Genomic DNA, 72,089 nt, shown 5'->3' with positions numbered 1-72,089 from the left:
GTTTGTAATTTGGAAAAAAAGCTTAACTCCGTTAAGTTTTTTTAACGGACAACCATTGTAGGAAAAATAGGTGAAAGGTGGGACTGGTGGGGGGAATATTCTGAGGTGGGATATTAATGGCCAATAAGATCTAGGTGGGATTATTATAGGTCAATTTTCCTAGTATTAAATATGAGAGAAGTACATTTAAAACAAAATGGATTACTACATTGATTAAAAATGTAACGTATCACATACTTCAAAGTTCAAACAACCATTGAAATTACCTAAGACGAACTTGTTCTTCAAAGGCTTTAGCATTTCCTTTGGGGTTATCTTCAAACCTTCTAAGCTTAAAATGCTTGATTTCTTCTTCTTGGGCCGCAGCCGCTTTTCCGCCTAACGCTAAATCCACCAATATCCGCCCAACCACCGGAGCCATCTTGAACCCATGACCCGAGAACCCACCGGCAACAACCACATATTCGTTGAACTCACCACCCAAGAAATCAATCACGAAATCTCCATCTGGTGTTAATGAATACATGCAAGATTGGCGCATCACCGGCCCATCTTCCCAATTGACTCGATCACCAAACGTTGATTTGATCCATTCTTTTAGATATCCAATCACCATTGTTGTACCTTCAGTACCTATAGTGGTGGAACCAGAACTTTTTAGTGAGGGTTATGGTTATGTTCTTTTTATCATATTTAATTTTTTAAATATAAAAATTCAACAACTTTCATTGATCAGGGTAGCTGATACTCTTGACCCCCCTTAGTTCCGTCCCTGATTAGGGTAGTAAATGAGCCATGCTGCTTTTGAGCTACTCGAGATCGGCTAGCTAAAAGCTCGAATTAAGCCGGGTTTAAACGAGCTCGAGTCTAAAAATAAGCTTGTTTAGTAAAAGAGTCCGAGTTTAAGCTTCAATTATCAAACTTAAGCTGGCTTGCAAGTTGGGCTTGAGCCTGAAATTAAGTTTGCTTAATAAACAAGCCCAAACTTATAAAGTTTGAGTTGGCTTGCAAGTAGGGCTGTAAACGAACCAAACGAACACGAACAAGGCCTTGTTCGTGTTCGTTCGTTAAGAATATTATGTGTTCATAAACGGTTCATGAACACTTACCGAACGAGATTTTTTGTTCGTGTTCGTTTGTTAAGGAAATGAACGTGTTCATAAACGGTTCACGAACACAAACGAACATAGATAAAATCGATGAAGCTTAATTGTATTTTTCGATGTGAATAATAAGAAAGAAAGGTGGAGGTAGGGTTTCCTATTTTATTTGTTTGGGTAATGAGATAAATAAGAATTAAGAAATATATAAGGTTTAGATAAAATAAATAAATGCTAAAAAAATACTTAATGATCAACATAAACAAACGAACATGAACGGATGTTCACGAACACGTTACCGAACGTTCATGAACGCAATTGAACGAACGTGACAGTTTTTCGTGTTCGTTCATTTAACTAATCGAACGGAATTTCTTGTTCATGTTCGTTCATTAACTAAACAAACGAACGTAAACGAACTTCCCGCCGCACGGTTCACGAGCGGTTCGCTGAACATTTGGTTCGTTTACAGCCTACTTGCAAGCCTATACGTGCTTATTGTTTACATAATTATTATTTAATATATTAAATATAGATTTATATATAATATATATTATGTTATATATATAAATTTAATAATAAATAATAAACAACTAAAGCCTGAGTGAGCTTGAGTTTGAAAAAAACGAATAACGAGCTGAGCTTGAGTTTGAAATGAACTAAGAATGAGTTCGAGTTCAAACTCTTTTAAGTCAAACGAGCTGAGCTCAAGTCTAGTCGAGCTCAGGCTCGGCTCATCTTGTTTACACTCATGCACCTTATTACCAGTGGCGGACCCAGGATTTTATTTCAATGGGGTCCATTTTCGGGTCGGTCCTCGTTCAGGTCGAGTTAAAGTGAGGTTTGAACTAGATTTTTTAAAAAAATAAGAAAAATGGGCTTATCAAGGATTGAACCCATGACCTCTTGGTAGAAAAGAGGAAGATTTACCACTACACCAGCTTTCTTTTTATTTCTATGATGTCCACCTAATTGTATTTATGGGGTCCATATACAAATTAATATACCGAATCTACTATTTTTTTTAAAAAGATTGGGGTCCGGGGACCCCGGTGGCACCAATGTGGGTCCGCCCCTGCTTATTACCTGCCGCTGCTGCTCCCCATGTCCTCGAATCTGGATCGCATTCCCGACCACCATGAACCGCAACTTTGATCAAACCCGGGAACTCCAAAGCCGGTGTTCCGTAGATATACGGATCACCATAGCTTGCAAACGACGGAAAACCGGCTCCAACGGTGAAATCAACCTCATAACCCTCTTTAATCTTCCAGTAAAACAAACTTGTTTCAACAGGTTGTACAGGCAAATTCACACCACCATTGCAAACATTTTGTACCATTTTACTAATCCAAGCTCCCGCGGTCACCACACATTTCTTCCCCCAAAACTTCTCCCCCGATCCGCTCTTAACCAAAACTCCGCCTCGATGTTTATCAACCGCAACGTCTACAATCTCCCTTTTGTCCTTAAGAATCGCCCCATGTTTGATCGCGAGTGTTTGAAACATCGCGACCGCTTTCGTAGGCTTCAGAACACCACCAAGCTCCGTCGTTACCTGTAACAATATCATCATCATCATACTCAGTAAATCCCACCAATAGCAAAACAAAGGTAGGGTCTGAGGAGGGTAAGATGTAGAATAAATGAATTGCATTCAGAACACCACCAAGTTCCATTCTCAAGAATCTTAAAAATCTGGGGCAGGGGCGAGTAGAATAAATGGGCCCCTAAAAATTATTTTTTTGGGAACATATTTTCGGGCCCTCAGGGAGAGTGGGGCTTGGGTGGGTCGCTCACCCTGCCCCTCCTCCCGAGCCGGCCCTGACACATTACAAAGAAACATAATTAAAGCATGGGCCGTAGGCAGTAGCCACAATTAGGGGTGTAAACGAGTCGGGCCGAGCCCGAGCCCGACTAGGCTCGAGCTCGTCTCGTCATGTTTTAGTGAAGTTCGAACTCAGATTCAGCTCGGTTCGAACCTACTTATATGAGCTCAAGCTCAGCTCGGGAGTGAAGCCCAAAACTCGAGCTATTTTGAGAGCAACCTCAAACGAGCTAAAAGCTCGGCTCGAGCTCACTTCAATACCGCTTAAACAAGCCAAAGCTCGGCTCGAGCTTGGCGCACCTTTGTTTTCATCATTATTACTTTACTATTATATAATATATAAAAAAACTAAAAATTCTTTTGGGCTCGTGCTCGATAACTAAACGAGCTCTATTTCAGGATCAGCTCGTTCGAGCTTTTAACTGAGCCGATCTAATATACATTCAAGTAAAGCTTACCGCGATCCAGTTCTCTGGAATCTCAACCATTCCAGAGAACCGTGTCCTCGCCTCATCACGGTCGAGAATCCGGTGATTAATCGAGTGTGTTCTACAATTGTTGATGATTGAGACCAGAGAGCTATTATCAGCTGGACCCAAATCCAGCTGCCCGGTTTTGTAGTAAACCTTGTACCCGATTTCTGATTCAAATTCTCTCCATTGTTTCTCCGATTCGATCACCATCGGGGTATAGTACTCTTCAGGGTAAGTAGCTCGAATTGTTCGAGATTCTCCATGAGACGATCCAAGGTGGTGCAGGAAGTCGAATTGCTCGAGGAGTAGCGTTTTTTGGCCGCGTTTAGCCGCTTGATACGCGGTTGAGCTTCCCATCACGCCTGCTCCGATCACGATCACATCGAATTGGGTTGAATCCTCCATGGTTTTTTTTTTTACTTGAAGAGTTGAAGATTAAAGTTGCAATTTGAATATTTGTTTCTTTCACAAGTGAAATTGTAATGATTATATTGATGAATTGTATATATATTTGTCATGTTTGAAGATATAGATACAGAGTATAGTGACTGGTGAAGAAGGTGACAAATAAGAGAAAGATGAATTGTTACAGTTGGTGGATAACGGCTAATGTATGTGGCGCGTGTTATTTTGAAGAAAATCACTTAAAATAAATAATTTATATATATATTTTTTTGTTTTTAGAAATTGTATTTATTTTATTAAAATTATTAATTTACTATTCATACGTTTTTTTTTTAAAAGTCACTTAGTGTGATATATTTGGCCGTTCAAAAAAAAAAAAAAAAGTGTGATATTTTGCATCTACTATAGGGGTTAGGATCAAATACAAAGGATAAAATAAATAAGAAGGGTAAGAAGGATTCTAGTCCATTGATCTTAGATTTGGATGACTGAGATTAGTTGTAGGGAAAGAAGATAATAGAAGGGCATAAAGGGAATCCTATATTTATGGATTTTCTCTCTCCACATGCAAGGCACATGCCAATTCCCCCATCGATTTAAAACGTCCATAACTTTTTCATACGACATTTTAAAAAAAAAAAAATTTTTACCATAATAACGAGCGTTTTTTTATCTTTAATATGAGTACCATATTATCATATAAAAATAAAATAAAAAATTTCATTTTTACTGGGTTTTTTTTTTGCATTGTGTTAAAGGTTCAGGTCATTGTGTCTTTTAACTGGGTTTTGGTCAGTAGAGTTTCTATACATTGTGTTATTATCAAAACCTATAACACAATGTTTATTTGGGTTCTATCCATTGCCTTTTTATAAGAACCTATAACACAATAAATGACACAATGGAGATGATATTATATCTGGGTTTCTATAAATTGTGTTATTAGTTCAGGTCATTGTGTTTAATATGTTATTCATTGTGTTTTAATATGTTGTCCATTGTGTTTTAATTATTTGTTCAATTTTTTATTATCTTTGTTCATTGTGTTTTAGTTTGTTGTGTATTGTGTTTTTGGTTTGTTTTCCATTGTGTCTTCATCTGCTCTCCATTGTGTCATTTATCTGTTGTCATTAATTGTGTCTTTTATCTGTTGTCATCAATTGTGTTTTTATTTAGTCTGATACTTATTGTGTTATATGTTATCGCCATTGTGTTATGCGTTATGGTCATTGTGTTTTACTATGTTGTCCATCGTGTCTTTATCTAGTTGTCATTGATTGTGTTTTTGATCTACTTTACATTGTGTTTTACATCATGTCCATTGTGTTATTATCAAAACCTATAACACCATGTTAATTTGGGTTTTATCCATTGCGTTTTTATAAGAACCTATAACACAATATACGACACAATGAAGATGGTGTTATATCTGGGTTTTCTATAAATTGTGTTATTAGTTCAGGTCATTGTGTTTAATATTTATTTATTGTGTTTTAATATGTTGTCCATTGTGTTTTAATAATCTGTTCAATTTTTTTATTATCTTTGTTCATTGTGTTTTAGTTTGTTGTGTATTGTGTTTTTAGTTTGTTTTCCATTGTGTCTTCATCTGCTCTTCATTGTGTCTTTTATCTGCTGTCATTAATTGTGTCTTTTATCTGTTGTCATCAATTGTGTTTTTATTTTAGTCTGATACTTATTGTGTTATATGTTATCGCCATTGTGTTATACGTTATGGTCATTGTGTTTTAGTATGTTATTCATTGTGTCTTTATCTGTTGTCATTGATTGTGTTTTACATCATGTCCATTGTGTAATATGCAACTGGGTTTTTGAATTTTTTTTTTTGAAAAATATAACAATATGGTACTCATATTAAAGATAAAAAAACGCTCGATTTTATGGTATAATTTTTTTTAAAAACAAATGATGTATAAAAAAGTTACGGACGTTTAAAAATTGAGGGGGAAATAACATGTGACTTGCATGTGCATATTCTCTTTCCTCTTGTAGACAAAATTACCCTTTTCATTTAATTACTCATAGGACACTTGTCACTCTCTGGTGGCTTCTTACCCTTCTTATTTTTAAACACTTTGTATTATAACTCAACCCCTATTTATAGATACCTCGTAACTTAAAATTTGCTTAGAGAAAGGTTTTACCTCCCCGCACTGTCGTGACTTCGGGCGAGTATTAACGTGCTTCGGCCCTAGGTGAGGGTTTCTCCGGTTAGGGGGTGGGGGTGGTCACTAGTGATAGAATTCTATCACTCACATTATCCAATCAACTCATGCCATGTCATCAACCATTTTTCCATCATTCACAACCTTTTTTTGGTGGCAATGTCATCACTCACCACCACACCCAACAATTTTCCCCCAACCAACAATTACCCTCACAATAAAACCCATCACGCCGTTAAAAAAATAACGAAATCGTGTTTTCATGATTGTATCAAGCGTTAATTTTATGGTGGCGGTGGGAATATGCAAAGTTCAACGCGTTATGGGTGCCATCACGGAAAAACAACGGGATCGCCCCCTGTCCCCTTAGGAGGCGAGTGTATTCCGATGTGGTGAATTTCGCCAGTAGCCCATTTGAAGGATTCGTTGGCCGTTAAAAAAAGGTTGAAAATGCTAGTTTGAATTAGCTCAGTTCTTTAAACGAATAGAGCTCGAGAAACACTTGTTAACAATTTATAGTATTCAATCTTTTAAGCCTCATTTTATATAATGATTCGGCAAATTTACATCAAAACTTATTTCTTTCTTTTAAGTTGTAACAATTTAGCCGAGGTGAGTCAACTACTTTTTAAAACCGAGCGGAGTGAGTTGACTCGGTTAGAAACCGAGCTAAGGCAAGCCCATGCTCACACTTGTTCTTGGCTCGTTAACAACAGTATTTGCATCAATTGGTGCATATCTTTTCTACGTTTTGCTTCTATGGACACACCAATCAGACAAGGCATTATGCTATTTTTACGTCAATGGACGAACATATCTTCAAGTTCTATATCAAGAAATCATATTTCAATCATAATTTCATGTCTTGTTTGTGTCATGTCAAAATTAATAGTTTGACACCCCTATAAGCAAGTTTGGTCAATTGTTTTGTCTCGTAATTTTTCCTTATTTAATTTCGTTGAAATAATTAGAATTATTTATTAATACATTGTGAAGAAACATTTTAAATCTTTCATTATCTTGATGTAAATAATCGTTTTTCTATTTATTTTGGATCTTATCTTCAATCATCATCTATTCTTTTACACTTTGTAAGATATTATTATTAGGTAACAAGTTATCATCAAGAATTTAATCTATTATATTGTATTTTGTTGACTTATATCACCAAACTTTCTAAGTTGTTCATATGGATATGGATATGACACAAAAAAATAACGTATATCACCAAAATAAAGCATATATTATTGGAAAAATTACAAGTTTTGTCCTTTATCTTTATATCACTTTTCAGGCGGTGTCCTTTTTAACGAATGTTGACAGGCGGTGTCCTTTACTAGGTATTTTGTTGCAAGTTTAGTCCTTTACACCCAACCCAGTTAAAAACCCTGTTAATTGTTGGGTGTAAAGGACTAAACTTGCAACAAAATACCTAGGTAAAGGACTAAACTTGCAACAAAATACCTAGTAAAGGACACCGTCTGTCAACAATTAACAGGGTTTTTTAACTGGGTTGAGTGTAAAGTACTAAACTTGCAACAAAATACATAGTAAAGGACACCGTCTGTCAAGATTCGTGAAAAAGGACACTGCCTGAAAAGTAGTATAAAGATAAAGGACAAAACTTCTAATTTTTCCTATATTATTTTGTTACTTTGAAAAACTTTTTGCTTATTTAAAATAATTTAAGAAAGTTTATGATATTAAAATTTGGATTTCTCCCAAAAAAAAATCGATTTATAACCAACTAGGTTAGAACCCCGTGTATTACACGGGTTAAATAAATGTAACTTTATGTACAAAATAATATTAAAATATATATATATATATATATATATCTTTAAAAATCTCGTTTATTACACGGGTTGAAAAAATGTAATTTTATATATCAAATAATAAAACAATATATATTTAAAAATCTCGTGTATTTAAATGGGCTGAATAAATGTAACTTTATATATTAAATAATAACAACAAAGTTGTATATTTAAGAACCCCGTGTATTGTATGAGTTGAGTAAATTTAATTTTATATATTAAATAATGAAAAAGTTACATTTATAAGAACCTCATGTTTTATACGGGTTGATCACATGTAATTTTATATACCAAACAATAAAAAATTATATCTTTATAAACCCTATGTATTATATGGATTGAATAAATTTAATTTTATATACTACATAATAAAATAAAAGTATAGTTCAATAAACATTGATTAATATTTTTATTTACCCCTTATAAACATTGTTAAAATAGGTTCTACCCTTAACTACTATAGTTTAATAAAATAAATAAATCATTTACATTTTATTAATTTATATTTAGCGTACATTGTTGTGTGTGGGGTTTGTTGAGTATTTTATATTGGTGTATTGTGATATTGTGTTAATTAGGAACCATAGACGGTAAGAGTGGCAATTATGTCTTAAGACGGTGTCCACGAAAGAGGGGTGCTAATAAAGAGGACAAAAGAGGGTATAATTTACGTGTGGCTTCTTGGAATGTAGGATCTCTTAGTAGTAAGTTGCTAGAGTTAGTTGATGTGCTTAAAAGGCGTAATGTACAAATAGCATGTCTTCAAGAAACTAGGTGGAAGGGGCATAGAGGGGCATAATGCAATGGATATAAGTTGTGGTATTCAGGGTCGGATGGCGCTAAGAACGGAGTGGGTTTGCTAGTGGCTAGTGAACTGCATAAAAATGTTGTGGAAGTGATAGGTACAATGATAGGATTATGATGTTGAGATTGGTAATAGGTAAGGAGGTAATGGCTGTGATTTGCGCCTATGCGCCTCACGTGGGATTAGGAGATCGGGAGAAAATAGAGTTTTGGGATTGCTTAGATGTTGTACTGAGGGCCATACCTAGGGAGGAGAGAATTTTTATAGGAGGTGACTTTAACGACCATATAGGTAAGGATAGTGATGGTTTTCAGGCGGTACACGGGGGTTTTGGTTTTGGTTTTGGTTTTGGTGATAGGAATGAGCCTGGTAGGGACCTTCTAGAGTTCGCAGTGGCCCACGACCTGGGTATTATGAACTCGTTTTTTAAGAAACGAGTTTCACATTTGATCACTTTTAGTAGCGGGGGCGTAACACACAAATAGACTACCTATTGATGAGGCGAGAAGATCGACGATGGTGGAGGGACTGCAAGGTTATACCAGGGGAGACAACAGTGACTCAACACCATTTGCTAGTAGCGGATTTACGTTTGAGAAGAAAACTGTCAGAAGGGGAGAGGAAAGGTCGACCTAGGATCCGATGGGGAAGCTTGAAGGGATACAACATTACAGTGTTTAGAGACAAGGTCATCCCTATGACAGCCCATTGGGTGGGAAGGGACGCAAACCGAATGTGGGAGGCTATGGCGACCACCATCACCCAGGTGGCAGTGGAGACACTAGGGGTTACAACAGGAATGACTAGCGGACATAAAGACACCTGGTGGTGGAGTGAGGATGTACAAATTAGGATAAGGGATAAACAAGAGAGTTTTAGGGATCTTTTGACGTGCACAGTCGAGGAAGAGCGACTGAGGTTGAAGGAGAGGTATAAAAAGGCCAAAAGAGAGGCAAAGAAGGCAGTGGTAGAGGCAAAGAACACAGCTTACAAGAAGATGTATGACCGCCTGGAGACGAAGGAAGGAGAGCATGCCATGTTCAGGATTGCCAAAGCTAGGGAGCGTAGAAAGCAGGATCTAGGTGTAGTGAAATTTATAAAGGGAGAAGATGGGCATGTCCTAGTAAGAGCACAAGACATTAAGCTGAGATGGCAAACCTACTTTTGTAATCTTTTCAATGGGGGAAAGGAAGCCGAAGAAGAAAGCGACCACAACAGCATTCAAGGACGACAACGGAATAACTGCTATTGTCGGAGTATTACAATGGGAGAAGTAAGGACAGCACTCAAGAAGATGGGAAGGGCTAAGGTTGTTGGTCCTGACAACATACCGATAGAGGTGTGGAAGTGTTTCGGAGAGGATGAGTTCGATGGCTAGCTAGTTTGTTTAATCTTATTTTCAAATTTGGAAAAATCCCGGACCAGTGGAGGAGTAGTGTCGTAGTGCCCTTGTATAAAAACAAAGGAGATGCACAGTGTTGTGGGAACTACAGAGGAATCAAGTTACTAAGCCACACTATGAAACTATGGGAGCGGGTAATTGAGACTAGGATTAGAAAAGAAACTCAGGTTACGGTAAACCAGTTTGGTTTCATGCCAGGGCGCTCAACGACTGAAGCGATCCATATTCTACGGAGACTAATGGAAAAGTACAGGGAGAAGAAGCGAGACCTACATATGGTGTTCATTGACCTTGAAAAGGCATATGATAGTGTGCCACGTAGACTGATTTGGGAAAGCTTGGAGGATAGGGGAGTTCCTGGAAAGTATATAGACTTAATTAGGGATATGTATGATAGGACTGTGACTACAGTCCGTGCGCCTGTAGGATATACAGAGTCTTTCCCCGTGGAAATAGGACTCCACCAAGGGTCCGCGTTGAGTCCATTTCTTTTTGCGGTGGTCTTGGATGAGCTATCCAAGTCGATTCAAGAGACAGTTCCGTGGTGCATGCTTTTTGCCGACGATATAGTGTTGGTTGCTGAAACGAGACAAACCCTAAATGCGAGGCTAGAGGAATGGAGAGCAGTCCTAGAGGGCAATGGTTTAAGGATCAGCCGCTCAAAGACTGAATACCTTTATTGTAATTTCGGTGGTGCAGATGACAACGAGGACCCCCAGCTTACCATTGAGGGTCAAGTGGTCCCACAAACGACTAAGTTCAAGTACTTAGGATCGTTTGTGCAAAGGGATGGGGAGATAGACAGTGACGTATACCACCGCATCCAAGCTGGTTGGTGTAGGTGGAGAGCAGCCACTGGGATTTTGTGTGATAGAAGGTTCCCAACAAAATTAAAGGGAAAATTTTTATAGGGTAGCAGTTAGACCGGCTATGTTATACGGGACAAATTGTTGGGCCATTAAGAAAACACAAGCACGTAAGATGGAGGTAGCGGAGATGAGGATGTTGAGGTGGATGTGTGGCCACACAAGGTTAGACCGAATAAGAAATGAGGTTTTTAGGGAATGGTTAGGAGTGGCTAGTATATCAGACAAATTAAAAGAGGGGAGATTGAGATGGTTTGGGCATGTGAAGAGGAGACAGTTGACAGAACCAGTTAGAGTAGTGGAAACCATGACAGTGGAAGGAAGGAGGAGTAGAGGCAGGCCCAAGTTGACTTGGGATGAACGACTTAGGCAAGATTTGGTAGAGTTGCACCTCTCCGAGGACATGGTTCAGGATAGGAGCTCGTGGAGACGTAGGATTAAGGTTAAGGACTTGTAGGGGAGGGTATAGACGTGCCCTAGCTTTGTCTTGGGGGGGGGGGGTAGATTTCTTTCTCACTTTATGTAGACCTCATGTATGATGACTTTCTTGTACCTATCCCTACATGTTATTTGCTGATGATATATCTGACTGCAGCTTCGCTATATACTTATCTCTCTTTTGTCTATTTAGCTGTTGGTTGTTTTGGAGCCGGGGGTCTCTCAGGAAGCAGCCTCTCTATTCTGAGGATAAAGGCAAGGTTTGCCTACATCCCACCTCCCCCAGACCCTACGAATAGTTCAGCTATTTGTGGGATTTACTGGGTATGGTTGTTGTTGTTGTTGTTTTTGTTAATTTCAGGATAAATAATTTTGAAATCTGATAAATACTTTAAAATATTAGATTATCTCCTATACGAATTCTTTAAATTTATATTAAATTTAATTTTATAATTATCTTTTAATTGATATTAATTATCTATAAAAAATAAATGGCTTCAATGAATGACATGTGGCCTCCCATTGGTTTCTTTTATTATATAGTATAGATTACTATATATTACTATATATTACTATTACTACTGTATATTACTACTGTATATTAATAAAGTAATTGAAATGAATAGTGATTTAAATATTATAATAATATATAGTTTTTTTAATAATTTTATTATTTTAATATTATAATTATAATAATAGTTATTTTCTTTACTTTTTAACTTTAATTCTTTTTTTAATATCAGGGGTTGAGATAAGCTTTGTGTCAACCGATATCGAACCAGTACTGGTATCAAAAAACCGGGACGGTCCTGTTCGGTATCAGTACATGAAGGTAAAACCAGCACTAATACAGAAAAGAGTAAATTGCCATTTTAGTCCATGAGTTTTGTCCAAATTTGCCATTATAGTCCAAATAGTTTTTTTTGCCTCTGGGTCCCTGAATTTTACATTTTGTTGCCATTTTGATCATTTTGTTTAACTCCATCCAAAAATCCAGTTTGTAACAGGGGTATTTTGGGGATTTCCTTAAAAAATGTTTTCAGTTGCCATTTAGATCCAATTCCAAAAAATCAAAAAAAATTCAAAAATCAAAAAAATTTCAAAAAATCAAAAAAATTCAAAAAAAATCAAAAAATTCTAAAAATAAAAAAAATTCTAAAAATTCTAAAAAATCATAAAAATCTAAAAAATCCAAAAATAATTAAATGTTTCGGCACGAACCGTTTCGACCCGCACCGTTTCGAACCCCAACCGTTTCGAGCCGAACCGTTTCGACGCGAACCGTTTCGAACCGAACCGTTTCGATCCGTACCGTATCGAATCGAACCGTTTCGACGCGAACCGTTTCGAGCCCGTACCGTATCGAAACGGTTCGCTTCGAAACGGTTCGGTTCGATACGGTACAGGTCGAAACGGTTCGGTTCGAAACGCTACGGTTCGAAACGCTACGGGTGAAACGGGACGGTTCGAAACGGTACGGGTCGAAACGCTTCGCGTCGAAACGGTTCGGCTCGAAACGGTTCGCCTCGAAACGGTTCGGTTCGATACGGTACGGGTCGAAACGGTACGGTTCGAAACGGTTCGCGTCGAAACGGTTCGGTTCGATACGGTACGGGTCGAAACGGTTCGGTTCGAAACGGTTCGCGTCGAAACGGTACGGTTCGAAACGGTACCGGTCGAAACGCTTCGCGTCGAAACGCTTCGGGTTCGAACGGTACCGGTCGAAACGGTTCGTGTCGAAACAGTCGAGCTCGAAACGGTTCGCGTCGAAACGGTTCGGTTCGATATGGTACGGGTTCGAAACGGTTCGCGTCGAAACGGTTCGGTTCGATACGGTACGGGTCGAAACGGTTCGGTTCGAAATGGTACGGGTTCGAAACGGTTCGCGTCGAAACGGTTCGGTTCGATACGGTACGGGTCGAAACGGTACGGGTCGAAATGGTTCGATTCGATACGGTACGGGTGGAAACGGTTCGGTTCGATACGGTACGGGTCGAAACGGTTCGTGCCGAAACATTTAATGATTTTTGGTTTTTTTAGAATTTTTTTGATTTTTTGGAATTTTTATGATTTTTTAGAATTTTTTTATTTTTTGATTTTTTTGAATTTTTTAGAATTTTTATGATTTTTTAGATTTTTTTATTTTTAGATTTATTTTTATTTTTTTCTCATTTTTTTGATTTTTTGGAATTTTTTTGTTTTTTTTTGGAATTGGATCATAATGGCAACTGAAAACATTTTTTAAGGAAATCCCCAAAATACCCCTGTTACAAACTGGGTTTTTGGATGGAGTTAGAAAAAATGATCAAAATGGCAACAAAATGTAAAAGTCAGGACCTAGAGGCAAAAAAAAACTATTTGGATTAAAATGGCAAATTTGGACAAAACTCAGGGACTAAAATGACAATTTACTCTACAGAAAACGCAAAAGTTGGTGCCGAATTGATATTGGAAATTTTTTGGTTCGGGAAATTCAGTGCTGCTACCCGGTACCATTTACTCATCCCTGATCATGGTTACCGTACGAACAACGGTATTGTACAACTTTTTTTTGTTGATTTTCTTCAACGGTATCTCTGACCACGGGTTTCATACGAACAACATCGTTACCATACAACTTTTTTGGTTGATTTTCTTTCGGTTATCTTTTAGTATTTTTTCCTACATTTTCTTTTTATTTTTGTCAGCAGTTCTATTCGCAACATGCTTGTAGTGATCTCAAAACACATGTAAACACAGACTAAATAACAAAAGAAATTCGCCGCGTTTAAACCTAGTTTTATTAAAGTCAAATGTCTTTTACATAGTTCATAGTTTTTTAGGAACTATACGATAAAATTGAAAACTTTATTCAATATGATTGAATATAATATTGTTATATTTATTAAGAAAAGCTTTGTTTATAAATGGTCCAAAGTGGATAACGATGCATCTAATCCTAATACGTAACAAAATGATCATGTAATCATGTTTGCCTATCAATTTTCATAGAGAGATCCATATAATCTAGACAAAAGACTCACGGGGAACTTGTACTTCAAATTTGAAATGGAACATTTGAAACGACAGTTTTGTCTCGTGCTACAAATTAATATGAAGTCATTAACACCGGCGTGAAGGGGAGGGAGGAAGGTAACGTGGAGGCATGCGATTGGTAGGTGGTGTTTGGGTTTTGTTTTTATTGATGGTTGGATTTTATTTGTTTGTTTTATCTTTTTTTTTTAAACGCCTCCTTTCGAGCCACATCCACCCCGTGGCCGCCCCTTGTTGACGTGGCTGCTACGTGACGCTTCATGCCCCTTGTTCCTACCCCTCCACACCGTGCAGTCTTGTCTATATAAATACATTAATAGTTTGTGTCCGGTCGGAGCTTCTTGGTGAATTGGTGTCGTAGCGACTTGTTGTTTGTTAGTGACCTGTGCGAGCATCGACTAGGCGATCAAGAGGATGATTTGGGGGTCTTCTGAGGGGTGTTTCGGGGATTTCGAGAGTCGAGGACACATGCTTGGTTAATATCAAGACAAGTGGCGTTAGAGGAGAAGGACAAGTGTACGTATTGTTGCTCGCGCGTTTGGAGTATGAGCGCAGCCGGCTTGGTGCCTAGGAACGCGGCTAACCGGCTTGGCTCACACAATAGCGCGCCAAATTATGTAAATTTCGTTACGGTGATGAAAATTTTATTTACACCTTGACATTTTTTGTATTTTTTATTTTTTTTTTTTTTGCTGGAAAAGGGATTTTTTTAAAGATTTTTGAGATTTTTTTTAGAAAAACCTTTTAGAAGACCTACTTCTCACAATTAAAAGTGGCTCTCATTTTACCGTTTCCTATTGAAAACATGTAATCATTAGAGGATAATGTATAGAGTGAATTATTTCAACTTATTTAATGTATGATATATAGTTCTATTATGGTTCAACTTATTTAATGTATGATATATAGTTCTATTATGGTACTAGTTGGGCAAACACCTTATTTAAAAAGAAAATAAAAAATAAAAAAGTTAATCGTTGGGCCAAGAAGGAGTTCACCTTGCCAAGAGAATGGGCTTAGTTGTGTGCTGAAACTTGCGATTAGTCGATCTCAGACCACTAAGATGATGCCGCAACATTGAGCGATTAGTCAGTCATGTGAGACCACTAAGATAATGCCGCAATATTGAGCAATTAGTCGGATCTGAGACCACTAAAATGATGCCAGTGTAGCCCAATAACAGGCGTGTGAAGCTTGGCTATAGTGACCCGTATAGAGTGGGTTGGGCTCAGCTGAGCTCGAGTATGAATGAGGTAAGCAGAGCTAAATCCGCAGACTCCTAGAACCAAAGCGGCTCCTAGCACTTGACCCTTCAAGTAACCTTAATGCCCCCACTTGGGTCACAGGCCCACGTTACTGAGCCCAGCGAGTTTGAGTGTCCAAATGTGTTTTAAAAACATCACTTTTGGTTCTTCGTTTTTCCGATGTGGGAATTTGGTTTTTCGTTTTAAGAGCCAATGGTTTTTAACTAGGAAAACTGTTACATATTTATTTATTGTCAAGCCAAGTGATAATCTAAATGTCTAAATTAAAGGCTCGAACGTGTGTAACTTTTCTTGGTTTGATCTGGTTTAGTCCAGGTCGTTTAGCATCCGGACCTCACCTTAGGACTGGTTGGTCGTCATGTCACTCGTTGCTCTGGTATTATCATGTGGCATCATAAGTTCTTGACTCGGGCATTATGTTACAAGTGTACTCCACCCAATCTTGATTAAGTGGATACAAATACAACCCTTTGTTCGTCGCATGTGTAGAAATCATCGGTTTACAGCCCCCAGTTGGTTTCATTTTAAGATATCGGCTCCATATTGCAACGGCCCATGTCGGACCCCCACGATCAGTTTAATAAGTTGCAGCAAACTCTCATTAGGATTAAAAGCAGTTTATAATGTGGATTTATGAGCCATCTTGGCATGTGATCTCTACAATAGCGAGTCATGTTAGACATGACGTATCATTTGTGTTATTGAAATGAAAATAGACGGATATTAGATTTGTCATTGAGATGACCCTGCAATACGAGAGATGAAAATAACGCAGATAACACGTATTTTTTTTTGTGTTTTATAGGTTGCTAGATCGACACGACATGTTTAGAACACTTTATTAAAAGCATGTGTACTATTATGTTATTTTTGATAATTAAATGTATTATAACTAAATATTGATTGTCATAGAGAGTCTCATCAATCATGCCTTATTCATTCTTTATAGTAGTGAGTTTTGTCAATAGTCATGTTAGGGGGGGGGGGGGGAGGGGGTGAGGCCCTTCCACGCCCACAACACTGTCCCATATGGTGGTGTGGAGGCCACATGGGGCAAGGGGCTTGGAGAATAGGCTGGGTGTGGGGGTGGAGGTGAAGGTGATGTGAATGGTGGTGATTGGTTGCTAGAGAGAGAGAGAGAGAGAGAGAGAGAGAGAGAGAGAGAGAGAGAGAGAGAGAGAGAGAGAGAGAGAGAGAGAGAGAGAGAGAGATACTAGATTTTGTTTGTTTGAATGTGGTGATTGGTTGCTAGAGAGAGAGAGAGCCTCCTTCACCACGTCCTACCACCCCGTGGTTTTTGTGGCTTGGAGGGTAAAGCCCTTCTGCTGGCATGTTAGACACATGGCGTTCTACAGTGGCGAAGCTTCGCCCCCCCCCAATTTTCGAAAACCGGGGGGGTGGAAACGTATATTCCTAAAAAATTTCTATACGAATTACTATTCATAACACTACGCATCGAAAAGTTCGGGGGGTCGGGCGCCCCCTCGGACTTCCACTAAGCTGCGCCCTTGGCGTTCTACGCCCCCTTCCACCACCATTCCACACTGTGTAGTCTTAGTGTGATATTGCTCCCTTTGAGATTAAGGGTTCAAGCTTCACCAAAGACGGATTTGATGAAATATAATCGCTTAAAAAAGTTATAATTTCTAAAATTTGGCAAGATCATTTCCAGTATTCTTATAGAGAAAATACAAAAATATACATTGTTAGCAAGGCCATTCCAATATAGACATCATTTTTCAATCGTTTTCAAAGTAGTCTCCGTTGTCTTGTAAAAAGGCGGGGCCTTACGCATCTCAGCCGCCTAGAAAAAAGTGTAGGCTTGGCCGTTTCAGCTATTCAACCGTCTTAGTTGTTTTACAAAATGTGTAGGCTTAGCGTTCTCAACTATTCAATCCTCTCACAATAAAAGTAAACTAAATGATAAATCCTAATCGTCTCATATGCAAAATAAATTATAGGTTAAATCCTAGCTGTCTTAGCCGACAGAGTCAATATACATATCAACCGTGTCTATTTTGGTAATTTCCCTTCTTATATCAACCCCCACCCCACCCTCCAACATCCATAACGTTTATAAACTCCAACGGTGCGATATTTCCGCGCCTGATGCCTCTTCTGTTGATGCCGCTCTTCCCTCTTTTATCCAGTTTCATCTTCCCCCAAACCCTAACACAAATCCAAACCCTACAATCTCCATGCTTCTCATATCAATCATCACCATGGCAACCTAAATTGTTCATTATTACGCACATCTTCCACTTTGGATCAATCAATTTGCTAACAAAACAACGGTAAATTCTCAACAATTCATCATTCGTTATCATGTTTGTGTAAAATTTGTCTAAATTCCAGCTCGATGAGCCAATTCCATTGCATAGTTATGAGTTTAATGATTTCAGTTTCTGCTTTTTAGGATTGTTATTTGTTTAGTTATTTTTGATAATTTTCTAGCCTTGATTGTGATAATTGTTTCGGAAATTTAGGTTTTACGATACGTGAATTTGATTTCTGATTTTAGTTTGTAATTTTGTTGGATATTTGGAGTTTAGATTGCGGAGATTATGAAATTAAGAATAAACCTTTTGAATTCATGTTTTAGAGGTTGTTAATTGTGTGTTGGATATGATATGAAGCTCATAAAGCCCTAATTTGTTAAGACAAAAGATGATAGAAAGTTAGACCAAAGGGTATGGTGAGGATAGTCCCCAAAGGGACCATCCGCCACGTAGGCACCAACTCAGCGAGGGTGGAGGACCATCTCCTTGGTGACTACCCAAAGGTGTGGAGGGGAAGCAATGACTACCCAAGAGAGTTGTACCTTGTGCTGATTTACTTGTACCCTGCAAGGAGAGAGAGAGAGAGCAAATTTGTGGGGGCCACCAAAATATAAGCAGCCAATCAACAAGCCCCGTCCCCAACGTCTCTTGGCGGACGAAGGCGCCGCGACGGGCCCCTAGGGGGCGGTGTGGGACGGTCCATGACGGGGGACGGCTCGGGGACGAGCCCCATACCCGGTGGTCTTAGAAACCAATGCCGGCTCAACATTTTTAGGGGCCCGAAGCAGACTCTGAAATCGGGCCCCTTTTGTAAATTTTATTATTTTATGTGGGAATATGACGATGACACATATTTTTAGTATACAATTTCTAAAAGGTGCACAACCACACAAGAGTTGGACTCGAATCCTCGATCTCTTGGGAAGAGACACCATTTTACACACCTGTATACCGCTGGGCACCATTTTACACACCTGGATACCGCTGGCCCAAAGACCCTTTGGTAAACCCTTCCGAGCATACGGACTCTTTATTCTCTATGTCAAAACCTGAGAATTAAACGGAGTTAAACCCTAAATCATCAATTCGCATCCAGTTTGTGAAAACGCAAAATAACACGAGCGCGCGCGCGCACACATTAAGACAAATAGCAATTCCAACAGAAAAAATCTAGAGTTGTGATCAGAGAGTATGAATCGAATGTGGTCAAGCTTAAAAAAAATTGGGGCGCCTTAAATACAGGCCCCAAGCTTTTGCTAGTTCTTTTGTACGGTCGAGCTGCAAACTTTTATATTTCATGCTTATTAAATGTGTTTTGACTAAAACTATAGGCGGGGTTTGATTTTCACGAAAGAACATGGCTACTCTTTCGGATATTGCTGTATCCGCTGCTATTAATAGTCTATCTGCAATACTGTTTCTGGTTGCATTCGCTATCTTACGCCTTCAGCCCATCAATGATAGAGTTTACTTCCCAAAATGGTATCTCAAGGGCATAAGAGATAGTCCAACTAGTTCTGGAACTTATGTGAAGAAATTTGTCAATCTAGATGTCAAAATGTACCTAAAGTTCTTGAATTGGATGCCTGCTGCCTTACGAATGCCGGAGCCGGAGCTTATCGAACACGCAGGGCTTGATTCCGCTGTGTACATTCGGATATACCTTCTTGGGTGAGTTCTTTTTGCAGTCAAAGTAGCTTAACTTGAATTCTACTTTAAACCTTTAGGGGTGTTCTAAAAGCTCGCAGCTCATGGTTCGCTCGAAAAAAGCTCGGCTCAATTGTAAACGAGCTGAGCTCGAGCTAGGCCTGGCTCGGCTCGTGAGCTCATGAGCCGGCTTGAATTATTTTATTTTATATTGATTAATCTTATTTTTAAATGTATTAAAATAAAAAACATGCCGGATGGGGTTGAAGTGTTAACATTTTAAGTTTAATTAATCAATAACATATAAAAATTATAGGAAAATAAACAAAAAATATACATATAATACTTTTAATATGCCTTTCAGTCTTTAAAATATTAGAAAAAATAATCCATCTATATACGTGTAATTTTTATTTATTTTTGTTTTCTATGTTATCAACATGTGTAAAAAAAAATAACGAGCCGAGCCCGAGCTCGATTTTTCAGCTCGATAAAATAAATGAGTTGAGCTGAGCTGGCTCGTTTAAGTTTGAGCTCGAGCTCAATCTGGCTCGGCTCGATTACAGCCCTAGTTATATTTAAAGAAGGAATCTCAGTTTAAACTTTATTCACTTTCTATTAATGTGAAATTTTGCATGCAGCTTGAAAATATTTTGCCCCATCGCTCTGCTTTCGTTTGCTGTATTGGTGCCTGTTAATTATACAGGTGAGAATTTTGAGGAGTTGAAAACGAATATGAAAGATCTAACGTACAGTGATATTGACAAGCTCTCAATATCCAATGTCGCCCCGGGATCAAGCAGGTGTTACAATATATTCACTACATATTTTTATCCGTGATTTTAGTAACCACAATCAAGGACTCACTCGAGTATATTTAATTTTATTTATCAGGTTGTACGCCCATATAGCAATGGCGTATGTCTTCACGTGTTGGACATGCTACACTCTTTACAATGAATACATGATTGTAGCAAAAATGAGGCTGCATTTTATTGCTAATGAAAGACGTCGTCCTGATCAATTTACAGTGAGTGTCTCAATGGCAGAGATTAGGGAGGCAATTTTGATCTTTTAACTTAAAGTACATGGATGGTCCCTGTGGTTGATCAAAATTTTGGATTTAGTCCCTAGCTTTCCAAAAGTATACGGAATAGTCCCTGTGGTTTGCACTTTGTAATGCATTTAGTCCCCAACTTTTGCCAAAAGTACATGGATGGTCCTTGTGGTTTGCACTTCATAACGCATTTAGCCCCTAACTTGGACATGTTAAAACCTTTAGCTTTGTTAGTTGGAGACTAAATATGTTATAAAATGCTAACCACAGGGACCATCCATGTACTTATGAAAAGCTAGGGACCAAATCCAAAACTTTGGTTAACTACAGGGACCATCTGTGTACTTTACTCTTTAACTTATTAATGGGTAGATTTAGGTTGTGGTATATCTCAATCGGTCAAATAAAATGTTTAGCATTTTGATTATTATTGTAATAATATTGTTTTCGTAATCAGTTATCTACAAAAAAATTGGAAAGGGACAAAAACAAAGTGTTTCGTTAGTGAACCTAGGGCCGTCTTCGAAAATTTTTGAAAATCTTTAGGCCCTGTGCGAACAGAAAATACGGGTCCCTTAAATATAAATTTTTAAAAAGAACATATATATAAAAAATTTAAATATATGAAAATGAATTAGTGTCATTTGAATCAACACCAATCATTTAATGCAACTTGACAAAATTAGTCAATTAATGTCATTTGCATTTAATAAATAGATAAGAAACAAAAACAAAACTGAGGACGCCGGGATTAGACCATGTGTAGTCGTTAACACCCCACCCTTGGCGTTTTGCGCCATGTGGCAGCCCAGTCAGCAATGAGGCATTTTCTAAAATGGGTGTAGTGGGGATGTGGGCATTGTGGGGCATTATGTTTGTAATAAAATTAAATAAAAAAACATCAAAAAAATCTGATTGGTTTTACAAAAAGGAAAATGAAGGTGATTGGACACAAGAAAAGGGGCAAGGCGTGGAAAATACAATGCCAAATGCCAATTTAGGTTGAAAAACGCCCCTGGGGGCCGAGCTCGGGCGTGGATTGGGCGTTTTGGGGGTTAAAAACGCCCCATTTCGAACGATTACGCACGGTCTTAGAACCCGTGTCTTCTTATTATTAAAGTGACGTTCAAACCACCAAACCAAGTGCTTTTAAGATGGTGTTTCTCCGATTCATTACGTATATATTCTAACTTTACAGTGTAAAACTAATACAAAAACAAAAAAAATTGGGCCGTCGATGGGTTCAGAACCCTTACTAACATGGCATAACCCGAACCCGTTATTTGCCCCTAATTGTTTGTAATGTGATAATGTGTCATGCAGGTACTTGTAAGGAATGTTCCTCCAGATGCTGACGAATCAGTTAGTGAGCATGTTGAACATTTCTTCTGTGTTAATCACCCTGATCATTACCTTACACATCAGGTATGCTTCTTCTTTGAGGAACTTATATTATACAATACATGCGTGTTTGGATGTGTGTTTTGAAAACGATTATGCGATATTAAGATGATCAAAATCAGATAATCAGTTGTAATAAAATAAACCATAGAAAATGGTGTTTAGATGTGCTTTAGCCATTTGAAGTTGTTAAAATAGTTAAGAGTTAATTACTGTTTTCGTCCCTGTGGTTTGCCAAAAATCACTATTTCAGTTCATTAGTTTAAAAATTGCGATTTCAGTCCCTGTGGTTTCACTTTCGTAACCATTTCAGTCCCTGTACTAACAGAATAAATGGATTGAAATGGTTACGAAAGTGAAACAACAGTGACTGAAATGGTTACGAAAGTGAAACCACAGGGTCTGAAATCGCAATTTTTAAACTAATGGATTGAAATAGTGATTTTTGACAAAATACAGGGACGAAAACAGTAATTAACTCAATAGTTAAATAAGGAGTTAAAAAGTAAATTGATCAAATACAAATACGAAAGAGTCAGGTTAAGTTTGTTTTAGCTTTAGATAATCAGTTTTGTTGCTTCTTGTTTGAAACTGATTATCCGACACTCATTATTGACCCCTAAATAAGAGTAAAGTACACAGATAGTCCCTGTGGTTTACAATAATTTTGGATTTGGTCCATAGCTTTCCAAAAGTACACGGATGGTCCCTGTGGTTTGCACTTTGTAATGCATTTTGGTCCCCAACCTTTTCCAAAAGTACATGGATGGTCCCTGTGGTTTGCACTTTATAACATTTAGTCTCTAACTTGGACCTGCTGAAACCTTTAGATTTGTTGGCTAGGGACCAAATCCAAATTTTGGTATACCATATGGACCATCCGTGTACTTTACTTCCTAAATAATTAACCAAAATTTTGGTAAACCACTGGGACCATCCGTGTACTTTACCCCCCCCCCCCCCCTTAAATAATTAAAATAATAAGAAGCAGAATTTGTTAATTCAAACATTAATCAGATAATCAGTTTCAAATTGCAAATCCAATCTTAATTAGTTGCTTAATTGCTTAATAATCAAGCTAGAATAAAATTATGTAGAAATTTATATTTGTAACTCTTGAGTTGTAGGTAGTGTACAATGCAAATACTCTTGCAGATATGGTGCTAGAAAAAAAGGGTCTACAAAATTGGCTTACGTACTACACCAACAAGTACGAGAGACACCCTAATAAAAGGCCAACAACCAAGGTATTTGGCTAAACATCTTCCGATCGACATTAGTTTCTCTATTTATTAAAACCGTTTTATGTCTAGTTCGTCTATATAGACAGGTTTTTGCGGTCTTTGGGGAAAAAATGTTGATGCTATTGATTTTTATAATGAACAAATCGAGACTCTAAGCAAACAAGTAAGCATACATAGTCAATAAATCATTTATTTATTGTACAACAAATCTAGAGGTGGTAATTTTGACCAGTTTATTAACTTACTTATGAAAGGGTCAATTCAGGGTCTTTTTTTTTTTAAATTCTCTAACTGGTCAAAGGGTCGAACCAAGATAATGAGCTTAAACGGAAACAAGTAAAATGGGTCAAACGGGTCGATGGTCATCCAAAGAGTTTACTTTTAATATGTAAAACTTTCTAAATTGTGCAAAAATATTGGATTTTACTTCATTTAATTTTTGGAATCAAATTTGGGCCACTAATTATTCCATAAAAATATAAATATATTGAACAAAAAGTGTTTTTGGAAACCTAACCCTTCCCGACTTAAATATGTCAGAGTCCAAAGTTCGGTTTTAATGCACAAAACCTCTTAAATCACTGTTATTAAAAAAAAGATTATCACAAAATATATAGATATATTCAACAAAAAGTGGTTCAGGTCAACTAACTTGACCCGACTCGTTTTGACCCGTACAAAATATATATTTTTTCGCCGAAACCTGGTTGATCGGTTAGCAAACTCTCTGATCCACCCAATTTGCCACCTCTAACCAAAACGCTTACATAGTAGATATTACAATTTACAACTCTTATAATTTTAATTTTTTTAATTTTTTATAATTGGGTACATTAGGAGGAGGCTGAAAGAGAAAGAGTGTTAAACGACCCAAACGCCATTATGGCATCAGCATTTGTTTCATTTAGATCACGGTGGGGTGCAGCTGTTTGTGCTCAAACGGACCAATCACATAATCCCACCAAATGGCTCACACAGTGGGCCCCGGAACCACGTGATGTATACTGGGACAATTTAGCCATACCGTATGTTGAGCTTAACTTGAGAAGATTGCTCATGGCTGTTGCTCTATTTGGTCTTACTTTCTGTTTTATGGTCCCTATAGCCTTTGTTCAAACTTTGGCTAATATTGAAGGAATTCAGAAGGTTTTTCCCTTTTTGAGACCTCTTATTGAAATGTGAGTGAATTTCAAACTCCAAATCAATTATAAAGTACATGAATGGTCCCTATGGTTTACTAAAATTTTGTATTTGGTCCCTAGATTTCCAAAATTACACAGATGGTCCCTGTGGTTTGCACTTTGTAACGCATTTAGTCCTTAACTTGGATATGCTAAAACCTTTAGATTTGTTAGTTGGGAACTAAATGTGTTACAAAGTGCAAACCACAGGGGACCATCCGTGTACTTTTGGAAAGCTAGGGACCAAATCCAAAACGTTGATAAACCACAGGGACCATCCTTGTACTTTACTCTCAGTTGTATTTAGAAGTGGCAAACTGGTATTGCCACATCTAAGTATTTTACTTTTTTTTTTTCTAATAATCATTCGCATGTTTTAGTGAATCTCATATTCGTTACATGGACAGGGGATCGGTCAAGTCGGTAATTCAAGGTTATCTTCCCGGGATTATATTGAAGATATTTCTTATTCTTCTACCAACAATTATAATGACTATGTCAAAAATAGAGGGATGGACCGCACTTTCAGCTTTGGAGACGCGTTCAGCTGGGAAATACTACTTATTTTTGCTTGTGAATGTGTTTCTTGGAAGCATAATTACAGGAACTGCCCTTCAGCAACTTAAAGAATTCATGAATCAGTCCCCAACTGAGTATGATATTATTTTTTTTTTCATTTCTATTAGAAGTGGTGATATTGACTCATTTTTATTTGTAATGGGTCAAACGGGTAAAAATGATAAAAAAAAATTGTTTATGAAGAAACGTATCGGATGAGTGAAGATCACCTAATGTGTTATTTCAAATGCGTAAAGCCTTCTAAATCATTTTGTTCAGAATGTTGTGTCGTTTGGCAAGAAGTTTTTTGGGTCAACACAACCAGACTGGATCTTTTGACCCGTTACTCAACCTGCATGACTTACCCATTATGCCACATTAAACTGGTCGAAAGCCGGCCAAAGTGTACGCAAAATGCAAAATAAAAAAGAAAAAAAAAGTACATTATTTATTTATAAGAGTAAAATGCCATTTTCGTCCGTGAGGTTTGGCCAGTTTTGCGCCTTTTGTCCAAAGGTTTGTTTTTATGCATCTGGATCCAAAAGGTTTAAAATCTTGCCCTTTTCATCCAGCTCGTTAACTCCATCCATTTTTCTCCGTTAAGTCTTTTTTGTTAACTTAAAGGGCACTTCGTTACAATTTATTATTCTCCTTACTTTGTTAAATTTAGGATCCCAAAGACGGTTGGTGTGGCGATCCCGATGAAAGCGACATTTTTCATAACATACGTAATGGTAGACGGTTGGTCAGGAGTTGCGGCAGAGATCCTTAGATTGGTTCCTTTGATAGTATTTCACTTGAAAAACACATTTCTTGTAAAGACCGAAAAGGACAGAGAAGAGGCAATGGATGCCGGTTCGTTAACTTGGGCCGTATCTGAGCCCCGGATACAGTTGTACTTCCTGCTTGGATTAGTGTACTCTACCGTCACCCCTATACTACTCCCGTTCATTGTCATCTTTTTCGCCTTTGCCTATCTGGTTTTTCGCCATCAGGTATACATACCACTCTACTAGACTACTACTACTACTTTTATCTCTTCAAACTAAGAATATAAATGAGCATATTCCAATTTAGGATAGTTGTGCTAAATGGGTCATGTTCGCGGGTTGGCAGGTCTAACCCGGCCCGAACCCGTAAATTTTAGACAAACCCGAACACGACCAGAACCCGAAAATCATGTCATATGTATGAACCCGAACACGACCCGAATATTTGCGGGTTGACCCGAACACGACCCGTTCTACCCGAAATTTTTTAATTTTTTTTTTTTGTAAATTAGTATATTAAAATTAAAATTTTACTACAAAATACACAAATGTATATAATACAATTATATGTTAATTATAAAATCTTATGTCAGTTTCACTTTTTAAGTTATAATTATGGCATAAAATACCCACCCAATTTAAAACATATTGTAAAAAAAAAAAATACAATATAATATAAATGGGTTAAACGGGTCAACCTGCCAACCCGACTGGGTTGACACGAACCTGACGCGTTTAGCTAAACGGGTTCGCAGGTTCAACCTGAAACTGACCCGAACCAATTTATACTAAACCCTAACCCGCGGATTTCGTGTTGGGTTTTCGGGTCGTGTCAAAAATCACACCCCTAATTTAGGGGTGCTAAACAGTCGTCTTCATGGGTTGATAGGTCGAACCTAACACAAACCCGAAAATTGAGCTAGACACTTGAATTCTCACACGACACAGATATTTGCGGGTTTGACATGAACACAACCTATTTAACCCGTTACAACAAAAATAGAAATGTATTATTATGTATATAAGAATGTTTTGTTTAAAATAATAGTTGATGTCAGTTTCTTTTGTAACTTTTTGAATTTGACGTAAAATGCCCAACCATATAAAGTTATGACAAAAAAAGAAGTTTTTAAAAAAATGAAAATAAACATAATTGGTTAAATAGGTCAACCTACGAACCCGTCAGGTCAACTCGAACCTAACCTATTTAGCTAAACGTGGTCACGGGTTCGACCTGAAATTGACAACTAGTTTAAACTTAACCTAAACCCGCAAATTTGGTGTTAGGCTTGTATCGACTTACGTGTTTTTTTACCCGTTTCACTTTTTGGTTAAATCCTTTAGTTTAACCCGCTCGTGAGATTTAAAACATAGCCCATAATGACCCACCCGTTTATAGGCAAATGGATCAAATTTGACAATTTTTGGTATTTTTTTGTTTGTGGATGTTAGATTATCAATGTATACGATCAGAAGTACGAGAGTGGTGCAACATTTTGGCCCGATGTTCACCGTCAAATAATCATTGGATTAATGATTTCACAATTTCTATTTTTAGGATTATTAAACACAAAAAAGGCAACTAATGCAACATATTTTCTGGTTCCTCTTCCCATCTTAACCTTCTGGTTCTTTAGATTCTGCAAGGGCCGGTTTGAATCTCAATTCAGACGATTCCCGTTAGAGGTCAGACACAACTGGTTACCTCTCGGTTTCCCACTTATGTAAAAAAGACGAAGAGTAAAATGTCATTTTCGTCGTCCCTGAGGCCTGGTCAGTTTTGCGACTTTCATCCAAAGGTTTGTTTTTCCGTATCTGGATCCAAAGGGGTTAAAATCTTGCCATTTTCATGTGGCTCGTTAACTCCATCCATTTTTCTCCGTTAAGTCAGGGGTATTTCCGTCTTTTTTGTTAACTTAAAGGGCAATTCGGTCTTTTTCAATTTATGTACAAGCATTTAGCATAATGTACAAGTATTCAAAAGACCGCATTGCCTTTTAACTTAACAAAAAGACGAAAATACCCTTGATTTAACGGAGAAAAATGGATGGAGTTGACGGCCCGGATGAAAAAAGCAAGATTTTAAACCTTTTGGATCCAGATGTGGAAAAACAAACCATTGGACGGAAATCGCAAAACTGACCAAACCTCAGGAACGAAAATGGCATTTTACTCAAAGACGAAACTACCCTTTTGTTTATATGGTGATTACATGATTCTGTTTTGATACAGGATGCGATGAAAAAAGATACACTAGAAAGGGCAACAGAACCGAACCTTAACTTGAAACTGTATCTCCAAGATGCATACGTACACCCGGTTTTCAAAGGCTCAATGGAGTTTGAAAGACCGAGAGTTGTTGATGAAGAAGAAAACAGTCCACTTGTTGCAACAAAAAGGAGTATTCGTAGAAGGGGTAACCAAGGGAATCAAGAAGACAATGCTGAGGACATAATGGGTATTTCAGCAGTTTGAATATCCGGACATAATGGGTGTTCAAAAAAATCCGGATCCGAAACCAAATCCGAAATATCCCAAATATCTGAAAGTACCCGAATTTTCGGATTCGGATTTGGATTCGGATTCGGATTTGGATACGAATTTCTAAAAATTTCGGATAATTCGATTATCGGATATCGGAAAACTAAAAAGAAATAGTAAATAAATATTTATTATATGAGTACTAATAGTACTATGTTTAATTTGAAGAGGAAGGTTAACGTACATTACGGCTTAACGTACATCACGTACGACAGGTAATTACGCATGTTCATTTTAAAATTACGCACGTTATAACTCAAAAATCCAAAATCACGCATGTTGAAACACAATAATCACGCATATTGAAAAGATTAATCACGCATGTTATATAACAAATCACGCACGTTGTTGTACGTGAAGTACGTTAAGCCGTAATGTACGATATACTTTTTCTAATTTGAATATAGTAAAAAAGATTTTATGAATGTTTTTTTTGTTTTCAATGTTGGAAATGACTATAATCAAATACAAGTTGAGTTTTAACCTATGCACGAAATTGATTTTTTGATTTTTTTATAAATTCGGATATCCGCTTAAATATCCGAATCCGTATCCGAAAACCGGATATTTGAAATTTCGGGTACGAGTTCGGATATTAATATTCAGTATCCGAAAACCAGATAATCCAATCTTGAACACCCCTAGACTTTTTTGTGTATGGTTCTTGATCTAAATGGAATTTGAATTTATTTCAGTGTCGCCTGAGGGAGGTTCTAAAGCAGGCCCGAGTTCCAGAAAGTGGTAATGTACTGAGTTGAAGAATGTATGTAACTCGGAGCTGAGTCAAAAGAGCGAGTCAAGATATGGCATTTTTGTGTAAAGAAAACGAGTTGTTCAGCTGATCAACGGCACCTATAACCCATTCTTTTTGCACATGTTTGGTAAATCATGATGTTTTTTTTTTAAATTATTATTGTGTACAACTGTTAATAGTTCGAACTGTTGCATTCAGTCGGTAGAGAGGCGTAATTGGTTCTGGGCTCGGTTCAAAGTTAGACCTGGACCAAGTAAGGCCGGTTCAAAACTCGTGTATAGTCTTAAAGGTGTTGTCTCTAAAACTGATTAAAAAGATTACTGTTATGTATGTATTTAGTTTTGATTATAATAAATATGATATGAAACATAACATGGACAAAATGGTGCCCCTAAAGTTTTACATAACATGATAACAGACATTTTCTATATATTGATTTAATGCATAACTTGTTGATGCACCGGACTTCTGTTGGGCAACGGTTTGGAGTGACCGTGGCTAACACACACACCCCTACTAATTCTACTTCTAAATCTACGCATTTGTCCACCAAGGGACTTGAACTTTCACCATGGGAGGGCAGTGGCGGATACATAATGTTTTCGTAAGGTGGGCATGATACGATTTGGCTTAAAATGAGTCGAATAAAAAAAGTAGCGATAATACCATTGAAGTTGACAAAATTTGTGACTTATAGAACACTATCCATAATAATATAAAAAAAAGGTTGAGGATAGCTCAAAACAAAACGACGAGTCAGAATAAGTTTAGTGTATTTCGACCCTACATGAAAAATAGTTTTGTAATCATATTTCTTACACTAATTCAGAGGCAGGTTGCAAGCGCAGCATGGAGACTTTAGGATTATGTGATTCAGTATGTTCTTCTTTTATCCTATTTTAGAACAAGTTAAGTGTCATTATAGAAACATAGGTATCTAATTGGGCTATATACAAAAAAATAATAATAATAACACTAAAGTTGAAGTTTGTACGGTGAGCCTATGCCCACCCTCCCATCAAAGTGGATCTGCCATTGTGGGAGGGACACCTTTACAAAACACATTAATACGGCTAGACTACAAGCCATTTAGCAGACATCGTCACTCTTGTGATGAACTTTGTTGTTGCACAACCCAACTCCGGGTTAATAATTGCGTACCCCAGGCGGTTTTCAAATGCTATTCGGAATGGGTAAAGGTCATTGATTTCGCTTTTCGGGGTATGACACGTGATTGATGATGATCAAACGAGGGACGATCTAAGAAATCTTATATTAAAAAGTATAGTTGATGTAAGAAGTCTTATATTAAAGGAAATCAAGGCGACCTCGTTTCTAGGTTTAGGATTAAATATAAGGCTCTTAAAAATAAGAAGTCATACAAAAAGGTATCAAACGGACTCCAATTGACCTCATTCAAGCGGCATTGGAACCGTCTCATCGAACTTTATGATGTGAGATTTTAGGTTTTCACTTTTGGATTTGTAGGTTGTAGATTTTAGAATTTTTGTTTATTATTGTTGTATTTTTTTTATTTATCATTGTGTCTTTTCTATATTTGCGTCATTGTGTCTTTTTTCATCGATATTGTGCTATATTTTTCGGAGTTGTGTTATATTTTGCTCGACATTGTGTCTTTGTACACTTTTTATTTTTAAAAGCCTTTTGTAGAATAAGTTAACCCATCGTTTCTATAGATAAAAAAATAAGATGGTGTAGGTTTATTATATCAAATCTTTGTATCTAATTTGATGTAAGTTGTAATCTTAGTTTCGAATTTCTTGCTAGAAGCTTTATTTTATATTATATTATATATTATAAATTATAAATTTGCAACATAATGTTGCATTGCAAGTTGTACATTTTGCATAAATGTTGTTTTATGTCTAACTTGGTTGTATTGTTGATTGTTAGTTTTGTAAGAGCTCCCTTTTTTGTCACATGTACAGCTGTGGTGTCCTTTTCCCTATGGTGTCCTTCTCCCTGTGTGTCTTCTTCTTTATTAGACATGTTGCTTTTTGTCCATTGCCTCACTTGTAATATATATATATATATATATAGAGAAAGTATAATGTACAAAATGGCTTAACCTACATTAACATACGCGACAGAATTTATAACGTGCGTAATTATTTTTTTCACCATTTTAACGTGCGTGATTATCACCTCCATGCGTGATTATCACCTCCCATGCGTGATTATCACCCAAAAATTGCTCCCATGCGTTATTAGGGCTCCCATGCGTGATTATTGCCCAGATCTGATGGTTGAGCGCGTCGCGTACGTGAAGTAGGATAAGGACTTTTGTATGTTAACCTTTCCCTATATATATATATATATATATATATATATATATATATATATATATATTAAAAATAGAATCCTATAAATAGTGTTTTAAATATTATAATAATATATATATAGTTGTTTTAATACTTTTATTATCTTCTTTACTTTTTTAGTTGGAAAAGCTTGTGTCAATCAGTATTGGTATTGAAAATACCGGTACGGTTATCGGTACATGAAGGTAAAAACCGACACCAACCTTGTACAGAAAACGCCAAAGTCGGTATCGAATGGATTTTGAAAATATTTTAGTTCGGGAAATTTGGTATTGCTACCCGGTACCATTTGCTCATCCCTAATCACGGGTACCGTACGAACAACAATGGTATCGTGCAACTTTTTTTGTTGATTTTCTTTAACTTTTAATGATTTATTTTTTTAGTTTCAAGGGTAGGGATGAGCTCGCTGCCAACCAATACCGAATCGGAACTGGTACCGAAAATACCAGTTACGGCACCGGTATATGAAGGTAAAAACCGGTAGTGAACCGGTATAAGGAACGCCAAAAGTCGTACTAAATTGGTACTTAAGATCTTTCGGTTCGGGAAATTCGGCACCGGTACCCAGTATCATTTACTCATCTCTGACCAGAGGTTTCATACGAACATCATTACCATACAACTTTTTTGGTTGATTTTCTTTTGGTTATCTTTTAGTGTTTTTTTTTCTATATTTTCTTTTTATTCTTGTCAGCGGTTCCATGCGCAACACGCTTGTAGTGATTTCAAAACACATGCAAACACAGACTAAACAACAAAAGACGTTCGCCGCAACGCGGCGATAGTAAAAACTAGTTTAATAAAAATCTCTTCTGCCGCACAGAAAAAAAGTTGGGACTTTCATTTATGTTACATCCCACAAGTTCTATAAAAAAATACTACTTAATAAGATACATTTATGTTACGGAGTATATAATTCAAGGGTTAGGATATAATAGAAAGTTTATTTGGCTAGGATGGGGTATGAAGTAATTTTGACCATCAATTGATTTAATCAAGGGCTAAGATTAAATGAGGGAAATTGAAGAGAAGAAAAGAGGCGCATGAATTTGTGTAAAGACATTCTAGTCAATCCAGAATAATAGTTTCGCTTTTCTCCAATTCCTCCCAATTTTTTAAACGTTAATAACTTTTTCATACGACATTATTTTTTTTATAAAAATTGCACCAAAAAAACGAGCGTTTTTTTATTTTAAAAACGAGTATACTATTGCTATATTTTCGATTTTTTTTTTCGAAAACCCAGTTGCGTAAAACGCAATGGAAAGAAACCCAGTTGCGCAAAACGCAATAGACAAAAAAAACGTAAAAAATGACTTTTTTTTTTAAAAACGCAATACACCAAAAACACAAAGAAATATCTTATTTGTAAAACGCAATGGCCAGAAAACACTTAAAAATGTCTTATTTCTAAAACGGAATGGCCTAAAGAAACACAAAAAATGTACTTTCTAAAACGCAATGGACTAAAAACACATAAAAATGTGTTTACCTAAAACACAATGGACTAAAAACACTTCAAAAATGTGTTTTTTCTAAAACGCAATGGCCAGAAAACAGTTAAAAATGTCTTATTTCTAAAAGGCAATGGTCTAAAAACACAAAAGAAAGTGTACTTTCTAAAACGTAATGGACTGAAAAAACATAAAAATATGTTTTACCTAAAACGAAATAGACAAAACATTTCAAAAATGTGTTTATCTAAAACGTATTGGCCAGAAAACACTTAAAAATGTCTTTTTTTTCTAAAACGCAATGGCATAAAAACACAAAAGAAAGTGTATTTTTTAAAACGCAATGGACTGAAAACACATAAAAATGTGTTTACCTAAAACGCAATGGACTAAAAACACTTCAAAAATGTGTTTTTCTAAAACGCAATGGCCAGAAAAAACATAAAACTGTCTTATTTCTAAAACGCAATGGACACGTAAAAACTGTCTGTGCATTGTCTAAACCAGGGAGTAGGAAATAAAAAAACTGTCTTATTTCTAAAGCTCGACCCTAGCCAGGGGCTGCCGCCCCTTGGACCCTGCTCCTAGGGGTGCTGCCCCCGGACCCCCGCCAAGATCGTAAAACGCAGTGACTCAATTCAAAACCCAAATCGTAAAAATGCAATTCAAAAATTTCTTACATAGATCGAAGCCGATTTCTTCATATTTCTTCAACGATTGACGAAATTTGAATGTTAGAAACACTTATCAGCGATCGAATCGAACGAATCGAGTGATTCGCTTCGAAATCACAGGAAAAAAATGAGATATTGTATGAAATTAAAATGGGTTTCTTCGAAAAAGCTGAAGAACACGTTGATCGGGTGTTTGAATCATTGATTGGTGACGAAAATCGCACTATAATGTAGTGATTATTGAGATTGAAAGTGAATAAATGGTTGAAGATGGTGAGTTTTGAAAATGGTGGGTTTTGAAGTTACTGGGGAGAAGAAGGAAGAAGAAAGGATACGATTGACTAAAATACCCTTACTCTTTATTTTAAATTTTGCCATATGTTATAATTATATTGATTTCTATCCTTCGTAACCAAAATAAACTTCCTATTTAATTCTCACCCTATAATTCAAATATAATATTAAACTAGGTTATAACTCCGTGTATTACACGGGGTTGAATAAATAAATTTTATATACTAAATAATAAAACAATATATCTTTAAAAACCTCATTTATTGTATGGGTTGAATAAATATAATTTTATATATTAAATAATAAAAAGTTATGTATATAAGAATCATATTGTACAGGTTGAACAAATGTAATTTTATATACCAAATAAAAAGATATCTTTAAAACCACGTGTATTACACGGGTTGAATAAATGTAATATTGTTTACCAAATAATAAAATAATACATCTTTAAAAACCTCATTTATTACACGAGTTGAATCAATTTAGTACCTGTTGATCTCAACCATTAGATACACTTTAAACCCTTTTTACACTATCGTTACCCTTTATCCATATTACATAAGAATAGATTGCCAAAAAAGGTTAAAACTTAACAATAAAATAACACATAACAATTATTATGTAAATATACTATTAAATTTATATATTTTTCTGGTTCACATTAATAGATAACTACAAATACATAAAATGAAAAATATAAAGCTGATTTAGTAAAAAAAAATTGGATTTATATATAATGTACAACCTAAGTTCTTCATTTCATTATTCAACATCTCAATTGACGTAAGTCAAGTTGCATTATTTTGAATATTAACCCAATGTTTTAAAAACTGGTTTAAATCGCCTGGTTGAACCGGTTAAACCGGATGCCGGATATTTGGCCGGCACGAATCATACCGGTAAACTATGGAAATAGCAAAGAAGTTGTACCGCCGGTAAATTGGGTTATACCGGTTTAAATTGGTATACCGGTACCTGTTCATACCGGGCAAAAGGTCAAAATTTTGAACTTTTAATTTTTAGGCGCCTAAAAAATGTGACTATTTACCTTCTTAGTTAAAGTGTAAAACTTAGTGTTTACAATTGACTATCCACATTATTTGAAGGTAAAACCCGGTCATGTACAAAAAATATTCCGATACGATAAAATCAATACTAATACCAGTTCGGTACTGATACCCGATACCATTTGCTTATTGTTAGTTTTGTAAGAGCTCCCTTTTTTGTCACATGTACAGCTGTGGTGTCCTTTTCCCTATGGTGTCCTTCTCCCTGTGTGTCTTCTTCTTTATTAGACATGTTGCTTTTTGTCCATTGCCTCACTTGTAATATATATATATATATATATAGAGAAAGTATAATGTACAAAATGGCTTAACCTACATTAACATACGCGACAGAATTTATAACGTGCGTAATTATTTTTTTCACCATTTTAACGTGCGTGATTATCACCTCCATGCGTGATTATCACCTCCCATGCGTGATTATCACCCAAAAATTGCTCCCATGCGTTATTAGGGCTCCCATGCGTGATTATTGCCCAGATCTGATGGTTGAGCGCGTCGCGTACGTGAAGTAGGATAAGGACTTTTGTATGTTAACCTTTCCCTATATATATATATATATATATATATATATATTAAAAATAGAATCCTATAAATAGTGTTTTAAATATTATAATAATATATATATAGTTGTTTTAATACTTTTATTATCTTCTTTACTTTTTTAGTTGGAAAAGCTTGTGTCAATCAGTATTGGTATTGAAAATACCGGTACGGTTATCGGTACATGAAGGTAAAAACCGACACCAACCTTGTACAGAAAACGCCAAAGTCGGTATCGAATGGATTTTGAAAATATTTTAGTTCGGGAAATTTGGTATTGCTACCCGGTACCATTTGCTCATCCCTAATCACGGGTACCGTACGAACAACAATGGTATCGTGCAACTTTTTTTGTTGATTTTCTTTAACTTTTAATGATTTATTTTTTTAGTTTCAAGGGTAGGGATGAGCTCGCTGCCAACCAATACCGAATCGGAACTGGTACCGAAAATACCAGTTACGGCACCGGTATATGAAGGTAAAAACCGGTAGTGAACCGGTATAAGGAACGCCAAAAGTCGTACTAAATTGGTACTTAAGATCTTTCGGTTCGGGAAATTCGGCACCGGTACCCAGTATCATTTACTCATCTCTGACCAGAGGTTTCATACGAACATCATTACCATACAACTTTTTTGGTTGATTTTCTTTTGGTTATCTTTTAGTGTTTTTTTTTCTATATTTTCTTTTTATTCTTGTCAGCGGTTCCATGCGCAACACGCTTGTAGTGATTTCAAAACACATGCAAACACAGACTAAACAACAAAAGACGTTCGCCGCAACGCGGCGATAGTAAAAACTAGTTTAATAAAAATCTCTTCTGCCGCACAGAAAAAAAGTTGGGACTTTCATTTATGTTACATCCCACAAGTTCTATAAAAAAATACTACTTAATAAGATACATTTATGTTACGGAGTATATAATTCAAGGGTTAGGATATAATAGAAAGTTTATTTGGCTAGGATGGGGTATGAAGTAATTTTGACCATCAATTGATTTAATCAAGGGCTAAGATTAAATGAGGGAAATTGAAGAGAAGAAAAGAGGCGCATGAATTTGTGTAAAGACATTCTAGTCAATCCAGAATAATAGTTTCGCTTTTCTCCAATTCCTCCCAATTTTTTAAACGTTAATAACTTTTTCATACGACATTATTTTTTTTATAAAAATTGCACCAAAAAAACGAGCGTTTTTTTATTTTAAAAACGAGTATACTATTGCTATATTTTCGATTTTTTTTTTCGAAAACCCAGTTGCGTAAAACGCAATGGAAAGAAACCCAGTTGCGCAAAACGCAATAGACAAAAAAAACGTAAAAAATGACTTTTTTTTTTAAAAACGCAATACACCAAAAACACAAAGAAATATCTTATTTGTAAAACGCAATGGCCAGAAAACACTTAAAAATGTCTTATTTCTAAAACGGAATGGCCTAAAGAAACACAAAAAATGTACTTTCTAAAACGCAATGGACTAAAAACACATAAAAATGTGTTTACCTAAAACACAATGGACTAAAAACACTTCAAAAATGTGTTTTTTCTAAAACGCAATGGCCAGAAAACAGTTAAAAATGTCTTATTTCTAAAAGGCAATGGTCTAAAAACACAAAAGAAAGTGTACTTTCTAAAACGTAATGGACTGAAAAAACATAAAAATATGTTTTACCTAAAACGAAATAGACAAAACATTTCAAAAATGTGTTTATCTAAAACGTATTGGCCAGAAAACACTTAAAAATGTCTTTTTTTTCTAAAACGCAATGGCATAAAAACACAAAAGAAAGTGTATTTTTTAAAACGCAATGGACTGAAAACACATAAAAATGTGTTTACCTAAAACGCAATGGACTAAAAACACTTCAAAAATGTGTTTTTCTAAAACGCAATGGCCAGAAAAAACATAAAACTGTCTTATTTCTAAAACGCAATGGACACGTAAAAACTGTCTGTGCATTGTCTAAACCAGGGAGTAGGAAATAAAAAAACTGTCTTATTTCTAAAGCTCGACCCTAGCCAGGGGCTGCCGCCCCTTGGACCCTGCTCCTAGGGGTGCTGCCCCCGGACCCCCGCCAAGATCGTAAAACGCAGTGACTCAATTCAAAACCCAAATCGTAAAAATGCAATTCAAAAATTTCTTACATAGATCGAAGCCGATTTCTTCATATTTCTTCAACGATTGACGAAATTTGAATGTTAGAAACACTTATCAGCGATCGAATCGAACGAATCGAGTGATTCGCTTCGAAATCACAGGAAAAAAATGAGATATTGTATGAAATTAAAATGGGTTTCTTCGAAAAAGCTGAAGAACACGTTGATCGGGTGTTTGAATCATTGATTGGTGACGAAAATCGCACTATAATGTAGTGATTATTGAGATTGAAAGTGAATAAATGGTTGAAGATGGTGAGTTTTGAAAATGGTGGGTTTTGAAGTTACTGGGGAGAAGAAGGAAGAAGAAAGGATACGATTGACTAAAATACCCTTACTCTTTATTTTAAATTTTGCCATATGTTATAATTATATTGATTTCTATCCTTCGTAACCAAAATAAACTTCCTATTTAATTCTCACCCTATAATTCAAATATAATATTAAACTAGGTTATAACTCCGTGTATTACACGGGGTTGAATAAATAAATTTTATATACTAAATAATAAAACAATATATCTTTAAAAACCTCATTTATTGTATGGGTTGAATAAATATAATTTTATATATTAAATAATAAAAAGTTATGTATATAAGAATCATATTGTACAGGTTGAACAAATGTAATTTTATATACCAAATAAAAAGATATCTTTAAAACCACGTGTATTACACGGGTTGAATAAATGTAATATTGTTTACCAAATAATAAAATAATACATCTTTAAAAACCTCATTTATTACACGAGTTGAATCAATTTAGTACCTGTTGATCTCAACCATTAGATACACTTTAAACCCTTTTTACACTATCGTTACCCTTTATCCATATTACATAAGAATAGATTGCCAAAAAAGGTTAAAACTTAACAATAAAATAACACATAACAATTATTATGTAAATATACTATTAAATTTATATATTTTTCTGGTTCACATTAATAGATAACTACAAATACATAAAATGAAAAATATAAAGCTGATTTAGTAAAAAAAAATTGGATTTATATATAATGTACAACCTAAGTTCTTCATTTCATTATTCAACATCTCAATTGACGTAAGTCAAGTTGCATTATTTTGAATATTAACCCAATGTTTTAAAAACTGGTTTAAATCGCCTGGTTGAACCGGTTAAACCGGATGCCGGATATTTGGCCGGCACGAATCATACCGGTAAACTATGGAAATAGCAAAGAAGTTGTACCGCCGGTAAATTGGGTTATACCGGTTTAAATTGGTATACCGGTACCTGTTCATACCGGGCAAAAGGTCAAAATTTTGAACTTTTAATTTTTAGGCGCCTAAAAAATGTGACTATTTACCTTCTTAGTTAAAGTGTAAAACTTAGTGTTTACAATTGACTATCCACATTATTTGAAGGTAAAACCCGGTCATGTACAAAAAATATTCCGATACGATAAAATCAATACTAATACCAGTTCGGTACTGATACCCGATACCATTTGCTTATTGTTAGTTTTGTAAGAGCTCCCTTTTTTGTCACATGTACAGCTGTGGTGTCCTTTTCCCTATGGTGTCCTTCTCCCTGTGTGTCTTCTTCTTTATTAGACATGTTGCTTTTTGTCCATTGCCTCACTTGTAATATATATATATATATATATAGAGAAAGTATAATGTACAAAATGGCTTAACCTACATTAACATACGCGACAGAATTTATAACGTGCGTAATTATTTTTTTCACCATTTTAACGTGCGTGATTATCACCTCCATGCGTGATTATCACCTCCCATGCGTGATTATCACCCAAAAATTGCTCCCATGCGTTATTAGGGCTCCCATGCGTGATTATTGCCCAGATCTGATGGTTGAGCGCGTCGCGTACGTGAAGTAGGATAAGGACTTTTGTATGTTAACCTTTCCCTATATATATATATATATATATATATATATATATATTAAAAATAGAATCCTATAAATAGTGTTTTAAATATTATAATAATATATATATAGTTGTTTTAATACTTTTATTATCTTCTTTACTTTTTTAGTTGGAAAAGCTTGTGTCAATCAGTATTGGTATTGAAAATACCGGTACGGTTATCGGTACATGAAGGTAAAAACCGACACCAACCTTGTACAGAAAACGCCAAAGTCGGTATCGAATGGATTTTGAAAATATTTTAGTTCGGGAAATTTGGTATTGCTACCCGGTACCATTTGCTCATCCCTAATCACGGGTACCGTACGAACAACAATGGTATCGTGCAACTTTTTTTGTTGATTTTCTTTAACTTTTAATGATTTATTTTTTTAGTTTCAAGGGTAGGGATGAGCTCGCTGCCAACCAATACCGAATCGGAACTGGTACCGAAAATACCAGTTACGGCACCGGTATATGAAGGTAAAAACCGGTAGTGAACCGGTATAAGGAACGCCAAAAGTCGTACTAAATTGGTACTTAAGATCTTTCGGTTCGGGAAATTCGGCACCGGTACCCAGTATCATTTACTCATCTCTGACCAGAGGTTTCATACGAACATCATTACCATACAACTTTTTTGGTTGATTTTCTTTTGGTTATCTTTTAGTGTTTTTTTTTCTATATTTTCTTTTTATTCTTGTCAGCGGTTCCATGCGCAACACGCTTGTAGTGATTTCAAAACACATGCAAACACAGACTAAACAACAAAAGACGTTCGCCGCAACGCGGCGATAGTAAAAACTAGTTTAATAAAAATCTCTTCTGCCGCACAGAAAAAAAGTTGGGACTTTCATTTATGTTACATCCCACAAGTTCTATAAAAAAATACTACTTAATAAGATACATTTATGTTACGGAGTATATAATTCAAGGGTTAGGATATAATAGAAAGTTTATTTGGCTAGGATGGGGTATGAAGTAATTTTGACCATCAATTGATTTAATCAAGGGCTAAGATTAAATGAGGGAAATTGAAGAGAAGAAAAGAGGCGCATGAATTTGTGTAAAGACATTCTAGTCAATCCAGAATAATAGTTTCGCTTTTCTCCAATTCCTCCCAATTTTTTAAACGTTAATAACTTTTTCATACGACATTATTTTTTTTATAAAAATTGCACCAAAAAAACGAGCGTTTTTTTATTTTAAAAACGAGTATACTATTGCTATATTTTCGATTTTTTTTTTCGAAAACCCAGTTGCGTAAAACGCAATGGAAAGAAACCCAGTTGCGCAAAACGCAATAGACAAAAAAAACGTAAAAAATGACTTTTTTTTTAAAAAACGCAATACACCAAAAACACAAAGAAATATCTTATTTGTAAAACGCAATGGCCAGAAAACACTTAAAAATGTCTTATTTCTAAAACGGAATGGCCTAAAGAAACACAAAAAATGTACTTTCTAAAACGCAATGGACTAAAAACACATAAAAATGTGTTTACCTAAAACACAATGGACTAAAAACACTTCAAAAATGTGTTTTTTCTAAAACGCAATGGCCAGAAAACAGTTAAAAATGTCTTATTTCTAAAAGGCAATGGTCTAAAAACACAAAAGAAAGTGTACTTTCTAAAACGTAATGGACTGAAAAAACATAAAAATATGTTTTACCTAAAACGAAATAGACAAAACATTTCAAAAATGTGTTTATCTAAAACGTATTGGCCAGAAAACACTTAAAAATGTCTTTTTTTTCTAAAACGCAATGGCATAAAAACACAAAAGAAAGTGTATTTTTTAAAACGCAATGGACTGAAAACACATAAAAATGTGTTTACCTAAAACGCAATGGACTAAAAACACTTCAAAAATGTGTTTTTCTAAAACGCAATGGCCAGAAAAAACATAAAACTGTCTTATTTCTAAAACGCAATGGACACGTAAAAACTGTCTGTGCATTGTCTAAACCAGGGAGTAGGAAATAAAAAAACTGTCTTATTTCTAAAGCTCGACCCTAGCCAGGGGCTGCCGCCCCTTGGACCCTGCTCCTAGGGGTGCTGCCCCCGGACCCCCGCCAAGATCGTAAAACGCAGTGACTCAATTCAAAACCCAAATCGTAAAAATGCAATTCAAAAATTTCTTACATAGATCGAAGCCGATTTCTTCATATTTCTTCAACGATTGACGAAATTTGAATGTTAGAAACACTTATCAGCGATCGAATCGAACGAATCGAGTGATTCGCTTCGAAATCACAGGAAAAAAATGAGATATTGTATGAAATTAAAATGGGTTTCTTCGAAAAAGCTGAAGAACACGTTGATCGGGTGTTTGAATCATTGATTGGTGACGAAAATCGCACTATAATGTAGTGATTATTGAGATTGAAAGTGAATAAATGGTTGAAGATGGTGAGTTTTGAAAATGGTGGGTTTTGAAGTTACTGGGGAGAAGAAGGAAGAAGAAAGGATACGATTGACTAAAATACCCTTACTCTTTATTTTAAATTTTGCCATATGTTATAATTATATTGATTTCTATCCTTCGTAACCAAAATAAACTTCCTATTTAATTCTCACCCTATAATTCAAATATAATATTAAACTAGGTTATAACTCCGTGTATTACACGGGGTTGAATAAATAAATTTTATATACTAAATAATAAAACAATATATCTTTAAAAACCTCATTTATTGTATGGGTTGAATAAATATAATTTTATATATTAAATAATAAAAAGTTATGTATATAAGAATCATATTGTACAGGTTGAACAAATGTAATTTTATATACCAAATAAAAAGATATCTTTAAAACCACGTGTATTACACGGGTTGAATAAATGTAATATTGTTTACCAAATAATAAAATAATACATCTTTAAAAACCTCATTTATTACACGAGTTGAATCAATTTAGTACCTGTTGATCTCAACCATTAGATACACTTTAAACCCTTTTTACACTATCGTTACCCTTTATCCATATTACATAAGAATAGATTGCCAAAAAAGGTTAAAACTTAACAATAAAATAACACATAACAATTATTATGTAAATATACTATTAAATTTATATATTTTTCTGGTTCACATTAATAGATAACTACAAATACATAAAATGAAAAATATAAAGCTGATTTAGTAAAAAAAAATTGGATTTATATATAATGTACAACCTAAGTTCTTCATTTCATTATTCAACATCTCAATTGACGTAAGTCAAGTTGCATTATTTTGAATATTAACCCAATGTTTTAAAAACTGGTTTAAATCGCCTGGTTGAACCGGTTAAACCGGATGCCGGATATTTGGCCGGCACGAATCATACCGGTAAACTATGGAAATAGCAAAGAAGTTGTACCGCCGGTAAATTGGGTTATACCGGTTTAAATTGGTATACCGGTACCTGTTCATACCGGGCAAAAGGTCAAAATTTTGAACTTTTAATTTTTAGGCGCCTAAAAAATGTGACTATTTACCTTCTTAGTTAAAGTGTAAAACTTAGTGTTTACAATTGACTATCCACATTATTTGAAGGTAAAACCCGGTCATGTACAAAAAATATTCCGATACGATAAAATCAATACTAATACCAGTTCGGTACTGATACCCGATACCATTTGCTTATTGTGTTAATGTTGTCAAAACATCTACCGTCGTGGACCAGATGGTTGTCGCCACTGCCATTGAACCGGTTGTTTTTTCTTCACCCAAACGAATCGGAAGTATACGAATGAGGATTTTGGAATTAGGGTTTGTACATAGAAGATGAGAAGGGAAAGAGGATATCAATAATAAAAAGTACACAATACTAAAAAACTTTCTACTGCTTATCATTAACAATATAATTAAATGAATAACATTAAATAATAATAATAAAGATAAAAGAAAAAGACTATATATTAACAATATTAATAGTTTGATATAACGTGAGAAATTATTATTTTGTTATTTAATTTATTTATTTAATTTAACATTAATTTAATATAGATAAATAGAATATTATTAATTTGATATAACGTGAGAAATTATTATTTTATTATTTAATTTATTTATTTAATTTAACATAGATAAATAGGAAATAAATATAACGTGAGAAATTATTGTTCTGTTATTTAATTTATTTATTTAATTTAACATTAATTTAATATAGATAAATAGAATATTATTAGTTTGATATAACGTGAGAAATTATTATTTTGTTATTTAATTTATTTGTTTAATTTAACATAGATAAATAGAAAATAAGGTGAGAAAGCATGAGGAAGTGACATGTGTCCCAAAACAGGTTTCGTTTATTATAGAGTATAGATTAATCTATAGTTCATTCCTCGTTTAATATAATAATCTTCTGATAATTTTGTTTCTTGTCAGAAGAAACAAAATATTGTTTTAATACTTAAGTAGTATTAATAAAACTTTGAAGAGTAAAATCCTAAAATGGTTCCTGAGTTTAGGCCATTTTTGTTACTTCAGTATAAAAATGATACATTTTGTATCTGTATTCCTGAGGTTTCATTTTGTTGCCATTTTCATCAAATTTACAAACTGTGTTAGAATTTTCTGTTAACTTCTCTCATTTTTTTTTTGTCATTTTCCTCTTTTAATTAAAATATATTATGACATGAGAATACGATTGTACCCTTCATTTAAATGAGTAAACGACAAAAAAGGGGAGAAACTAACATAAAATTCTAGCCCGGTTTACCAATTGTGTTTAAAGAAACTAGGGGCTGTTTGGCAACTTCTGAATGGTTAAGTGCTGAACCAGTAAGAGGTCTGAACTATTAAGTGCTGAACCAGTAAGAGATCTGAACCATTAAGAGCCAGTATAGTATGATGCTTAACTGTTCATAGGTAAATATCTGACCAATTCAGATTAGAGGTTTTAACCATTCAGACTCAAGTATAATGCTTAACCATTCAGAGGCAAATATCTGAACCATCCATACATTTGCTCACAAAACAAACAGTCTGAACCATTAAGTATTGAACCAGTAAGAGGTCCGAACCATTAAAAGGCTCATTAAGATGTAAACAAACAACCCCTAAGTTCGAATAAATAAACCATACATGCGTTATTCTATAACATAATAAAATGAGTAAACTGCCATTTTGGTCCCTGAGGTTTGGGTAGTTTTGCCACTTTAGTCCAAATCTCAACCTTTTGCATCTGGGTCCCTGTGGTTTCAGTTTTGTTGCCATTTTGGTCCAAAAGTGAAATCAGGTCATATTTCTTAGATTAGATCATGTTTTTTTGTCGTTTTCTTCAGGGATAAAATGGTCATTTCCTTTTTATTTTATTTAAAGCTTTTATTAAACAATATTATCTTGTGGGTCCCACCACACCCCCACTCCTTCTTCTTCTACCCCCATTCCTATGCATCTCTCCTGTAAACGTCACAAACAAAACCCCAAACAGAAATTCAGTTAGCAAAATCTACGTCATCGATCAACATCCTCCATCTCCGATCTCCAACATCATTTACGTCATTCGATCAACATCCTCCATCTCCGGCCGCCATCACTGTCAGTACCTTCGTCATACCCGGTACAACATCATCTCCGATCACCTTCTCCAACATCATCTCCGATCACTACCTCCGGTCGCCATTACCATCAGTACAACCTCCATCAACACACCTTCACCACAACCTTTATTCTTCACTATCCATCACCGTAAATCCACCAAAGCAACCACATTCAACCACATCGTTCACCACCATAATCGTACCCCACTGTTATTCCGTCAGATATAGAGAGATATTTAGAGAGAAAGTCGGAAGGATGAGAGAGAGAGAGTGATGTCAGAGATAGAGTGGAGATCAGAGTTGCAGAGCTGGTTACCGGTAACGGTGATGACCGATGAATCGTTCCGATCTCTTGTTTCGTTGATGGAGGCGTCAGAATCTGCTAAGGAGTTGCTCAGATTGGGGAGTGAAGGGAGTAAGATTTATTTGGTATGGTTTTTGGAATTGAATCTGGTGATTGTTTTTTTAGGGTTTTGGTTATGTTTGTGTGGATTTGGGAGGTTTGATTGTGTTTTTGAAGGATTGATTTGGTGTGAATTGTTGTGGTGTTTGTAGAGATTGTTGCTGTTGTTGATTGTGTGAATTGTTGTGGTGTTTGTAGAGCTGGTTACCACGATCATTGCATTACAATTAATAAAAGCTTAAATAAAATAAAAAAGAAATGACCAAATTACCCCTGGAGAAAAGGACAAAACATCAATTTAGTTTGAGGAATTTGAGCTGATTTCAGTTTTGGACCAAAATGAAGGGTCAAGTTATTCTATAAAGGCTTCTAACTGTAAGAAGTGTAAGAAAGATTTATAGAGTGACAAGTGTCCAATAACCTAAAACTAAACCCACTACATCACCACCAGAAACCTAAACACCCACCCGCACCCCACCCCACCACCACCCAAAAACCTAACCCCCCCCCCCCCCGCGGCAAAAAAACAAAAAACAAAAAAAACTATACCTCACCAAAAAACCCCCAAAAAACCTAAACCCCCCCACCCCCCCCCCCCAAAAAAAACCTAACCCCCCACCCCCCACCCCCAAAAACCTAAAAAAAAATCTAAAAAAAAAACTAAACACCCACCCCCTCGGCAAAAAAAAAAAAAATTTTTTTTTTTTAGGGTGGGTGATGTGGGGGGGGGGGGGTTGGGGGTTTAGGTTTTTGGTGGTGGTGGATGTTTAAGGTTTTTTTTTTTTTTTTTAGTGGGGTTTTTTTGTGTAGTGGGTTTTTTTAGGTTATTTGACACTTGTCGCTCTATAAATCCTTCTTACACTTCTTACCATTAGGATTCTTTGTATTTAATCCTAATCCCCAAAAGGACATCAAAACTAAAACCACAAGGACCCAAATACAAAAAATTTAAAAGATACAAAAGATTTAAAATTTGAAAGGGACCAAAATCGCAGTTTACTCAAATAAAATAGTATCAAATGTCGATCTTTGGTCTAAAATAAACCTTTGATAGATCACAGCCAATCACCCCTTGAAAACAGAGATATAACTGCTTCGAAATTCGCACATTCTCACACCACTAAATCCCAAATTCTACTCAATTCGAGTCGAATTTCGATATTTTTCATCATCTTCACGGAAATTCAGTTCAATTTCAGATTTTCCGGTGCTCGTGTATCACAAATGCTGTGAGTTTTCGACTATTTTCTATCTTTATGTCATCGTTTTCCTTGAATTTCACAGCATCTGATCTGATTAGGTCTAAATATCTTCAATTCATCTTCTAAATGTTAAAATCTTATCGGCGTTACGGATATTGATTATTCCTAGGGTTTCTAAACTGAATTTTTATAGATTAGGGTGTAAGGGGTGCTCACCTAATAGGTGAGTCCCCATCTTACACGTAACCAATCAGATCAAGCCACGTCAACTCCCCTAATACACTCCCCTAATACCCCTTTTTGATGGCGGCACTCACCTATTAGGGGAGTTTTTTTTTTCTAAAATAATGCATGTTTTATAAATTAAAAAAAGATTAATAAAAATAAAAATTAAATAAAAGACATTTCATTAAATTAAAAAAAAAACATTCGAACTAGAAAAAAAAATACATTCAACCTAGAAAAATATAAAAACAAACTACTCCTCGTCCGAATCAACTTCAAGGTGAGGCAAATCTAAACTTCCGAGATGCTCAACGAGATCGTGTTTTAGCCTCCAATGCGTGTCTTCGTCAATGAGCTCCGTATAGGCTGTATCATCGAAGACGGGTTCCACTGGAGGATCTTGAATATGAACCGGTGCTATCGCCCTTCCGTCGTCTTTTATAATCATGTTGTGTAAAATAAGGCACGTATACACGATGGACCTTATCTTTCTCACCGTTTTCGAACGCATTGGACGATTTAGTATTCCCCACTTCGACTTTAACACACCAAACGCCCGTTCCACATCTTTTCTTGCGGCCTCGTGTTGCCTCTTGAACTTTTTTTCGTTCGGGTCGTGTGGATATGGAAAAGACTTCACAAACACGGACCAGGTAGGGTAGATCCCATCAGTAAGATAATACCCGCGTTTGTATAAGTGGTTGTTCACTTGTTCCGTTTCGTTGAGCAAGAAATAACGGAGATTGTTGCAGCACGTTGATGTCGTTTTGTGAACCCGCTGGCCCACAAAAAGCATGCCAAATCCACAAATCTTGAGACGCTACCGCTTCCAACATAACCGTCGGGTATTGATGATCGCCTCTCATGTATTGTCCACGCAATTCTGTGGGGCACATTCTCCAGACGAAGTGTGTACAATCCAGACTCCCTAACATACCAGGTAGGTGATGCCTATCCTCATGAGCCTGATACAATAGCGCGATGTCGTGGCTCGTTGGTCTACGTAGGAATTCACCGCCATACCTTTTACATACCGTCTCGCAGAAATATTCAAGGCACTCACGAGAGGTCCTTTCAGACATATTTAAATACTCGTCCCCCTCGTCTGGTGGGTTACCGGTTGCAAGTTGTTTAATTGCCGAAGTAACCTTTTGCAAGGGTGTAAAGCTTTTCTTCATTCTCCCGTCTAAGCCTTCTTGAAACCACTCGTCATACGCTTCCACGTCACTAACAATTTTTAGGAACAAAGACTTGGACATACGAAACCTGTGACGAAAAGTATCTTCACTAAATTTTGGATTTTCATCAAAATAATCGGCCATGAGTGTCTCGTGGCCCCCCACACGATCTCGACGGACATAATTTTTTTTACTAGACGATGCCGTGTCTAGTAGCTCCGCTTGTTGGATGAGATTTTGGAAGAAAACTAAGCTACTATCGCTTGACGATGCATCTCCATCGTCGGGAAAGTCGGGTAGGGTAGAAAGAAACGGGAACTTGGAATCCATTTTGTGTTTGAAAGATTGAGAGGAATGAGAGTTTTAGTGTGGGTTTGAGAGTTGTGAATGTGGTAAAAAAATGAATTAGATTGGTTAGTATATATTGTTTAAAAAAAATTGATTTTTTTTTTTTATTAAAATCGACCGTTTACCAACGGTCATATCATCGTTCAACGTGCAAAATCAAGCGGTAAGGCCACACCCAAAAGCCACCCCGATTCGGGACCCCGCGGGGATGGCGGCGGTGTTCCCGATCGGGGAAAGGCTTCACCGATCCACTCCCCGAATGCGCCCCGTACACCCTTATTGCCGTACGGATATGAATTTCGTTGTTGCTTATTGATATAATCTCAAATGCTGTGAGCTTTTGTGTATTTTGGACTTTAGTTTCATTGTTTTCGGTGAACTTCATAGAATCTGATATGATTATGTCTAAATGTCTTTAATTTGTAATCTGTGTATTTATATCTGATGTCATAAGGATTTACAACTGATCGGCGTTTCGGATATTTTTATCGATTGTTCGAAGGTTTTATAATGTGTATATGTGTGGGCGCTCAGGGGGCAAAAGTGAAAGTGCACTAAGTTTAACGTTATTTTGCTAATTTCGTGAAAATAACGTTAAAAAGAGGGGATGGTTAATCATGCATCATGTGGTGGCGCTGATAGCCGAAAGACAAGGGGGTACATGCACTAATCGGCAGTTGTCTCAATTGCTGAGTGTTATGTGCCTTATGTCCAAGGCTTGATGCAAAACTACTATCGAGCCGGGGGTCTCACTGGAAGCAGCCTCTCTATTCCTACAGGGTAGAGGTAAGACTGTCTACATCTTACCCTCCTCAGACCCTACCTTACCTTTGCTATTGGTCGGATTTACTGAGTATGATGAGTATGATGATGATGATGATGATGATGATGTTCGAAGGTTTTATAAACTAAATTTTAATCGAAATATTGCGATACGAATATGAGTTAGTTGTTTATTATGATTTTTGTAATTGCATTTATGGTGATGTTATATCCGTTGTACCGAAATATAAGCACAGGTTCGCTTATGATAATCACATTCTTGCACCGAGATATAACAGAATTTCATCTTTTGTTCCATTGTATTATTTTCGTGCGATTGCATGTAAAAAATGTACCAGGATACTTCACCTTTTATACCAATTATTGTAACAATCTTACATACAATTGCTCGCAAATGTAAGCGTGTCGTACATAAATACATAATGACAATAGGTAAAGTAAGTTGTATACAATAGAAAAAGGGTGAATGATTCCACCCTTCTACAATTGATATAAAAGCGCGCCTGAGGCGCGCCTAGGCGCGAGGCGCACTAAGGCGCAGCCTCTGGGGCTTTTTCGCTCAGTGCCTTGTGTAATTACAAGAAGCGCCCAAAAAGCGCAAATTTTAGGGTTTTTTGGGGGGCTTTTTGGCTTGAGGCGCGCGCCTCACGTACCTGAGGCGTTTTACTGCAGAAAAATGTTGTACCTTGGGTTTTTTGACTTGTACATGTAAGTAAAATGGTATAAAAGCCTTATTTATAGCTATATTTTGGTTAAAGGAAGCTAAAAACTATGGGATATGTATGGGATATATAAAAAAAATTATATAAACATCTTGCGCCTCGGGTACAAAAAGCCCACCGCTTTTGCGCTTCGCGCCTCAATTTTAGACCTCGTCACTTTTGTGCACCTCTCGCTTTTTCAAACCAAGGGTGAATGTATGTTGCATTTGGGTGCAATTAACCCTTTTACATGACTAGGTGATGTTTCTACAACTCTTGATCTGTGCAAAGTATGATATGCAGACTCTAATTATTGAATGGAGGGAGTAGGTTAAGTTAATCATTGACTGCTTTTGTAATCAACATTTGAGTGATTTTCATTTATCATTTATTTTAATTTTGTTTAGGGTGCTGATTCCTGTTACTGTACGCAGAGAAAGATCGAGAACTGATTAGAATAAGTTTGGTTTCTGCAAGTTATATGTCTGCAGTCTGCACTCATGTCAATGCTTTCATTATCCTCTGCTACTCAGCCTACTTGCTTAACCTGTGGAACCATTAAAATCTCCAAATTAATAATTGCTGATAGTTGCAAATATGGTAGAAGAGCGACACAAAGTTTTGGAAGAATGGATCTCGGACAGAACCTAGTGTTTGGGAAAACCGCAAAAAACATTATCAAAGGTTTGTACCACAATCCTAGGTTTGGAATTTTGGCTGCCTCGACTCTTCCCGTTATTCAAACCGCTGAAAAATTATCCACTTATTTATTCAGAACAGAGAAGGGTGGAAATGTGACGGTTATTATTACTAGGTTAAAAGATGGAAAATATGGAGTAAATGTAGAAATTTCCTCTTTGCAACTTACCGGCAATGATGCCGACATAATTATGAGCTGGGGCGTGTTCAGATCCGATTCGTCATCACGGATCCCTATACATTCAAGCGATTCCGGAATCTTTGAAACCCCTTTTGCGATCGATTCTCTAAACAAGTTTTCAGCTGAATTGGAGTTCGATGCGAGTTTAGCTCCGTTTTACATTTCATTTTTGTTAAAATGGCATCTCGATGGTGAAACGGTTGAAATCAAAAGCCATCGAAAGACAAATTTTTGTTTTCCGGTGGGTGTAAAATCCGGACGTCCGGGTCCACTTGGCGTTTCGTATTCAGCTGATGGATCGTTAAATTTTGCTCTTTTTTCAAGAAACGCGAAAAGCGTGATCTTGTGCTTGTTTGATGACAGTTCCAGTGAAGAACCCGTTATAGAGATTGATTTAGATCCGTATGTTAACCGATCAGGTGACATATGGCATGTTTCAATGGATAATGCTATGAACTTTGTGTCATACGGTTATCGGGTCAAAAATGATGGTCAAGAAAAGTCTTCCGTTGTACTAGATCCTTATTCCAAGGTCATTGCAGAGAATTCGCTTGGGAAAATATGTAAAGAACCTACTTTCGATTGGAGTGATGATGTCAGACCGAACTTACCAATGGAGAAACTAACGGTTTATCGGTTAAACGTGATGGATTTCACGAGGGACGCGTCGAGTAACTTACCAGACGAAATCCGGGGGACCTTTTCTGCCATTAGTGAAAAGTTGCATCATTTGAAAGATTTGGGTGTTAATGCAGTCTTGTTAGAACCAATAGCTCCGTATGATAAGCTAAAAGGACCGTATTACCCTTCGCATTTCTTTTCACCACAAAACTCATATGGACCTCATGGTGACTCTACATCAACGATTAACTCAATGAACGAAATGGTGAAAAGATTACACGCGAACGGGATCGAGGTTTTACTAGAAGTCGTTGTCACTCATACGTGTGATAGTTCATCACTGGCGAAAATAGATAAACCGTCTTATTATTATTCCAATAATGCCCTCAACTGTGCCCATCCGGTTGTTCAACAATTGATACTAGATAGTCTTAAACATTGGGTGATCAACTACCATATTGACGGGTTTTGTTTCATCGATTCTTCTTCTATGATTAACGGGTTTAATGGAGAACATCTTTCTCGCCCACCTTTAATCGAAGCAATCGCGTTCGATCCTGTACTCTCAAAAACCAAGATCATCGCTGATTCATTCGACCCGCTTCTAAATTCCACAAAAGAAATCCAGTTTCCTCATTGGAAGAAATGGGCTGAAATGAATTCCAGATTCTGCAGTGATGTGAGAAACTATCTAAGAGGTGAGAGTCTCGTTAGTAATCTTGCGACCCGCTTATGTGGCAGTGGTGATATCTTCTTAAACGGGCGTGGGCCCGCTTTTTCGTTCAACTTCGTGGCCCGAAACCACGGGCTTTCTCTTGTGGACTTGGTGAGCTTTAGTAGCGCCTCAGAGTTAAGTTGGAACTGCGGCGAAGAAGGCGCGACGAAAAAGAGAACCGTGCTCGAAACTAGACTAAAACAAATTCGGAATTTTCTTTTTATTTTATATGTTTCGTTGGGTGTTCCGGTTCTTAATATGGGAGATGAATGTGGTCAATCATCAGGTGGGAAGATTTCGGTTAAAGAGCGAAAACCGTTTAACTGGAAATCTTTGAAAACCGGGTTCGCGGTCCAAACGATTGAATTCATTTCGTTCTTGAGTTCGTTAAAGATCAAACGAAGTGATCTTCTTCAAAGGAGGGAGTTTTTAAAAGTCGAGAATATCGACTGGTATGGACCGGATTTATCTCTGCCAAATTGGGAAGATCCTACAAGCAAATTCTTAGCTATGAGTTTGAAGTGTGACCAAAATGATGAAAACGCGTTGACTAGTGACATGTTTGTCGCTTTTAACGGTGGAGATAGTCCGGTAACCGCCACTTTGCCGCCACCTCGGTTGGGTATGGAGTGGGTTCGGTTGGTGGATACGGGTCTTCCATATCCGGGCTTCTTCTCAACGACGGGTGAACCTGTCGTTGAGAAGATTCCGGGGTCACTTGGTTATCAGATGACACCTCATAGTTGTGTTTTGCTTGAGGCTAGGAATGTAGATGGTTAATGCTCATTTATTGGTACATTGATGTGATTCTTGAGCTTTGCTTGTCATAAAGAATATAGTTTTTTGTTTATGTTAATAAAAGGTATTACATTTTTTATTAGAATACTAAGGGGGCGTTTGCTTCTTCAGCGACTGTTTGCTTCTTCAGCGACTGCTCGCAAAATTTCGGGACGAAATTTCTTTCAACTTGAGGAATAGGTTGCTTGCGAATCCCGCATGACGTCGTTTTTGCCGTTTGATATGCATAGGATTATGTATTTAACGAGGGTTTATTTTTTTGATTAATCTTACTGATTTAATGGTGTAGAAGTTGTAGGGAGATGATATTTTGCTGTAACTAAAAGTTATGGGTCTTTGGGCATATTAGTTAATCGGTTGCGGGTTTAGGGAACGATAACATCAAGTTGTCCGACAGTTACAGCCGACTTTAATCGCCTGTAACCAGGTCATAATTTAACGAAATCTGGATTTTCTTGAGTCTGTAACGTGTTATTTTGAAATACGATTCAAATGGCGCTGGAATCATGATTTTTGGACGTCGTTTACTATTTTAAATAATTTATCTCGTTTCAGCAATTAAAGCTGCGTTTTCTGCAGATTTTACGCGATATGTTTTAGGTCATCACTTGCTGCATATTTAGAGTTTTGCTATTAAATCCTTACTGTAGATAGCCTTTAATGGGATAAACGAGGAATTTTTAAGAAAATATTTAGTGGGCAGGGTCAGATTGCGACAAATCTGACCACTGTTCAATGTTTGATTTCTCACGGAAAATCTATAAAGAATTAGGTTCTGAAAATTTTACACAAAATAAAATGGACCGTTTGGCATGTTCTATAGTTTTCTGGGAATTTTTGCAGTTCTGAAACTATATTAGAAAAATTCCCGAAAACTGCACAAAATCAAGTGTCAATGCTGAATTTTGATAAGTTAATTTAACGTGCTTGTTTCTTGCTTGTGTTATCATATAATGTTCTAATGTGCTTGATGACTACATGATTGATACGTGGTATGTTATGCTATGGTGTTATGTGTGTATACATTGGCTAAATTGTTAATGTATAAACATGTTACGTGCAAAATGTTAGATTGCGTGTAGGAATGTACGTATTGCATGAATCCACTCTAATGAACCACATGATAACCATCTTTGGAGGCGGTTGATCGTCTTCGCTACTATTTGCACTTTATTTCTTACCGAGCAAAACAAATGTGACCTTTACTAAAAGTATGTATTTCCGGTTGTTGGGAACCTCACTTTCCCGGGTATGGGATTGCCTAGTATTCCTGGGTTGGAATGTTGTTAACTTCACTTTCCCTGGTTAGGGGATTGCCTAGTATTCCTGGAGATGGAATACTGTTAACTTACTATTTATAATGTGTGTCTTTAGCGGACTAAACGAACTCTATCTGAAAGTCCCCACACATTGTACCGATTAATCATCGGGGCCTAGCGAACGGGATATTAGTTGATAGCGCTATTAGGTTTGACAAACCTCACACCGTACCTGGGAGGACGGGCATGAACTTTTATGCCTTGGCAACTGTGCAACATTTCGCAATTATTGTATTATTCGTTTCTGTGTTTTCGTATTCAACCATTGTAATCCGAGACTTATGATCATAATGAAATTCATTTTATTTATTTATTTTTTTATCTCTCAATAATTGTTCAATCAAAATAGGTATATTTATATAATCATCAAGACACGTTTAAATCATTCGAAAACCGACTTATGTTGTGTAAATTCAATATTCGAGACCCAATCAATCAACTATTGTGTCATACTATGTTTATAAATTATGTTGGAAACTCAAATTTATACAAATAACAAAAAAAAAATGCATAAAACAAACAAGCCCATGACATTAGGCCCAAGGAATAAAATGAATATATAAATGGGCCAATTTTCAACTTTTCATATTTCTTTCACCACCTTAAACCCTAATCTCTCACTTATAAATACCCCACTCATTCCACCACTTTTTTTTCCATTTCTCAAAGAATTCTTCTTCCTTCTTGAAAGTGAGTTCCATCTCCTTTCACCTTCTTCTCTTCTTCTTTTTTTCTTTGTGTTTTCATACTTCCCCATATTGGAGAAATCCTTATGGAATGTCACCAAATGTTTACCATGGTAAAAAAAGATGGAGCATCACCAAAATAAGGACCAATCTTGGGTTTTATTTTATAACTTTCAACCTTTCATTATTGTATGTCATTTATATGTCATTTATATTTTATACATGACCAACCAAGATCATCACCTAAGTTGATGATTCTTGGTGTAAAAAAGGGCTACAATGGATGGCATTTATCCTACTTCTATAACATGGTCATTACATTACTAACCCATTGCTAATTACTATTATATTATCTACCTTACTATTATTATTCATGCCTAACCTAGATAATATTGTTAACTAACATATTATTACCATGTCTAACATTACTAACCCATACTAAATCTTTAATCATGCTACTAATTACTAACTATTCTAATCATACTACTTGTATTTTTAATTTTGTCATTTACTTATTTAGTTTTACAATTACATCATTGTTATCAATTCATTAATTATTAGTACATACTAAAGATATATAAAACAACCAAGGAACATTGTCACAAACCCACCCACCTACAACCACCTATCACATCCGGTGGCACCTGTAACAACCCGTCACCACCACAATCGACCCTCGAAATCAGCAATATATGGCCGAAATGTAAGATTTCAGTTATTAGAATATTAATTTCCATCCAATCGACCCTCGAGATCAGCAATATATGGCCGAAATGTAAGATGTTCAGTTATTAGAATCCGACATCGGTGATTAATGACAACTTCAATTTCCTGGTGCGAATATCTGCCACCAGCGATTAACGGTGAAAAAAACGTGTGAAGATCCGAAAGGTACACGCAGATGATTAAAGGTCATTTCAATTTCCTTTGCTTTTCCAATTTAACCATTTGCCTCTATTTTAGTTGGGTGGTGGTAGTGGTCTGTTCCATGTATAGGGAAGAAGCTGGAGGTGGAGGGGGAAGGGATAGGGTGGGGTGGGGTGGGAGATAGGTTATTGTATTTAAATATAGTGGTGGGGCCCACTTATTTGTTATTATTATTAGAAAGAATGGTAATTTGGTAATTTCACACAAAATTAACTGAGCAAACTAACTTCCATCTGCGTTAGGGACTATCCGTGTAACAAGTGAACAAAACACAAGGAGCAAACATGTTATTTTGAAAAGGTGAGGACTAAAGGTGAAAAAATGACAAACCACAGGGACCATCCGGGAAATTAACTCTAAAATAAATAATAATTCTTTTTTCAGTTGAAAATAATAATAATAATAATAATAATAATAATAATAATAATAATAATAATAATAATAATAATAATTCTTTTTTCAGTTGAAAATCAGTAGCGAATTTAAGAGTACGAATAAGACAAAATAAGAATAAGATCGCCGTCATAGAAGCGTTCAAACTACACACATATCTACTTTGCGTTGTTAATGACGGACTCAAGAAGAAACGGGAAGATAAGGAAGCTGGTTGCTGCACAAGACTGTACAGATTTATCTAAATTGTCTAATCTTGTCGTCAAGCTTAACTCTGACGTTGATGTAACCGAATCGATCGACCGCCTGTCCAGGTTGGCAAATCAAGGTACACAATTAATACAAATCACATTCTTTTCTTTTTGGTGTTCTCATTCTTGAAATCGAAATGAAACCATAAAATCCTTTTTAACCCATGCCGAATATTGTATGTCCTCTAAATCTAAAACCCTAAGGTTAGTGTTCTTTTCATGTAATAGGAATGGGAATTCGTGCAGATATTGAAATTTAATTTGTAATTTAGGTGTGTTTGATTTGCAAAATGGAATGAAATTCGGATAGAATTGGAATGTAGATTATGTTGTTATTCAATTCTAATTCATTTTCTTGTTGAAACCAACAAAATAATGAGTGAAATCAACATTCCAATTCCATCAAGATTCCATTCCATTTTGTGAAACGAACACGGAACACTACATAAATCGCTGATATATATTAAAATGTCCAGGGACTTGAGTGTCATTCTGTAATAGTTGAAAGTTGCCATTTACCTAGTCAAAGTCTTAACTTACAGATTAGTTAGTTAGTTAAGATGTATTAACAAGGGGTTAGAGAATAATGAGAGGTAGCTTGATTGGTCGATATTCACTGTAATTATGTTTAACTCATGTCGAATATTGTATGTGTCTACAAAGGAGAATGTGGATCTGTTCTTTGCATGTGATGTCGTTCCAGCACTGGTGCGACAACTTAAAAATGAGGGTGAGGCCGCACGAAGTGCATATATTATTGGCCTTCTTGCAAGCAAGGTATCCATGTGTTTTAATCAGGCTATTTTTTTTAATTAGAAAAGTCATTGCAAACTTTCTATTTCTAATGTCTAACAGCCTAACTCTCAAGATGCCATTGCAAAGGCTTGACCTTTGCCTCCTCTTGTTGATCTGCTCAAGAGGAATGCCTACCACAATTCCCCAAGAGCAAACATGGTCTTAAGGCATGCAACTCATGCAAGAAGGTGCCTTGCTCATGAAAATGACACAAACAAAAACATTGTTAGGTTAGTTTTTCGCACTTGCAATATAGGTTTCTTGTAAGTGTCCTCTCACCACATTGCTTCTATTTAGGATTGAAGTTGCAATCCCTGTTCTTGTTCAATTGCTAGAATTTGTTGATGTGGAAGTGCTGAAAGCTTCAACATGGCTTTTGCATAATTAATAGTGTTGTTCATTTTAATGAATAATGGCTAATAGCTCTCATTGTTCTTTTATCGATTTTCATAATTAATATTCATTTTGTTGTGGAGCTTTTTAACTTTTGTATTTTGCCAACAGTTCCAATTGTTCTAGGACACCTATACAAGTTGCTTTACTTATTGGGCGGTTAGATGCTAATTCAGACCGCACGGTTGCTTAATTTCACTTTTGCGGAGTAAATTCCCAACTCGCATACGACTCTTAGTCTCCTTGCTAAGATCAGCCTTGAATCAACTTGCAACTCGATTATTATGACTTGAACAAAAGGGAACAAAAATTATTGAACAAGAGAATACGTGTATTGCTTTGATAACTCTTTATAAAGGAAGCTTTGATACAACTTTGGAGGTGATTTACAAATGAGGCAAGATCACCTATTTATACTTGTTGCCTAGCATTCTAGATCATTCATAATCTAGAGAGTTCTAAGTATAAAATATACATAAATATCTTTGATATTTACATGGATGGTTCTAGTATCTTTGGCTTAATATCTTTGATATTTTTTAAAGATTTCTCTAGAAATCCCTTAATTTCTAAGTCAAAACATCTCATTGATGCACGAATTCTTGATGCACGGAGCCAAACGCGGGCCATGGATATGTTTAGCTTAGGTTGTGTTCTCTTCTTTTGCATGACTAGTGGCAAGCATCCGTTTGGAGACACACCTCCTGAACGTGACACAAATGTGATCAACAACAAAATGAATCTCTCCTTGCTCGAACATATTCCTGAAGCTGGAGATCTCTGCTCTCAATTGCTAAACCATGATCCTAAACTCAGGTACAACATTACTATTGTAAAATTTGAGATCTTTTTTTTTGCCTCTATATGTTACATTACACGTCAGCCAATACTAGCAATCAAATGGGTTCTTAAACTGTTACTTTGGATGATAAAGATAAAGAATAGAGAACATTTTCATCTAAGGCATGTGCTGCAATGCACTTGTATGACATAAAGGCTTTTGAGTAATGGTCATTGGAAAAGTCTTTTCATTCGGTTCCATGTTTTACTTGTATTCACAAAAATATATCATAAACATCTAGATGGTTTATAATCTCTATTTTCGCTTTTGTTTATTTTTAGTTTTTTGACAATTGGTCAGATTTCTATATAATAATACTTTTGTTATCAAACATAGGCCAAATGCATCAGAGGTACTATCGCATCCACTGTTTTGGGATTCCGAGACACGAATGTCCTTTTTAAAGGATGCGAGTGATTGGGTAGAACCAAAACGCAAAATACCTGGCTCTATTGTTTGTTTAACATTAGAAACCGAAGGCTGTGTAGCTTTCCGTACAAGGTGGGATGTTGGAATGGAACCTAAATTCATTTCTCGCATGGAACATAGACTCAAGCCGTATTGCTACGACAAAGTTCTTTGCTTGCTCCGTATCATTCGAAATACAATGAATCATTATGACGAACTTGATGATGATATTAAGGTTCGATTTTTACTACCTTTAAGTTATACAAATTCAGGTTGTTCACATAACATGGGTTTAAAAGAATAAAACTTAGCTAAAACGGAAAAAAGGGTTTTTTTTCTCAATATTAAAACCTACTAAATCATTGCTTTACAATATAGTTAAGCTTATCCTATACATTTCCTGTTTATAAATGTGAAAAAATGGACACAAGAGCATAGAGGGGTCAAGATGAGAGCCCCTTTGCGCTCATGTTTAAATGTTACTTGTGTTGATTGTGACCTGATTTTAACTGTTTGAAATTCAGAATTCGTTGGGATCTAAGCCTGAAGGGCTCGATGACTACTTTCGTACCAAGTTTCCCAAATTGTTGATAAAGGTGTACAATGTTATGTATAAGCTCTGCAAGAATGAAGAATGGTTTCGCAAGTACTTATAATAATTTTTTTGTTAAGTTAACACCTTCGATCCACCCTCATCCCTGGCGTTTATTCTCCTAACACTATACGTCCCTTGCCCTAACATCCGTTAAGTACTTTGTTAGTTTAGTGTCAAATTACTTATACACGTTAAACTCCGTCTTCTTCTCCCACATTTGTAAGTGATACATTTTGATGTTGAATTTAAACATGATGGCAGGGCCAGCTCAACCATTTTGGTGGCCTAAGGCGAAGTAAAATCTTGTGGCCTTTTTCCCAAAAAAAGTATGTGATTGAAAGTTAAACTTGAAGGGCCCAGTGTAATTATTTGAAAGATTGTTAAAATTTAAAAACAAGAAAAAAAAAATGGTGAACCAGGGATTCGAACCTTGGTCTCACCAACATCCATACATACACAAAACCACTAAACTACCAACCATCAATTTGTTGATAACCCACACCCTAAATCTTTTATAAATGGACTGTGCTTTCATCAAATTGTGGAGGCCCTATAGTTTTGGTGGCCCAAGGCCCAAGCCTCATTTGGCTTACCCTTGGGCCGGCCCTGCATGATGGTGCTTCAAAAGGTTAATATGTGTAATTTGAGTTGCTTAAGATTTTTACATCCTTATCATATTATCACTTTTATTGCTTTCTAAAATATTTCTATATTCTCAAAACACTATGGAACCTATACACTAATCAAAGTTTCATACTCTTGTGTTGTGTCTGTGGGTAGATAAAATAATCAAAGCTTGTTATTAGGGGTGTGCATGGGTCGGTTTGGGTCGGCTTTTACTATTATCCATAACCATAACCGCTAGTTCGGTTATGGAGTTTTGGTAGCCATAACCATTACCAAACTTCGGTTATGGTTAATCGGTTATGAAGTCGGTTATGGTTCGGTTTTGGTTAATTTCGGTTAAGTAACCAAGCAAGGTTTTAAATAAATTAACCATAATTTCGGTTATGGTTAATAGGGTTGTGCACGATTGGACTTAACTTGAGCCTATTTTATACGATAACGAAGACTAAACTTTTTGGTTAAACTACCGATTTAGAGTTCTTTTTAGTAAGGTAATTTCAAACAAAAACAATTATGGCCATAACAGCTTTTCTTTATCAAAATAAATGACATCTATATCATGATCATTTTGTTACTAACATACTTTTATCTTAATAAAAACCCTCTATATGGTTTTGTAAAACACAAATCTATTATATAAAGTTAACATCACAACTTCGGTTCGGTTTCGGTTATATTCGGTTAACCAAAGCTTCAAAACCATAACCATAACCGATTGAGCGGTTATACAAAGTTTCATAACCATAACCATTGGTTATATTGGTTATCGGTTATTAGTGGTTCGGTTATGTCGGTTATGGTTCGGTTATCGGTTATGGTGGTTAATTTGCTCACCTCTACTTGTTATGAATATTATTAAACATTTACCATGAAGATCAAGATTTACCTCTAGATTTACCAAGCAAGTGGATGAACTCTTTGTCAAACTTAGGTGTAACACCTCGAAATTTTGTGTCCAATGATGTGTTAACACGTGTCGTTTATTTTACACGGGGCATCTATAATAAATAAAGGACTAATTTTGACAAACCTTGAAAGTATATAAATTCGAGGGTTATAAATGTCAACAAGGGTAAATATACTGTAAAGTATCCCTAAATAATGCTTAAACCTTCAAACGAATAAATTATAGATCGTACAAAAACAAAACGCGGAAGAAGGTGAGAGATTACAAACTACAGGGGTTAACTGTGTCAACATGTTTAATAATACCTCTGAGTGACCCTTTAACGTCCCAAAGACTTTGTAACGGTATTATACCCTCACTAAAATAATATATATAAATTTCGCGAAGTTTCGATATGAAACGAGAAAGTTACGATCGAATTCGTAGAAGAAGGGTTAAAAGCGTCAACAGTGAAAGTTAAGGCTTTCCAATATAATTAATAAATAAACCGGGGACTTAATAATGCGGGTAATTAACACGAGGCCCCTATCGGTAAATAACCGAGGGCCAAACCGCAAAGTTACCCCTTCAAACCCGAAAGGTCAGGTAAATCATTACGAAAGATTTCGTTATTAATGGCCAGATTCTGTAATCATTATAAAAGATTTGAAAAATTCAGAAAATATAACCTCACGCGACCCGCGTAAGGTTTAGACCTAAGTCGAGGCGGGCCGCGAGCCTCCTCACTAACTCGCCTGATTTCTTAACCTTTAGGCGACCCGCCTTAGAAAGCATGGGAACTCCCATGCGGGTCGCGTAAAGTGCCCAGATGCAGAATGGTTGTAACTACTTGGCTTTTGGAGCTTTTGAACGATCAAACAACCATTAATTGAGCAGGGGTGCCCCCTACACGACCCATACCACTTAGGGACACCTGCCCATGATCCATGATCAATTGTAGCTTGTTGTGTAATGATCTTGAAGGCTCTTAAGCACTATAAATAAGCTACATTGGCTCATATCATTCACAACATCAAAACACACAACTACTGATCATTCTAAGTGCTCCCAAGCATTCTCTTCTGCTCCATATTCAAGTTCTAACTTCTGTAAGTTACCTTGATCATCCATTGTTCAGTTTATGCTTAGTTTTTAGCTAAAAACCAAACCGTCGTAACTACGGTTTGACTTTACGATAAATCAGTAATGGTTCAGTCTTATGACGAATCAAAAGTGGTTATGAGTTGGTATTTATGTGGGTATTAAACCTCTAAAATGGTTCCCCCTGATCACCACTCTAACTATGTCAAATGTCGAGTCAAACGTGCGGTTAAAAAGTCAACAGAAAGCTATTTTAGCGATTTATGCATAATCTGTAATGTATATGTTATGGAACCTGTTTTGACAATCATAAAACATGATAATAAGTATATAAACCTGTTTGCGCTCGTTTGAATCGATCATTTACTATATAGAACCGGTTCGGAGCCGAATGTCGCAAAAGTTTGACTTTTGCTTTGACTTCAGTTCTGACCCGTTTTAGTGAGGTATAAATATACCTTAGGACTCTCTTAGGACCAGGTCACATGTTGGTATAAGCCTCTGTGGTCGGTTCATGAGTTATCCGAGTCTTTTGCGCAATTCCGTCATTCGCCTAAAAGTTGACCGTAACGGCCTTTTAAAATTAAAACGAGTATTTCGGACACGTGAACGGACCAAAACCTTGCTTATTAAATTATAAGCATGTCCTTAAGGTTTCACGACAATCCGAGGTCTAGAATGAGAGTTATGCTAAAAGGCGCACTTTTAAGAAAGTTTTGTAATTAACGGCGCAATTAGCATAACGCCCATCTAACCCAAGTTTTCGTCACCAAAACTTTTACCCACTGTGGTAAAATAATATTTTGGGAATTTTAAAGATTTTTAATAATTTTTACCTTGCTCATAACCTGCGGTTATGGCTACGGTTCGGTAAATACCGAATATGCCCTTTTTGGCCAAAACGGGAGTTCTACAAGGTCTTTTGACCCGATTCCAGTTGCTACTGGTTTTAAATAATAAACAAAGTATTTTAAGCTTTATAAGCTGTTCGGGAAACTCAGATTTCCTGTAGAACTCGAAAAGTCCTTTTAAAGTCTTTAAAATGACCGAAAAGCCCCTACGGGGCATAATACAAACTTAAACTCGTTACGGGCATTACGGAAGGTATCCTACTGATACCAAAATACTTTTAAGGCATATTGACTTAGGAAATAAGCGTACGACTCTCATAGTTAACCGTTTCGCCTCTTTTGCGCACACGGTACGGCTCATGGAACTAGTTTTCGTGCAATAGCCGATATGGGTCAAATTATATTATTTGAACCCCAAAATCCAGAGTATGAACTATAAACCCATATAAAACAAGTCACTAAACTTGTTGGGTCCAAATCATACTCCATTCACGGTTTTCGCCTTTTCGTGCGAATTAACCATATCCATATATCGGAATCAACCGGTTTAAGCTACGGCTAATATAAGGACCGTTAGGATTCTAAGAGGTTAATGAAAACCTTCGTTCCAGATTAGGAGCCCCAGTAAAAGCTATCGGTGACTTGATCTAAATTAAGGATTAATACTTGCAAAGGTAAATACTTTAACTTATTTCCCTATATGGGCTTGGGTTACGGTATATTAATACCGCTTGATTGAGCATTATATAATTCCATCGCTTAGGTGGTTAATTGATTAAATATGATCGGCTCATTTAAACAGTTTTGTTGCTTATAAGCCTTTGGGGGGTTTAATGACCGTTGTCCCGGATATCCTCGGCATCATTTTACGAAATGGCCACGACCATCGACATCCCGGTGTAGGCGTACACCCGGTATAAAGTGTCGACATTAAAACTAAAAGACGTAGCCGTTGGTTTTTGTACTACGGTTTTACGCAAACGTGGTGTGTCTATAAATCTTTAACCCGGCACGACCCGGGCTACTGAACGCATAAAAGAACATGTAAAACGTTCACAAGATCATTATGAATTTTCCCAAGTTAAAAAGAGTTTGTGCCTTGTGCATTCAAATCAATTTTAATAAACATTTTCAAATGTGTTAGTTGAATGTATTTACCAGTGTAAACTGACGTATTTTCCCCAAAAAGATTAAGTGCAGGTACCTAAACGTAATTGGCTGGTATTAGCTCCCTAGCGTCGGGATAAGCCCCGCAAGCTTGATTGCAGTATCTAATGGAACAATACTTTACCTTTATTTACGATCCGCTGTGGATATATTCAACCCTGTAATACATTTTGATATTACAATCAGAGGTTGAAATTTATATATTTATCTTATGCTTCCGCTGTGCATTATATAATTGTGTGGTTTGACTATATTGTTGCCAACATCGTCACGGTAATCCCCCACCGGGCCCACCGGTGAGACACGTGGAAATCGGGGTGTGACATTAGGGATAACTTTGTCTACTAAATAGTTAATCTTGTCTACCAAATAGTTAACTTTGTCTACCAAATAGTTAATCTTTTTGTAGTATAAATACTAGCTTAAGTTAGAAGAAAAAATGCACCTCATGTGTACACTTTCATAAGTTATACAATTCTCTTCTTCTTTCTCTTATAACAGTTCTAAAGTTATAAAAGTTTTAGCACTAATCTTGTGTTAATTCTTGTTATATTATAACACGTTATCAGCACGAGTCGCTTATATCCTAATCAAAGAAGACCTTAAGCCCAAAGATATCCATCATAAGCAATGTAAGCACTTCATTAACTTTATAATTTACTTTGAAAAAAAATTAAGTACAAAAGAACATTTTAATATACATATTTCATAACTATGGGACTACTAACAATCTAACATTTAATTATGCATCTAACTTTACTTTTATCGTCGTAACTACGGGACTACTAACAATCTAACATTTAATTATGCATCTAACTTTTACTTTTATCGCAACTAACTTTTATTTATACACACAAGCTCACATTTCATTTAGAGTTTATGTTTATTTATGTATACTAACATTTTTATTCTTATTATTATGCATCCTAATTTTATATCTTATAAAATAACATTTCTGTAGTACATCATTTATTATAAATACATATATATATATATATATATATATATATATATATATATATATATATATATATATATAGGGTAGGGTTCTAGCGTGAACAACCTCCCAAGAGTGAACTGCGTGAACAGATCTGGACCCTTGAATTCCTTTTTAGTTGTTAAGGGTAGGATTGTAATTATATAAAAAATTAGATTTAAATTATTATTTTAATAATTGAATTAAGTTATATCTTTCCTAATTTAAATTCATTATCCACATTATGTTTTATTTATTAATAAGATAATTATCAAAACAAACAACAAATCATCATATTTCAATTTTAATTTTTATTTCAGATTTCATCATCAGAATTCAAATTTTGATTTTTAAGATCCACGTAACCTTCATATTTCAACGGTATACACATGTGTACTTGGATATAAATAGAAGAGTACACATGTGTACTCAGCATCGTGCATATGTGTAATTAGCTACCTAATACATATATAGAAACAATACCTGTAAAACTATTTTATATTTAACAAATTACAACTTTCATAATGATTTCCAAACCAAACAAAAAAAACATATAATTACAAGTTCCAGTTTCGTAAAAACAATAAACCCAACATAATCGAAAAAAAAACATAATCTTTTACAACTATTCGCCACGTTGTATGCTGAATCATCCTTATCGACCTCATACGTGAATCATCCTTATCGACCTTCCATCTCCACTTTTCTCGTTAACGACATCTCCTACAATAGCACAAAAAACTCAGCAACTAATACTTTGCATAATTCACAAGTGTGTACATCAACAACTTCACACATTCAATACACAAAAAATTATGAGATATCACAAAAAGCAGACGCTATACACATGTGTACATTGGGTTAAAATTAGAGCAAAATCAGAATACACATGTGTACATCGCATTAAAAACAGAGCAAAATCAGAATACACATGTGTACATCGCGTTAAAGAAAGAGCAAAATCAAAAAACTGAAAAAAAAAACTCACAAAACCGGACTTTTAAATACACAATCTTGGGCAACCAGTACACATGTGTACTTTGAAAACCTACTACATGTGTATTGTCTTGTTGGCGTGAATAGAACACATCAGTATGACCAGACCTATTCTTCAAATAACACACTCAAACTAAAACGTACACAGGTGTACTCTGAATTTGAATCGATTCAAGAACATACTTACAATCCAATAAAAACATAACAACATCACAACATCACAACATTCAAGCCCTGAACACCGATTAACTACTTCAACCTTAACACCGTTCAAAAATTTATATTGATTTTTGAATTTTCAAGATTGTGTAATGAACGAAAATTCAAAATCAAGAATATTATAGATTTGTTAAAATTCAAAATAAGAATATTATATAAAGACCTATTCTTTATTTCAAAATAAAGAATATTATATAAAATTCAAAATCAAGAATATTATATAAAGACCTATTCTTTATTTCAAGCCTTGTACACCGTTCAATCTTACAATCCAAAACTTCATTCTTTTGGATATGAAATAAAGAATATTATATTGATTTTGAATTTTTGTTCCTTACCAACATTCAAGCCCTGAACAGTGAACGTTACCAACATTGAAGCCCTGAACACCGTTCAAAAATTTACGTCAGGACAGTAGGATGAAGAACGGGAATGGTGTGTTTCCTGTTTGTATCGTCGGCGGTAGATCTGTTCAGCTTCGCCGCCGCTGACGTCACCGGAAACACGGCGACGATATTCATTGTGGTAGGAGACGCCGTAAATTACCTTGGAGTAGTGTTAACGGCGGCGATTGAGCCGGTATACCGGTAACCGACATCGTTTTCTTCGTCAGGATGGTAGGATGAAGAACGAGAATGGTGTGTTTCATGTTTGTATCGTCGAACGGCAGATCTGTTATTATTGAGAATGATAGAAACAAAATAATTGATATGATTGGATTTTAAATAATGGAAACAATTTAGGTTTCCATTTTTCTTTTGATTATGTAATTACACATATACCCTTATGTATTTAACTAAATAGAAAAAAATTACCCAAATAATTACCATCATGCCATTCATTTTAATCTCAAGATCATACAAATCAAGGGCCCAGATCAGTTCACGCAGTTCACTCTTGGAATTGTGTTCACGTTTGAACCTAATCCTATATATATATATATATATATATAGGGGAATGTTCAAATGAAAACCACTTTTTATTGTGAAAACTCGAAAACTAATTAAAAAAAGCCAAAAAAACATACAATTTTTTTTTTGCAAACCAAAATTCGCAGGTTTTTTTATATAAAAAAAATTTTTCAAAAAAAAAAAAAAAATTGTGTAGTGCACATGTGTATGTGTACTACACATGTGTATTATTACACATGTGCACTACACAAATTTTTTTTTTTTTTTTTTTGAAATTTTTTTTATATATAAAAAGCAGCGATTTTTATAAAAAAAAATTGAAAAAAAAAATTTTTGTGTGTTTTTTAGGCTTTTTTTAATTAGTTTTCGAGTTTTCACAATAAAAGTGGTTTTCATTTGAACCATCCCCTATATATATATATATATAGTTGCAAAACGGCAATAAAACGGTAATATAACCGTTGCAAAACGGTTATAATTTACCACTATAAATTACCAACTATCAATCTCATTTTTTTTCACAATAAACACTCTTCTTCTCAAGGTCATTCAAAAAAAAATTTCGAAGATGATTCACCCGGTTTTAATATTGGCCGGCATAATAATAATATTGTTGCCGACCTTAATGTATGAACTTCCACCTCATCTTTTTAGTACTTATGTATTTATTTATTTGTTTATAGATGTACCTATGTATGTTATCTCATTTTTAATGAGTATTTAGATTTTAATATTTATCTTATTTATGTTTAACAACAAAATGGCAAACATTTCAAAAATTGAATTCCCAGCTCTTAACATCACCGGAGAAAACTATATGCCGTGGACGGCACATGTTAAGCGACATCTCAATGGGTGTTTTGGAAACGATAACGGCGGGGAATAAATGTAGCGATCAAGACAAGGCAAAAGTTGATGTCTTCCTCCACAAACACATTGATGAGATGTTGCAATTTGAATATTCAAATTGTGAGGATCCATGTGTTTTGTGGGAAGATTTAAAAAGCAGATTCGATCATCAGAGGGAAGTTTTACTTCCCACTGCTAGAGATGAATGGAACAATCTGAGGTTCCAAGATTTTAAAAAGGTGAATGAATACACCTCTGCTTTGTTCAGAATATGCTCAACACTCCGATTCTGTGGGCAAACTGTTATGGAGGAAGATATGTTGGAGAAAACTTTCTCCACATTTCATGCATCAAATATAAACTTGCAACAACAATATCGGTTGCAAAGGTTTCAAAGATATTCTGATCTAAATTCATTTCTCCTTGTAACAGAGAAAAACAATGAGCTACTAATGAAAAATCATCAAGCTCGTCCCACTGGATCATTAGCCATCCCAGAAGCAAATGCTATTATCAATGATGATACTAAAGACTCTGGGAGAAAATGGGGACGAGGCCGTGGTCGTGGCCATTTTGGTAAAGGTAATGGTCGCAACCATTCCTTCAAAGGAAATAATAATTTCCGAGGTAATTCCCATGGTCGTGGATGTGGTCGCGGTCGCGGTCGTGGTCGTGGTCGAAATCAAAGAACCCCTAATTACCACACTCACAAAATTCCAATTCCAACCAGTATAACAAAAGGAATGAAGCTGGTAGGTCCGAAAACAATGGCACTTCTTGTTTCAGATGTGGAAGTACGAACCATTGGTCAAAGGCTTGTCGTACACCTTCACATTTATGTGAACTTTACCAAGCCTCTCTCAAAAGAAAAGAAAAGAAAAGGAGGTGAACCATGTGGATAATTTTAATGATATCAACGTCAAACTGAATGTCGCCGACTATACCAATGACATGGAACTCTGAAATAAATGTTGCTAAACCATAATAATTATATGCAACAATTATGTAGTTTCCTTTATTATAACTATCTTTATTATGTTTCATTAGTCTTTCTTTTCATGTAATGTTTTCAACTAATAAATAAACTTCTTATTAAAAAATAATTCATAATGCCTTCGTTATACACTTATTATTATTTCTCTTTATATTTTCAAGATTAAAATGAATACCACTGGAGCATAAGAGCAAACAAATGATGCAGATATATGTATAGCAGATAGTGGAGCCACACACACTATACTTAAATCTAAGAAATAATTTTATGAGTTGAAACCAACAAAAGGAACCGTTGATACAATATCAGGTCCTACGAACTTGATAGAAGGAGTAGGAAAAGCTAATTTAATATTACCAAATGGTACAAAGCTCTTAATAGAGAATGCTTTATTTTCCCCAAAATCAACGAGAAACTTGTTGAGTTTCAAAAACATATATCATAACGGATATGATACTCAGTCAAGGACTGTTGATAATAAGAAATATTTACACATCATGAGCAAAGATCATATATTGGAGAAACTGCCAATGCCCCACTCTGGTTTGCATTATACACACATTAACTAATTACAAGGCCTTCGTCGTTAAAAGTTGACAAGGAATCACCAATGTTTCTTGAAAGAATTCAAGGTGATATATGTGGACCAATTCATCCACCATGTGGACCATTTAGATCTTTCATGGTCTTGATAGACGCATCCAGCAGATGGTCTCATGTCTCTTTATTATCAACTCGTAATATTGCCTTTGCAAAGTTTCTTGCTCAAATTATCAAACTACGAGCACATTTCCCTGATTACACTGATAAAAGGGTGAGACTTGATAATGCTGGTGAATTTACATCACATGCTTTTAATGATTATTGCATGTCTGTGGGAATTGTTGTCGAACACCCTGTTGCTCATGTACACACACAAAATGGCTTAGCTGAATCATTGATCAAACGTTTACAGCTAATCGCTAGACCATTAATAATGAGAACAAAACTTCCTGTGTCAGTTTGGGGTCATGCAATTTTACATGCTGGATCACTGATTCGTGTGAGACCAAGCGCAAATCATAAGTACTCCCCATTACAACTTGTTTCTGGCAATGAGCCAGACATTTCCCACCTTAAAATTTTTGGGTGTGTAGTGTATGTTCCAATTGCACCACCACAACGCATAAAAATGGGACCTCAAAGAAGGTTGAGAATATATGTTGGATATGAAACAACCTCCATCATACGATATCTTGAATCTTTAACAGGTGACATATTTAAAGCCCGTATTGATGACTGCCGTTTTAACGAGGCAATGTTCCCAGCATTAGGGGGAGAAAATAAAAAAACGAGAAAATGATGTCTCATGGTGTGTGCCTTCATTGTCTCATCTTGATCCAAGAACAAAACAATGTGAGATAGAGGTTCAAAAGATAATACACTTGCAAAACATTGCAAATCAATTGCCTGATGCTTTTACTGATACAAATAGAGTTACTAAATCTCATATACCAGCTGCTAATGCTCCAGCTCGAGTTGAGATCCCAAGTAAGGCAATAGATAATAAGATAGCTCATGAATCTCAAAAACGTTTGAAACGTGGAAGGCCAATCGGTTCAAAAGATAAGAATCCTCGAAAAAGAAAAGCACTTGTAAAGGAAATTGACCACAAAAAGAATGATCTTGATAAAACACTAAATACCGAAACCTCTCATGAGGAAGACGTTGATGATGCTAACAAAGAGATATCAATCAACTATGGTCATACACATGTCATATGGAACCAATATGAAATGGAAAATATTGATGAGATATTTTCTTATTCTATAGCAAGTGATATCATGGGTGGAGGTGATGATCCTGAACCAAAATCTGTCAATGATTGTCAAAATAGACATGACTGGGATAAATGGAAAGGCGCTATGCAAGCTGAATTAGGTTCACTCAACAAACGAAAGGTTTTTGGGTCTATTGTTGTTACACCTAAGGCTGTAAAGCCTGTAGGGTATAAATGGGTTTTCGTACGAAAACGAAATGAGAAAAATGAGGTTACAAGATATAAAGCGAGACTTGTAACTCAAGGTTTTTCACAAAGGTCAGGGATTGACTATGAAGAAACATATTCTCCCGTTATGGATGCAATAACCTTTAGATACTTAATCAGCTTAGCAGTTTCTAAAAAGTTAGAAATGCGTCTTATGGATGTTGTTACAGCTTACTTGTATGGATCACTTGATAGTGACATCTATATGAAAGTGTCCAACCCCAACCGAAGGCGGAATCATCGGGGCATGGCACTGAGCGAAACAAATTGTCCAGAAGTTTCCACAACAACTATCATTACCATTCAGTTTAATTAACACGTCCCATACCGTGTCCCAAACAATAAAACAAGTTATTACAGATAAACATCTAGTCAAATACACTGTTCCGACAACTCAGATTTAATGAAATATAAATATTGTTCTTGCTTCTAAAGACCCCTAGATTGACTGCTACAGACAACTATTTGTTGGGGGCTCTAGACGCTTTATTCTAGCCTCGCTTCCCTAGCAAGAATGCATCTTAAACACCTGTCACATACGTTAAAATAAAGTCAATACAAATAATGTAAAGGTGAGCATACAAGTTTGATATAGCATATAGAGTTCGAAATAGTTTACGCACAACCAGCACGTACACATAGGAAAACGAAGCATGTTAATTATCGACATGGATCTATCGATACCAGTGACTGCGGGTTGACTGTCCGAGACAGTTCGCAATACATGATTACCACCGTAATCCATGCAAGTAATGGTCCTTAACAACCCCCGTGTGAACGGGTGCTGAGTCCAAACTATAGTACTACGTCGTTAAGGCAGGTAGACAGCATTCCACGTGTAAACGTAACAACAAGCATTCATTTAGTCACGTAATACATGCAGACGGTTAGCGCATAACGTATTGAGTAGTGTGTTCTATGGTGATTTAGATAAGTAACGTATGTAACACCCAAAAGTGCTAAAGCAAAAAGGGTTCGAGTATACTCACAACGATTGATCTATGGATTGAAGGG

General features: G+C 35.9%; 5 protein-coding genes across 13 annotated transcripts; 4 read left to right on the top strand and 1 right to left on the bottom strand.

Moving 5' to 3' along the window:
* Positions 1-181: 181 nt before the first annotated feature.
* On the bottom strand, positions 182-3,916 carry LOC110910241 (probable sarcosine oxidase). The gene is made up of 3 exons (XM_022154935.2): positions 3,387-3,916; positions 2,187-2,658; positions 182-633 (listed from the first exon to the last, which is right to left on the bottom strand). The coding sequence occupies exons 1-3, from the start codon at positions 3,804-3,806 to the stop codon at positions 263-265; spliced, it is 1,263 nt and encodes a 420-aa protein (XP_022010627.1). The 5' UTR covers positions 3,807-3,916; the 3' UTR covers positions 182-262.
* A 13,787-nt stretch (positions 3,917-17,703) lies between these two features.
* Positions 17,704-29,367, top strand: LOC110910245 (CSC1-like protein At4g02900). Of its 4 annotated transcripts, XM_022154936.2 has the most exons (13): positions 17,707-17,912; positions 19,229-19,568; positions 20,186-20,347; positions 20,439-20,574; positions 21,925-22,026; positions 23,130-23,249; positions 23,329-23,409; positions 24,084-24,424; positions 24,835-25,080; positions 25,656-25,980; positions 27,208-27,441; positions 27,988-28,213; positions 28,992-29,367. In XM_022154936.2, the coding sequence occupies exons 2-13, from the start codon at positions 19,255-19,257 to the stop codon at positions 29,039-29,041; spliced, it is 2,337 nt and encodes a 778-aa protein (XP_022010628.1). In that variant the 5' UTR covers positions 17,707-17,912; positions 19,229-19,254; the 3' UTR covers positions 29,042-29,367. The 4 variants fall into 4 exon arrangements, with proteins under 4 accessions (XP_035840002.1, XP_022010630.1, XP_035840001.1 ...); XM_035984109.1 differs by lacking the exon at positions 28,992-29,367 and having other exon boundaries at positions 17,704-17,912; positions 27,393-27,441; positions 27,988-28,111; XM_035984108.1 differs by lacking the exon at positions 27,208-27,441 and having other exon boundaries at positions 17,706-17,912.
* A 17,082-nt stretch (positions 29,368-46,449) lies between these two features.
* LOC110910249 (isoamylase 2, chloroplastic) lies at positions 46,450-52,949 on the top strand. Of its 4 annotated transcripts, XM_035984107.1 has the most exons (3): positions 46,450-46,642; positions 48,901-49,152; positions 50,285-52,949. In XM_035984107.1, the coding sequence occupies exon 3, from the start codon at positions 50,351-50,353 to the stop codon at positions 52,844-52,846; it is 2,496 nt and encodes an 831-aa protein (XP_035840000.1). In that variant the 5' UTR covers positions 46,450-46,642; positions 48,901-49,152; positions 50,285-50,350; the 3' UTR covers positions 52,847-52,949. The 4 variants fall into 4 exon arrangements, with proteins under 4 accessions (XP_035840000.1, XP_022010634.1, XP_022010633.1 ...); XM_022154942.2 differs by lacking the exon at positions 48,901-49,152; XM_022154941.2 differs by lacking the exon at positions 48,901-49,152 and having other exon boundaries at positions 50,258-52,949.
* Positions 52,950-56,267: 3,318 nt separating this feature from the next.
* Positions 56,268-59,739, top strand: LOC110914689 (serine/threonine-protein kinase/endoribonuclease IRE1a-like). 3 transcript variants are annotated; one of them, XM_022159464.2, is made up of 6 exons: positions 56,268-56,517; positions 57,104-57,217; positions 57,296-57,465; positions 57,740-58,444; positions 58,806-59,112; positions 59,402-59,739. In XM_022159464.2, the coding sequence occupies exons 4-6, from the start codon at positions 58,125-58,127 to the stop codon at positions 59,531-59,533; spliced, it is 759 nt and encodes a 252-aa protein (XP_022015156.1). In that variant the 5' UTR covers positions 56,268-56,517; positions 57,104-57,217; positions 57,296-57,465; positions 57,740-58,124; the 3' UTR covers positions 59,534-59,739. The 3 variants fall into 3 exon arrangements, with proteins under 3 accessions (XP_022015156.1, XP_022015157.1, XP_035839998.1); XM_022159465.2 differs by having other exon boundaries at positions 57,296-58,444; XM_035984105.1 differs by lacking the exons at positions 56,268-56,517; positions 57,104-57,217 and having other exon boundaries at positions 57,227-57,465.
* An 8,318-nt stretch (positions 59,740-68,057) lies between these two features.
* LOC110913179 lies at positions 68,058-68,957 on the top strand. Its single transcript, XM_022158027.1, has one exon. It carries the CDS (start codon positions 68,058-68,060, stop codon positions 68,955-68,957), a length of 900 nt encoding a protein of 299 aa, XP_022013719.1.
* The last annotated feature ends 3,132 nt before the right edge of the window (positions 68,958-72,089 follow it).

Source organism: Helianthus annuus, chromosome 15 (genome assembly GCF_002127325.2).
Source record: "Helianthus annuus cultivar XRQ/B chromosome 15, HanXRQr2.0-SUNRISE, whole genome shotgun sequence".
Classification (NCBI taxonomy): Eukaryota; Viridiplantae; Streptophyta; class Magnoliopsida; order Asterales; family Asteraceae; genus Helianthus; species Helianthus annuus.
This window is presented reverse-complemented; position numbering and strand designations above follow the sequence as displayed.

What these genes read in the sequence shown, in the direction of transcription:
- LOC110910245 (XM_022154936.2), top strand. Translation starts at nt 19,255, where the DNA reads ATGGCTACTCTTTCGGATATTGCTGTATCCGCTGCTATTAATAGTCTA. An exon ending in GTCGTCCTGATCAATTTACA is followed by an intron (nt 20,575 to 21,924) that starts GTGAGTGTCTCA and finishes TGTGTCATGCAG; the next exon opens with GTACTTGTAAGGAATGTTCC. An exon ending in ATCTGGTTTTTCGCCATCAG is followed by an intron (nt 25,981 to 27,207) that starts GTATACATACCA and finishes TGTGGATGTTAG; the next exon opens with ATTATCAATGTATACGATCA.
- LOC110913179 (XM_022158027.1), top strand. Translation starts at nt 68,058, where the DNA reads ATGGGTGTTTTGGAAACGATAACGGCGGGGAATAAATGTAGCGATCAA.
- LOC110910241 (XM_022154935.2), bottom strand. Translation starts at nt 3,806, where the DNA reads ATGGAGGATTCAACCCAATTCGATGTGATCGTGATCGGAGCAGGCGTG. An exon ending in TTCCAGAGAACTGGATCGCG is followed by an intron (nt 2,659 to 3,386) that starts GTAAGCTTTACT and finishes ATATTGTTACAG; the next exon opens with GTAACGACGGAGCTTGGTGG. An exon ending in ATGGGGAGCAGCAGCGGCAG is followed by an intron (nt 634 to 2,186) that starts GTAATAAGCAGG and finishes CCACCACTATAG; the next exon opens with GTACTGAAGGTACAACAATG.
- LOC110910249 (XM_022154942.2), top strand. Translation starts at nt 50,351, where the DNA reads ATGTCAATGCTTTCATTATCCTCTGCTACTCAGCCTACTTGCTTAACC.
- LOC110914689 (XM_022159464.2), top strand. Translation starts at nt 58,125, where the DNA reads ATGGATGGTTCTAGTATCTTTGGCTTAATATCTTTGATATTTTTTAAA. An exon ending in AACCATGATCCTAAACTCAG is followed by an intron (nt 58,445 to 58,805) that starts GTACAACATTAC and finishes TATCAAACATAG; the next exon opens with GCCAAATGCATCAGAGGTAC. An exon ending in AACTTGATGATGATATTAAG is followed by an intron (nt 59,113 to 59,401) that starts GTTCGATTTTTA and finishes TTTGAAATTCAG; the next exon opens with AATTCGTTGGGATCTAAGCC.